Here is a 72,089-nt window from a genome sequence, read left to right on the forward strand (position 1 = left end):
ATGTCAAAGAGTGCCCTAAGTTTTCCTCTAAGAGTTTTAAATAGTATTCGGTCTTACATTTAAGTCTTTAATCCATTTTGAGTTTATTTTGTGTATGGTGTTAGAGAATGTTCTAATTTCATTCTTTTACATGTAGCTGTCCAGTTTTCCCAGCACCACTTATTGAAGTGATTGTCTTTTCTCCATTGTATATTCTTGCCTCCTTTGTTATAGATTGACCATAGGTACATGAGTTTATTCCTGGGCTTTCTGTCCTATCCCATTGAGTTATATTTCTCTTTTTGTGACAGTACCATACTGTTTTTTATTACTGTAGCTTTGTAGTATAGTCTGAAGTCAGGGAGCCTGATTCCTCCAGTTCTGTTTTTCTTTCTCAGGATTGCTTTGGTTATTCAGGGTCTTTTGTGATTCCATACAAATTAAAAACTTTTGTTCTTGTGAAAAATGTCATTGGTATTTGATAAGGATTGCATTGAATCTAGATTACCTTGGGTAGTGTAATCATTTTGACTGTATTGATTCTTCCAATCCAAGAATGTCATATATCTTTGCTTCTGTTTGTGTCATCTTCAGTTGCTTTTATCAGCGTCTCATAGTTTTCAAGTACAGGTTTTTTGCCTCCTTAGGTAGGTTTATTCCTAAGTATTTTATTCTTTGTGATGGTAAGTGGGATTGTTTCCTTAATTTCTCTTTCTTATCCTTCATTGTTAACTGTATAGAAATGCAAGAGGGACTTCCCTGGTGGTCCAGCGGTTAAGACTCTGTGCTCCCAATGCAGGGGGCCTGGGTTCGATCCCTGGTCAGGGAACTAGATCCTGCATGCTGCAACTAAAAGAGCCCACATGCTGCAGTGAACATCCCACGTGCTGCAATGAAGATCCCACGTCCTACAACTGAGACCTGCTGCAGCCAAATAAATAAATAAATGTTAAAAAAAAAAAAAAAAAAGAAATGCGAGAGATTTCTGTGTGTTAATTTTGTATCCTGAGACTTTACCGAATTCCTTGATGAGCACTAGTAGTTTTCTGGTATAGCATCTTTATGATTTCTGTGTATAGTATCTTGTCATCTTCAAACAGTGACAGTTTTACTTCTTCTTTTCCAATTTGTATTCCTTTTCTTTCTTTTTCTTCTCTGATTGCCATGGCTAGGACTTCCAGAACTATGTTGAGTAAGAGTGGCAAGAATGGACATCCTGGTCTTGCTCCTGATCTTAGAGGAAATGCTTTCAACTTTTCACCACTGGGAGTATGTTGTTAGCTGTGAGCTTGTCATATATGGCCTTTATTATGTTGAGGTAGGTTCCCTCTATGCCCACTTTCTGGAGACTTTTTATCATAAATCAGTGTTGAATTTTATCAAAATCTTGTTCTGCATCTATTGAGATGATTATATGTTTTTTATTCTTCAGTTTGTTAATGTGTGGAAAACGTCACGTTTAGTCACCTTGGAGCCCGCTGCCTGGTCTCATTGTTTTCCCCCATCCCTATTCCCGACCACCCTTTGATCTCTCATTTCTGGAAACTGTAAGCCCGTTCATCTATTGTAGAGTAACCCCCGTGACTCAATATTACCATAGTGCGATGTCATTTTGTGCTATTTTGAACAATTAAAAGACTTTTTTTTGAAAAAAGATAAATTTGTATCACACTGATATGCAGATATTAAAAAACCTTTGCATCCCTGGGATAAATCCCACTTGATCATGCTGTATGATCCTTTTAATGTGTTGTTGGATTCTGTTTGCTAGTATTTTGTTGAGGATTTTTGTATCTATGTTCATTGGCCTATAATTTTCTTTTTTTGTGGTATCTTTGTCTCATTTTGTAATCAGGGTGATGGTGGCCTCATAGAATGAGTTTGGGAGTGTTCCTTCCTCTGCAGTTTTTTAGAATAGTTTCAGAAGGATAGGTGTTAACTCTTCTCTAAATGTTTGATGGAATTCGTCTGTGAAACCATCTGGTCTTGGACTTTTGTTTGTTGTATGTTTTTAAATCACAGTTTCAATTTCAGTACTTGTGATTGGTCTATTCATATTTTCTATTTCTTTCTGGTTCAGGTTTGGAAGTTTATACATTTCTAAGAATTTGTCCATTTCCTCTAGGTTGTCCATTTTACTGGCATATTGTTGCTTGTAGTACTTTCTTAAGATCCTTTATATATCTGTGGTGTCAGTTGTATCTTTATTTTTAATTTTATTGATTTCAGATCTCCCTTTTTTCTTGATGCCTCTGGCTAAAGGTTTATCAATTTTGTTTATCTTTTCAAAGAACCAGCTTTTCGTTTATTGATGTTTTCTATATTTTTCTTTGTCTCTATTTCATTTATTTCTGCTCTGATCTTTATGATTTCTTTCCTTCTACTAACTTTGGGTTTTGTTTGTTTTTCTTTCTCTAGTTGCTTTAGGTGTAATTTTAGGTTGTTAATTTGAGGTGTTTCTTGTTTCCTGAGGTAAGATTGTATTGCTATAAAATTCCCTCTGAGGACTGCCCTTGCTGCATCCCGTAGATGTTGGCTCACTGTTCTCATTTTCATTTGTCTCTAGGTATTTTTTGATCACCTCTTTGATTTCTTCTGTGATCCCTTGGTTGATTAGTAACATATTGTTTAGCTTCCATGTGTTTGTGTTTTTTACAGTTTTATTCTTATAATTGATTTCTAATCTCATAGTGCATAGTGGTCAGAAAAGATGCTTGATATGGTTTCAGTTTTTGTAAATTTACTGAGTCTTGCTTTGTGGTGCAGCATGTGATCTGTCCTGGAGAATGTTCCATGTGCACTTGAGAAAAATGTGTATTCTGCTGCTTTGGGATGGAATGTTCTGTAATTATCAATTAAGTTCATCTGGTCTAATGTGTCATTTAAAGCCTGTGTTTCCTTAGTGATTTTCTGTCTGGATGATCTGTCCATTGATGAAAGTGGGGTGTTAAAGTCCCCCACTGTTACTGTGTTACTGTCGATTTTTTCCTTTTATGGCCTGTTAGCATTTGCCTTATATATTGAGGTTCTCCTATGTTGGGTGCATATATATATATTTTTTTTTTAATTAGTTAATTTGTTTATTTTTGGCTGCATTGGGTCTTCATTGCTGCACCCAGGCTTTTCTCTAGTTGTGGCGAGCGGGGGCTACTCTTCATTGCGGTGTGCGGGCTTCTCATTGCAGTGGCTTCTCATTGCGTAGCACGGGCTCTAGGCATGTGGGCTTCAGTAGTTGTGGCACATGGGCTCAGTAGTTGTGGCTTGCGGGCTCTAGAGCGCAGGCTCAGTAGTTTTGGTGCACGGGCTTAGTTGCTCTACAGCATGTGGAATCTTCCTGGACCAGGTCTCAAACCCGTGTACCCTGCATTGGCAGGTGGACTTTCAACCACTGCGCCACCAGGGAAGTCCATTGGGTGCATATATGTTTACAATTGTTATATCTTCTTCTTGGATTGATCCCTTGATCATTATGGAGTGTCCTTCTTTGTCTCTTGTAACAATCTTTATTTTAATGTCTATTTTGTCTGACATGGGTATTACTACTCAAGCTTTTTATTTCCATTTGCATGGAATACCTTTTTCCATCCCCTCACTTTGTCTGTGTTTGTCCCTACATCTGAAATGGGTCTCTTGTAGACAGCATGTATACAGGTCCTCCTTTTGTATCCATTCAGCCAGTCTATGACTTGATTGGAGTGTTTAATCTGTTACATTTAAGGTAATTATTGATGATATGTTCCCATTGCCATTTTGTTAATTGTTATGGATTTCTTTTGTAGGTCTTTTTTCTTTCCCTTCTCTTTTGTTCTCTTCTTTTGTGATTTGATGGCTATCTTTAGTGTTGTGTTTGGATTGCTTTGTGTGTGTGTGTATGTATTGTAGATTTTTGGTTTGTGGTTACCATGATGTTTTGATATAGCAGTCTATATATATACAAGATTGTGTTAAGTTGCTAGTCTCTTAATTTCAAATGCATTTCCAATATCCTGCATTTGTACTCTCCTTTCTCACAGTTGCTGGTTTTGATATCATATTTGTGTGTGGATGATTTCCTACCTTGCTGTATGTTTGCCTTTACTGGTGAGCTTTCCCATTCATAATTTTCTTGTTTCTAGCTGTGGCCTTTCTTTTCCATCTAGAGAAGTTCCTTTAGCATTTGTTGCAAAGCTGGTCTGGTCATGCTGAATTCTCTTAGCTTTTGGTTGCCTGTAAAGCTTTTGACTTGTCCATCAACTCTGAACAAGAGCCTTGCTGGGTAGAATATTCTTGGTTGTAGGTTTTTCTCTTTCTTCTCTTTAAATATGTCATGCCACTACCTTCTGACCTGCAGGGTTTCTGCTGAGAAATCAGCCGATAACCTCTTGGGGATTCCCTTGTATGTTATTTGCTGCTTTTCTCTTGTTCCTTTTAAAATTTTCTCTTTGTTTTTAATTTTTGTGAATTTGATTAATATGTGTCTTGATGTGTTCCTCCTTGGTTTTATCCTGTGTGGGACTGCGCTTCCTGGACTTGAGTGTTTCTTTTTCCATGTTAGGGAACTTTTCGGCTATTATCTTTTTGAATATTTTCTCAGGCCCGTTTTTCTCTCTCTTCTCCTTCTGGGACCCCTACAATGCAAACGTTGGTGTATTTGATGTTGTCCCAGAGATCTCTTAGACTGTCCTTATTTCTTTTCATTCATTTTTCTTCTCCACAGCAGTGATTTCCACCAATCTGTCTTCCAGCTCACTTATTCGTTCTTCTGCCTCATTTATTCTGCTATTAACTCCTTCTTGTGTATTTTTCATTTCGGTTATTGTATTGTTCATCTGTTTGTTTGTTCTTTAAATCTTCTAGCTATTTGTAAAACATTTCATGTATCTTCTTGGTCTATGCCTCCATTCTTTTTCTGAGATCTTGGGTCATCTTTACTATCATTACTCTGAATTCTTTTTCAGGAAGATTGCCTATCTCCACTTTATTTAGTTGGTCTTTTGGAGTTTTATCTTGTTCCTTTGTCTGCAACATATTTCTCTGCCGACTCTTTTTGTCTAACTTTCTGTGTTTGTGGCCACTGGTGCGTGGAGCTGGGTGTCCTGTCCCTCTTGTGGGTAGGGCCGTGTCAAGGGATATGTGTAGAGGCAACTGTGGGATCAGGACTACTTTAGGCAGCCTGTCTGCTGATGGGTGGGGCTGTGTTCCCACCCAGTTGGTTGTTTGGCCTGAGGTGTCCCAGCACTGGAGCCTGCAGGCTGTTGGATGGGGCCAGGTCTCAGTACCAAACTGGTGACCTCCAGGAGAGCTCATGCCAATGAATATTCACTGGGGCCTCCACCACCAGTGTCCTTGCCCCCACCGTGTGCCACGGCTGACCTCTGCCTCCCCCAGGAGACCCTCCAAGACCCACAGGTAGGTCTGGCCCAAGCTCCCAGTGCATGTGAAACCTTGTGTGTGTCCTCTAAGAGTGGAGCCTCTGTTTCCACCAGTCCTGTGGAGCTCAGGCACTCAAGCCCTGCTGGCCTTCAAAGCCAAATGCTCTGGGGGCTCCTCCTCCTGATGCAAGACCCCCAGGCTGAGAAGCCTGACGTGGGGCTCAGAACTTGCACTCTTGTGGGAGAAACTCTGTCTGCAATATAATTATTTTCCAGGTTGTGGGTTGCCCACCTGGCAGGTATGGGATTTGATTATATCATGAAAGCACCCCTCCTACCATCTCATTATGGCTTCTTTTTGTCTTTGGATGTAGACTATCATTTTTAGTAGGTTCGAGTCTTTTTTGTTGATGGTTGTTCAGCAGTTGTGATTTTGGTGTTTTTCATGAGAGGAGGTGAGCTCAAGTCCTTCTACTCTGCCATCTTATCTCTAACTTATAGCCTCCTTTGTACATTTCTTGTCTCACATCTGGAATTAGCCTTTTTTTTTTTTTTGTCAAGAATCTTTGTTTCCTTTAGTGGGAAGTATTATTTCAAGACTACCATCCATGGGCTAGGATGCTCACTGCCATAGGATTGGTGACTGTTTTGAGGCCTGTTCAACAGAAAGGAGAAAAAAAATTTTTTTAATGTATTATGAATTTGTATAGGGTTTTAATTTATAAAACCCTGCAAACTCAGGGTTTTACTTATCCTCTTCTGCTCTTCCTTTCTCCTCTGCAGGGAATTCCAGTTCTAAGAAGATTCTAGTAATAACAGGTTAGATTATTACTCATTTGCTTTAACCACAATACACACACAATAGTCTTAGTATAACACTACCACTAATAATGTGACTAAAAAAAGTTAAAGTTTTTTTTTCCTTAGGGTTTATTCCACTAGGGATGCACAAATTACTGTTTTAAGTTGATTGAAACTTCCTTTTGGGGGGTTATGCCACCCCCATATACTAATTTAGATTCTTTTGCTTCATCTTAAAATCTTTAATTTTAATTTATAATTATGTAAAATATTTACGTAATTCCAAAGTCAAATTTATAAAACAAGGTATGTTCAAAGAAGACTTCTATTTTTAACCCTCATACTGTTCTTTTCCTTTCCCTCTAGTTAACCATTTAAAAATGTTTATATTTATCTTTTTAGCTTAAACACATAGCAAATTTTGTAAATAATGTACATTTTACTGTTTATACACACTTTTCTCAACTTTGCCCTTTAATGATATATTCTGGAGATCTACTTTATGGATCTGACATTATTTAACCAATCCTGATTTAACCAATTGCTGATGGATTTTGTGTTGTTTCTGGCCTTTTTGCTTTTACAAATACTGTTGTAAGGAATAACAGACCTGTGCATACATTTAAAAAATACTTTTGCCAGTTTATCTTTGGGAGAGATCCCTATATACAGGATTGTGATCAAAGGGTTATTTTACCAGTATTGTCAAATCTCCCACAGCTACCATATTTTGCAGGACTATCAGGAATGTATGGGTGTGCTTGTTTCTCCACCAACAGTATTCAAACTTTTGGATTTTTGCCAATACATGATAAATAGCATCTCAGTGTTGGTTTTATTGTGTGTTTCTCTTAGCATATATTATATGGTTTATTTTTCACCTCAGAAGCTCAATTTCTTAGAGATCTTGGCCTTTTTATTTTTAAAAGCTCTTTAAAGATATTAGAGATACTACCACTTGAAATTTTTTTCCTGTACTGTTGTCTTCTTACTTTGCCTATGGTGTCTTGCCTAGGTGTCTTACTCTATACCAAAGTTTTATTTTTTTGTATGTGAAATTACATTTTGTCTTATTACTTCTGGAATTTGAGCTATTATTAGGAAAGTTTTCCCTACTCCCTCATTATAGAGGAATTAATCCATGTTTCTTCTAGTACTTCTATAAATATATATATATCACAAATGGTCCTTGGATTTTGTCAAATAATTTTTCTGTGTTTATTGAAATGATATGATTTTTCTCCTTTATTCTGTTATTATGTGATTTTCAGATGTTAAACCAACCTCTCATTCCTGAGATAAACCCCACTTGGTTAAATCCTTTTTATATTGTTGGAAAGTTTGTGGGGTTTTTTGTTGTTTGTTTTGGAAAGTTTGTGTTTTAATTTTTATTTTATTTATTATTTTTGGCTGCGTTGGGTCTTCGTTGCTGCGTGCGGGCTTTCTCTAGTTGTGGTGAATGGGGGCTACTCTTGGTTGAGGTGCGCGGGCTTCTCATTGTGGTGGCTTCTCTTGTTGCAGAGCACGGGCTCTAGGTGCACGGGCTTCAGTAGTTGTGGCTCACGGGCTTCAGCAGTTGTGGCATGCAGGCTTCAGTAGCTGTGGCTTGCAGGCTTCAGTAGCTGTGGGTCACAGGCGCTAGAGTGCAGGCTCAGTAGTTGTGGCACACGGGCTTAGTTGCTCCACGGCATGTCAGATCTTCCCAGACCAGCGACCGAACCCGTGTCCCCTGCATTGGCAGGTAGATTCTTAACCACTGCGCCACCAGGGAAGCCCCGGAAATTTTGTTTTTGATGCCAGCTCATCTGATGTTAATCTACTGACAAATCCTTTTCCATACTGTCAGATACTCCAATAATTACTGCAATTCCAAAATAGTAGTCTGATTTACTGTAATTCAGATTCCCCTTGTGACCTATGCATGCCTTTATACAGGTTTTATTGCATGCTTACTATGTGCCAGACATTATTAGATGTTGAGAATGCAGAAATAGGGTAGACACAAGCCCTTGCCCTCAAGGCAGTGGTGAAAACAATCGATAAGTATAAGATAGTTTAACAAGTATTGGGTAATATGGGGTACAATTGAGATTTATTCTTTTTTTTTTTTCCCAAACATTATTTATTTATTTATTTGGCTGCACCTGGTCTTAGTTGTGGCTTGCAGGATTTTTTTTTTTTTTTTTTTTGTAAGTTGCAGCATGCAGGATCTAGTTCCCTGACCAGGGATGGAACCCAGGCCCCCTGCCTTGGGAGCAGGATCTAGTTCCCTGACCAGGGATGGAACCCAGGCCCCCTGCATTGGGAGCACAGAGTCTTAACCACTGGGCCACCAGGGAAGTCCCACAGTTGAGAGTTAAACAAAGGGAACTCATGGTAGTATCAATAGAATTTTTTTTTTTAAGCCAGTTGGAGGAAGTTACCTGAAGTGTAAACTGAATTCAACCAGGGTTACCATATCATTTACTATCCAAACAGGGACACTTTTCAAAGTGAAAGGGAAAACAGGCACAAACTAGGATGTATAATCACTTGAGAGCTAACCAGTCAAAGGGGAAGAGTGTTTGAGGCAGAAAAAACAGTATGTGAAAGAGGACAAGGCCCATTCAAATAACTAAAAATCTTTTTTTTGGTAACATTAGGCTCTGGTTTGCCTCTTACTTTTTATGTAATTTGTGTTCCTACAGTAAGGCTCAAATCAGACAAATATCATATAATCAACAAAATTCTGAAGAAATCACCTGTCACAAACTAAGCTGACCCCGTAAAACTAAAACTAAAAGCACACAATTCCCATCACAAAAGAAAAACAGATATTGAATATATACAATTTATTTAATAAATTAATGTCATTCAAAATACAGTGCCAGAACATTATGCAGTTGAACATGCTAGTAATGTTTGTCATGAAGCACCTGTGCTCATGTTAGATTGGCGGCACCCCGCTACTGCTAGTGGTTCCTGGGATTAATGCCAGAGCAGCACTAGTTATCTGCTCTTCTGCACTGCTAGTGCAGAGAATTCCTGAACAGTTCACCTTTCTAATCCTACCCCCCACACACAACAGGTTAAAAAAAAACACACCCTGACAGCTAACGAATATCTATACACAATCACTCTACAGTAATGTTTGTTGTTAAATTAAGATGTAATGACCTGGTTAACCCACTCTAAATCTTTAAGATGGAGAAATACGACAGCAGCAGGTAGTTATATGCATGAGCCAATGTTAATGTAATACAGAAAGTGGAGGCATTTACTGATTAAAGCTCCACACAGACCCGCACAATGAGGGACTAGCAATTCTTATTGCAAGCCCAGCAACTTAAGTCCACACCTGGTAAATGACCAGCTGATTGGAAGACCTGTATTCTAGATAGACAAGTATAAGTTAGTGAAAAGAGAATACATGCACCTAATAGTTAGACTGATCCTGCAGTCATACTTTCCCTGTGCGATACCATAAAATGGAAGATCTTCCTCAACTATAGGATTTAGACAACATTTCTAATACCAACATGGACATTAGTGTTAAGTGCAGCTCAATTAACTACACCGAAAAAAACTATTCCAGGACTTCAGAACAGAAGCACAGGAATGAAATACATATAATAAAATAACCTCAGCGTAATTTGCGATATACCACACTAGGAACAGGAAACTACTTTAATAAGAGAACTTCTGGAACTGTACATACACAGGGCTAACAATGTTAGATAATCCAGATTTTTATGCTCATGATACACATAAAAGTTTCTCAATTATTGGATAATCTATTTCATATTACGGAAGCATATCTTTCTTAAGACTCACTGATATATATTATACTGATGCAAATATTAAGTAGGGCATAAAAATAAAATTTATCAAAGATAGATTTTTATGTACTCATATTCAGTCCTTTCATAGCCTCTCTCATTTAGCAAAGAAAATGACAAAGCAAATAGATCAGGCGTGCACTCCCTGAACTCCTGACTATACAGATGGTAGTGCAACCATTTCTCCATCTAGTTCAAACTCCTCTGTTCCATCCGGTGAAAAAAGATAAGTTGGTGGTTTCCATGGAGATTCTTCAAGGCAGGATGGATAAAGTTTCCCCACAGTGCATCGAAAATCTCTCCCTAAGTCCCACAGCACACGCTCAGATATATGCTGCCGCAGAGACCACCGGTCAAGTTCCAGGTCATACTGGTAAGTGACATATTTAGCTCTCTCATTTAAGTGGGTTTCTCGCATAAACACACACAGAGAATTTGAGATCACAACAGCTCTAACACAGGGATCTGAGTACCTCTTAGCAGGGATGTTGGCTGCCATTTTCCACTCATTTTTATTCACATCATAGATTTCCACAGTTACTGAAGACCCATCTACAGTGCCAGAGGGGAGTCTTATGCCAGAATTGGTAGCAATGTGCAACCCTCCAATATAGAAAATTTTATCACCGAAAGCTGCAGCTGAAGCAAAAGACCTGCTAGTCTGTCTCATGGCCATTTCTACCCATGAATCAGACCTTGGAAAATAACAATACATGAGGTTCAGTGTCATCACATAAATGCAGTCATGAACCACAACTGCTGCACTCCACTGCCAAGCACAAGGCAAAGGGCTTACCATTGTCCATTCATCTTTCTCAGTGTCATATCTTTCTACGGTCCTCCGGTTAAGTTCTCCACCTACACTATCTCCTCCAATTGCATAGATATAGCCTTCACAGCAAACCAAAGATGGCTTTACGCGGACAAAAAGCATCGGGGTCTTTGGAAACCAGGTATTTTGCTGTGCATCAAACCAGTAAAAGCAATTCACAGTTCTAAAGGCAGTCTGAAGTTTGCTTGTTTTACTGTGATTTGTTTTTGTATTTTTCAGAGGAACTTGACCACCTGCTATATAGATGTCATTATCGGGAGTTACAACGGTCCCAACCTTATGTAAATCAGCTGGTGGGCTGCATAGCTTGTAAACTTTTTCTGCTTGGGGGCTGTAACAGACAGAAGAGTAAAGACTACAAGGATTTTCTGAAGATGCTTCAATGAAAATCATCATTTCTTCTTTAGTCATTCCAAGTCTTGGTTTGAAAAACTTGGGCATGGACTTATACAGACCTTGAACAACTACAGACTTATCATTGGGTGGCAGACCTTGAAACCAAGCTCTCTGTGTTACTTCTGAAAGTGCATCAATTCTGATTTGGCTAAGAACTGAAGACAAATACTGGGATCGTGATTCTGTGTTGTACTCTAGCCACAGCATAGCAGCTTCACGAACTGTCTCCTCCTTTTCTACGTTCAAATTGTCACTACTGAGAATGTCTATCAGTAAGTCATGTGACAGCTGCATGAAAGCTTCCTGGTGATACACAGCAGTGAACTTGTGCTCCACCATCCTTTTAGCACTTTGTTTTAATTCCTCACAACTGAACAGATCAGCAAAACTCAACAATCGCACACAGTTCTCTGCGTTTATCTTTTTAATTAAATATTCTCGACAACGTTGTAACACATCTTCTACCTAAAATAGAAGGGAAAAAAAAGGCTGATAAAGGCAGGCTAGACAAATTTTATTTTTATGTAACACACAGGTATATTAATCAGATCCCTATACTGTAGTTTTTATTTTTAGATACACATGTTTGGGCTAAGAGATCATCTTCCAGTAATAATAAAATTAGAAGACTATGCATAGTTTTGCATTTCGTCTTCCTGTCCAGTGGCCTACTTAACTGCCCTATTTAGGAGTCAGTAGTATAACATTAAATAGGCTCTTAAAAACCTAAACAGCCTTAAAGGGAAAGGGAAAGAAATTAATTCATGCATAAGTTATGTATTTTTTAAAGCCTAGCAAAATATGTAATTGAGAGAACCAAATGAAAACAATGTAAATCAGTATAGGAAATGATTACTGTTGAGAAGCTGGAATCTGGTTTTCTCAACATGGACAAGACAATCATATAGAAGCAGAAAATCATACACAATGCCTAACAGTAGTTATTATTTGCCTTTCTTACATGGAGCAGTAGGATAACCAATCAAAAGAATATATTCATGTGCAATTACAAATTACCTACATTTAAACGACCCATTTTAGCCACTCTAACTTTCCTAGATTTGTTGTTTCTTAAGAAACAGTAGATCTCGAGTCAGAAGTGCTACCTACTATACTTATTCAACGTCACAGTGATTGACTAGAAGCAGTTTGTGATAAGAAGTCAGGTTGCTTGGATTCAAAACCTGGATTGGCCAGTCAACACTTGTACAATATCCGACAAGTAGCTTTACTTCTCTAAGCCTCAGCTTTCTCCTGTGTAGGATGGGGAAATCCTTCCTTACAAGTGATTATTTTAAGGATTAGATGAGAACCTATATAAAGCATTAGTACAGAATCTGGCATATAAAAACATCATTTCATGTGGTTAATAGTAAAAGCCATGTTGGTAGTCATAAAATGCCACATTCCCAGGCTTTCCAGGGCAACTTACTCCCAGAGGCAGAGTGCTGTTTTGCATTTGGCCAAGCGTATGCCTATAGGTTTCATTAACATGATAGAAAAAATTACAAGGAAAGGTATCACTATAATAAGTGTTCTGGAATCCAAATTTCTTAAAATTCCTCAATTTTTTAGCAGTTCTAAAAAAACGTGCTTTTAGAATTGCTAAAAAATTAAAAAAGGTAATGAAAACATATAAGCTATGGAAGAAAGACAGTTCTTACAGTAGGTATTTCTCCCTTTTAGGTTTGGATTTAGGGTGTGAATGTCTTCCATTCTAAAGCACCAGGAAGCTACCATGGCTTCAGTGTCCCCAGAGTTATAGGTATAGTAGGACACTGCACAATTTATTGGGGGGGGGGTAAGAATACAGAACTAAAAAGGAAGACAGGTACTTAAGGCATGGACAGACTGAGTTCTGGTTCCCAGAGTTACACCCAGAAACTGGCATTCGACCGGCATCATTCACATTTATTCAGCACACATTTATCAAGTACCTACTAGGTATCATGAACTGTACTCCCAGAATTTAACCTTTAAAGTTTCTCCCTTTGGAGAAACTTTATTTCTCCCTTTGGAGAAAATGAGGAAAATATTTTTATATTCCTCTTAAAATTAAAAGAAATGTTGAAGGGGGGGCATTCCCTGGTGGTTCAGTGGTTGAGATTCTGCACTTCTACTGCAGGGGCCCCAGGTTCCATCCCTGGTCGGGGAACTAAGATCCCACAAGCCACATGGCACAGCCAAAAAGAAAAAAAGTTGAAGGGGAAACAGTGAAATAGCTTGTCATATGTAAATATATCAATCATCATTTTTTATTTTAGTTTAATTCTCCTTAATAGCTCAGTGAGGTCTCATGGCTATTATGAACATTTATGTTTGATAACTTCCATAAGAATCTTGACATTTTCTGTGAAAATACCATCAAAAATTAGCACATCTAAGCTTCTAGCCAAAAAACTGAAGCACTTAAATTTAACAAATGCTGTTAAAAATTTCTTTTACTTGAAATCTAAATCCTGTGGTATATTAGGCAGACTATGAAACTAATATGAAATTTTCACCTATCTTTTTAGTCAAGTTCCCATCATAAAACTAAGTTTATTAGCTGATCAAATCCTATTGTTTTTCCCTTACATATTTTAAAAAGAGTTTTACCTTCTAAAATCTGCAATAAAATTACATAGCTATAAGACTGAAAAAACTGCTTACCTGCAGGAAGCAAGCTGTTTCATAAAGTTGTTCTACAGTGCTGTCATTTATTGCCAGGTTACCCGTGTATGCATACGTTATTATTATCTGTAAGGTGGCTGAATCCACATTCCTCAGGTGTATGTGTGTCTGTTTGCTTTCACTTAGTCCGCTCATGAACATGGCCCTATAGTAGAGATGGGGAAAACAAATGTAAGGCTAAAAAGAAAAACTAGACAATATGGGGTGTTTACTTAGGGTATTTGCTGATGGACAACTTACAGGGAAAGCTTTCAAGGGAAACAACAGAAAATTATAATCCAGTGTCAAAGATATACCAAACTCCACTGTGCCATTCTGAGTGATAACATCAAAACTAATTTAATCCTTATAGTCATACAGGAATTCAGCAATAAAAAGGAACTCTATTATACGTGCTACAACACAAACCTCAAAATCATTATGCCCAGTGAAAAAAGGCAGATACAAAAGACACATACTGTATGATGTGTATACAAATATATATGAGGCAAATATATAGAGGCAGAAGGGAGATTAGTGGTTGCCTAGGGCTGTGGGTAAGAACAGTGAGTGACTGTAAATTGGCACAAAGTGATGGAAATGTTTCAAATTAAATTGTAAAGATACTAAAATTCATTTGTGTGTAAATTTGATCTCAATAAAGCCGTTAAAAATTTCATTTACTCAAATGATTTCCTAAAAATATGCAGAACAGTTTCCTAAAAATTACATGCAGGAAAATATGCTGGAAAGGCAATTAGTGTTGTGGAGAATACAAAGTAAAATGCCCATATACATGGAAGAGGTAAAAAAACAAAGAATATTGTTGCATGTACAGAAATGCCTATAGTGATCATAAGTGGGTAGCACAAGAACTAGCCTGGGCAACCTCAAGGACAAGAAGATGAGGAAGGCTTTAAAATGGATAAAATAGTGAGTCAGGGTAGAACATAAGAACTGTTTTTCCCAGTGACATTGCTGAACATAAGGGCTCATGAAAAACATCGGAAAGATAAGTGGCAGTCAGGTCACAGAGGGCTTTTTTTTTTTTTTGGCCGTGAGGCATGTGAGATTCTCAGTTCCCCTACCAGGGGATCAAAGTGGCACCCCTTGCATGGACAGCACAGAGTCTTAACCACTGGACCACCAGGGAAGTCCCACAGAGGGATTTTAAAATGCGATATAGGAGGGAATTCCCTGGCAGTCCAGTGGTTAGGACACAGTGCTTTCACTGCCGGGGCCCGAGTTCAAATCCCTGGTTGGGGTAAGATCCGCAAGCCCCTCAGCACGTCCCAAAAAAAAAAACCACACACAGACAAACACACACACACAGACATACGAGTCTGAGCTTTCTATTGTAGATAGTGAAGAAGGTTCACTGAAGGGTTTTCAGCATGGATTTATTAGCATAATAAAATGTATTCTAGGATGAATATTTTGTACTGACAGACCTCAACGGCCAAAGGCTGGAGATAGGAAAAAGGGTTCTGAGGCTACTGCAATAATCTAGATTAGAAGAACCACCTGAGCTAGGTGGGCAGAAATGGATACAAAAGCTTTTACAAAATCCAACAAGATCTGGTGATTTTCTGATGTACAGAATAGACTAGAGTAGGAAGTAGACAGGGAAAGAATCAAAGCTGTTTATTTTCAAGTAAGTACCTGAAAAAAATGTTAACCATTGAGAGAAAAATTATAAGGTCAAGGAAAACAGTTAATCTTGCAAAAAAGGTGAGTTAAATTTTAGATATGTTTAATTTGAGGTGCGAGCAGCGGAGTCAAATGGAAGTAATACAATAATCAGTTAAGTATTTAATACAACTGGAACTTTGAAGGGCAGGCATTAATGCAGAAGACTGTGAATTATCTACAAAATGACATGTGTTAAAGCCAAGTAAGTTATCTGAGAGAGACTAAAAAACTAAAAGAAACCCACCCAGAATCCCAATGACAACCTGAGGTAGAGTTCAATTAGAAGAAAAAAGAATGACAGAAGGTTGAGAAACATTCATCAGAGAAATAAGAACAAGCCAGTCAGTACAATGCTACTCAGGGCAAGAGAGGTAGGGTGTCAAAAACGGTAGAGTCAAGGATAACAAACATTGCAAAAGCAATTAGGAAGGCACTAGTGATTTCTAGTGTAGCTCAGAATGAGCAGTAAGAACAGCAACTAAACTTCAGGCAGTTAGGGAATGGAAGAGTGGCAAAAACATCAATCAGGATGGTTGATAACTTCCTCCCAAAGTATACAGAATGGCCATAAATAAACCCAACCAAGTAACAGAGATTAGGAAGTGCTGTTGAAAAATACCCAAGATGTGACAAGAAACTAATAAAAACACCAGTTGCTACTGGCTTCACTTGTGTGACACGGGAGAATGGGAAATATAACAAAAGCAACCTGAAAAGAACTATAGGAGCTCTGAGTAAAAATGCAAGATTTAGGGGTCATGTGCTTTTCTGTCTGTGCCAGTAGAAGGTAGTTAACTTTGGAAGAGGAAGTAGGGCAAGGGAGCAGCTGACTATACAGATGACACTCAGACTGGTTATTCTAGACTATGGTTTATGACACCAGAATGATGGACTTCTGTGAAGGAACTATGCTTCCTGAAGACCAAAGATTAGTAGAAGCCTAGCCAACTTGATTATAAAAATCTTAAACAGACTTTTTAAAGAAAGACTAAATACTGAATTGCATAATATTATAGGAGGCTAAATTACCATAGTGGAAGAGGTGTTGAGTAATTCTCAAGTAATCCCCTTCATTTAGGGTCTAAAATGAAGTGTATATGTTACCAAGAAGAAGAAACTACCATTTCAGAGGTTCTCTGGATTTCAGAAGTTCTTTTGATTCTTAGTGGGATGGAACTGGTAAACTACAAAGGAGGAATGTATCTGTTTCAAAAGGTAAAATTTCTAATAGTAAATTTCTAATGATAAAGATTGATAGCAACATTATATGTAAGGATACCAAAATCTACAAACCTGAAAGCAGAATCCAGTTGAAGAACACTTGGGAGAAAATCAGGTTATTATTGTGGGAATATACAATAACAATAATCTACACAGTCCAGAGAAAAGATATATATGGGAGGGAAAATTAATATATAAGTGTCTTCGTCTTGTGGATTATGAAACTGGTCCAGACACAGGATTTTAAAGATGGATGGCTTTAACCCCAAACATGGATAGAACTACTCTTTCTACTATTATTTCTACTTCTTAGTATCTGATTTGCTTTAGGGAGAATATATTCTCTCAGAACACCAAGGATGCTAAAGAAGGGAACTAGTTAGTGATAAGTTAGTAACAGCAGCATTAAAGAGAATGTGCTGTTTTTAAGATTGTAACATTAATGAAATACTTAAACTTCTTGGTCTTCAGGAAAACCAGTTCCAACCCAATTAAAGATAAATAACCTCAGGGCTAGAGAATTTAAAGAACAGTGTTTCATCTATACAATAAAAAACAGACTTAGCGAGGAAGGAAAAAAGGTAAGATACCTAACCCATAAACCCATGTGTTGCTTCCTGATAAAGATGATGACAATTCAGAAAATATGGAGATAGACTTTCTGCATAGGTTTAAAAGTTACACAAGATGACTGCTAAAATATTACCACAAAAGATTCTACTCTATGATTACAAATATCTGAAAATCCACAACTAAAGCATATAGCTCATTCCAATAATGGATAATCAATTTGTAATTAATAACCGTTAAAAAGGGAGAACTAATGGACCCAGGTTTGAATCTATAACCTTGAATTTCTAACACCACCTACTAAGTCAATAAATATGAAAAAACAAAAACAAACGAAAAAACCTGATCATCACAATCATCTGCGAAGCTCTTATACATACAAATCCTAAAACTCTAACTCAGACCCACTGAATCATAATTTCTAGGTTTGAAATCCAAGAATCTCTATTTGTAGAAGCACAAGAGGATTCTGAGCATCCTCTAGATCCATTAGATTCTCTAGAACCACTGTTTGCAAATATGCTCAGCTTCCTAAGATAAGAAAATCAATGTCTGAAATTGCATGAAGTATCCACAGCTAAACCTGAAACAATGGCAGGCAGAGCAAGGCAACTGACATTTGGGCCTTAGCTTCTAGAATCATCATGAGATGTGTTATACTAAGGAATGTTAAGTTTCTACACCTTCGTGTATGTTAGCCTTGAAAAGTCAAGATTAAACCTGTCCTGTCTACAGCTGCCACTAAGGAGCAGCAGAAAGTAACTTTCATTGCTGATCTCCACTTATGCCAGCTAAGATTTGTAGCAGGAATATACTGGTCCACATTTCATTCATCTTTATTCTCCCTGTCCCTTTCAAATATTAAGTAAAAATTCAACCTAAGGGCAGAGACCAAATATAGGAATTTCTGCGCCTTAATTCTTTTCGTCCCATGAAACACATAATAAAGAGAAACCTGTCTTAAAAAGATTAAAAGTTGCAAAAGATCATAAAAATGTAAAGTTAAGCTTTATTTATTTGTAATTAGCAAACAAATAACTAAATCAACTTATAAATTCTGAGGCACAGAGAACAAAAACATTAATTATTAACTATTTCAATCTGGCAAGGAGTCTGGTACGGCTAAAACGATAGCACAAATGATGAAAGAAACCAAGAGTGAGTAAAGGAACTCATTTTTGCAAAGGAAATAAAAGTCCCTAACATGTCTAAACAGTACCAATTATCTTCTAAAAGTTATTATTAAGCCTCCTATAACTCTTAAATTTATAAACCATGACTGTTTTCTAAATGTAACATTTTAAAATCTTAAGAGTAAGTGAAAATTACCCCATTTGTTTTTCTTTCTTTCAATGAAAAAATAGTATTCTGAACCTTTTTGCCTCCCCATCATTAAAACTTTACCTTAGTTAATTTCAACAAATTTCTTGTATTTAATTCTTTGTAAAAACTTCTTTCGCCTGCCCCTTACTTACACACACAGGGAGGTGATTTGACAAGCACTATATCATCCAAATAGAAAATTTTTTTGTTTTTTACTTTTTTCTTTTTATGGTTCGCAAGCCTCTCACTGTTGTGGCCTCTCCCGTTGCGGAGCACAGGCTCTGGACGCGCGGCATGTGGGATCTTCCCAGACCAGGGCATAAACCCGTGTCCCCTGCATCGGCAGGCGGACTCTCAACCACTGTGCCACCAGGGAAGCCCCCAAATAGAAAACTTAAGCAAAACATTAAGACACCTAACTTTTTAAAAAAATTTTAAATAATGTTTAAAAGATTAAAACAAGCTAACATTCTGCATTTGAAATTACAAACTAACCAAGATTACAGTACTTACCTAAAATAAGAACTACATGTTGCAAGAACCATCTTATGACAAGGGAATTCAGTGCCCTCGACAATTAACACTATGTCCGTAAACAACTGCTGTTCATAAAACAGTTTTAACTGTTCCAACAAGGACACAGCATATTCAGTATTGACGTGCTTCTCGTCTTGAGTGGACATGACTGTATTCCATTAATATATCCAGGAACAGATTAGAAAAATCAGTCTTACTGATGGAAGGTCAAGTGAATGCTTCAGAAATAAAGAAAGGAGAAACTCTGCTTGCTGTTATCTGCAGCATTCAGAACCAAGATTGATACATTCACTAATGAGCAGTATCTTTTTAGGCTTAGAATCACTACCAGGTCATCCTGTGTTAATTAGGTTCTTCAGAGTTTTTCAACACAGTCTGCAGATATCTTGCTCAAATTTGTAACTGTTGCTCAACTCATGAGTGAAAGAGAATAACACACGAGGTAGATTTTGTGGCAACATCCTATGTTCCGTGGATCCTCTGGAGTAACTAAAAAGAAAAAAAAGTTTAGTTAGAGTATCTAGGTCAGTACATTTTTAGAATACAATGTTTAAAATCGCAGACTTAAATATGAATTATATTTTTTTGAAGTCCAACTTTAGACATTACCATAAAAATGAAACATGAGAAAAGGGACATTTAACAAGTTTATTACATTTGTGGTTTTAAGTTAATTTTTTGCCTTCTATACAAAATATAAACATTCTAGAAAATAAGGAACACAATAAGCATACATTTTTTTAAAAGTTCTTTAAAAATAAATAATTCCAATTACCAGCAAAGCCAAATCTCCTACTTATTTGTTTAGGGGCAATACATGACTGTAATTTAAGAGAAAAAAAAAAAAACCCTTTCTCTTGCAAGGAGATTCTCATTTGGGGAGTATAATTTAAATGTATTCACACAGCCTTTATATTTAAATTACTTAAACTATATGATAAATAGATTGAATTTGTTTATTTCCAAAGCATAAACTATATTATAAAATTTGCAGTTCAATCCTGTAACCGAGATAAATACAACAGATCTCTCTGTACAGTGGTTCCTTCCTAGAAATCTTTATAAGAACATACAATTTTACTGAAAAATGAAACATAAAACATGATAAAATAGAGGAATGTATTCCTACATGAAGACTTCATACTATACAGATATGAATGTTCTCAAAATGTGTAAATTTAATACAAATCCAACTTGCAGAAGATTCATCTGGAAGAATTCACAAATACTGCCAAGATATTTGAGGGGAAGGAAGGACAAGTTTTTCCTCATACTCTTAATAAATATTAAAATGTATTACAATTCTACAATAAACCCAAGTAAACAAAAATAAATAAATACTATAGGTAAATAAGTAAATATAATACATCCATGTTAAAAAAACATTAGATATGATAAACAAGTCATTTCAAACTAGAAGATTGGGTTATTTCAACAAATAACGTTGGAACAACTGGTTACCCACTGAAGGAAAAACAAAACCCACCTAAGTTTTAGTCATACTGCATACCATTCATCAAAAGAAATTCCAGCTGCATTAAAGTTTAATTTAAAATGTTATTTAGAAATCAGTATTTACAACATATGGCAAAGGAATTACAAATCAGGAAAAACATATCGAATATACAATGCTAATAACAGTTAAAAACTATCACCTATTTCCTAATTAGATGACTCTTAGCTCCATAATCAGAAAGTCAAGTGCTGTTGACATGAAACCTATAAATATATTTGACCATCACTGGAACCACTAATACTTTTTCTCACAAAAATATCATCCATATGTCAAAGAGAAGATCACATTGTACTTCCTGCCAAACTATACTATTACATGAACTGCAAACCTGACGTAGACTGTCAAATTTCCAGCCAAGTTAACTATATGGAAGTAACTAAAATAGGTGCAAAGGCAGAGACTTTGGGTCATTTAAGGTAATGACTTTGCTCTTCCAAATATGAAAGTTACACTATAAATCTAAGTTTACTACTATAACCTCTAAAGCTAATAATACCTAAAATCACTGGCTATTTTCACATATTAATAATGCAGCAAGGCCCAGTGTTAGTGAGGGTGTCGGAAAACGAGCATTCTTACAGAGGAGTATAAGTTGATACATACATATAAGCCCTTAATCAAAACTCTTGGGACTTCCCTGGTGATGCAGTGGTTAAGAATCCACCTGCCAATGCAGGGGACACAGGTTCGAGCCCTGGTCCAGGAAGATCCCACATGCTGCGGAGCAACTAAGGCTGTGCGCCACAACTACTGAGCCTGCGTGCCACAACTACCGAAGCCTGCGCGCCTAGAGCCCGAGCTCTGCAACGAGAAGCCACTGCAATGAGAAGCCCACGCACCACAACGAAGAGTAGCCCCCGCTTGCCACAACTAGAGAAAGCCCATGTGCAGCAACGAAGACCCAACAAAGAAGACCCAATGCAGCCAAAAATAAATAAATAAACTTAAAAAAAAAAAAAAAATCCGCCTGCCAATGCAGGGGACACGGGCTCAAGCCCTGGTCCAGGAAGAGCCCACATGCCATGGAGCAACTAAGCCTGTGTGCCACAACTCCTGGGCCTGCGCTCTAGAGCTCACGTGCCACAACTACTGAAGCCCGCGTGCCTAGAGCCCGTGCTCTGCAACAAAGACAAGCCACGGCAATGAGAAGCCCACACACCGCAACAAAGAGTAGCCCCCGCCCGCTGCAACTAGAGAAAAGCCAGCACTCAGCAACGAAGACACAATGCAGACAAAAACAAACAAAACAAACAAACTCTTGGAGCCAGCTGTGTTCTAGAATTTAGAAGTTTTCAGATCTTACAGAGGTAATGTGGTACATATATCATGTATTACAAAGGGTCTGGGGCAGAGCTCCAGAACTGAACATCCTACTATTCTGAGGGAAATATGCACAGTGTGAAAAATAATACTATATACAGTCTTATGTTACTTCAGGTCAAGTTTTGCAAAAAAAAAAATTTTTAACTTCATTTTAAGAGGTTTTTGAATTTCAGATTGCAAATGAAGTATTATAGAAGATATATTTGGCATTGAAAATGCTTAATACCTCAATCTTTCAATTCTACCTCTAAAAATTTATCTTACAGAAATGCATGTATTAATAGACTGTAAGTCCTAACCCCAGCTGCAGGACCCAAAATTGTCTCCATCCATATTTATTTATTATTTTTTAAAATTTATTTTACTTTATTTTTGGCTGTGTTGGGTCTTCATTGCTGCGTGCAGGCTTTTCTCTGGTTGCGGCGAGCGGGGGCAACTCTTCGTTGCGGTGCACGGGCTTCTCATTGCGGTGGCTTCTCTTGCTGTGGAGCACAGGCTCTAGGCACATGGGCTTCAGTAGTTGTGGCACACTGGCTCAGCAGTTGTGGTGCACAGGCTTAGCTGCTCTGCAGCATGTGGGATCTTCCTGGGCCAGGGATCGAACCCGTGTCCCCTGGCAGGTGGATGCTCACCCACTGCGCCACCAGGGAAGCCCCCCATCCATATTTAAACCAGGTGACAGGAACTGGTGGCCAGTGCAGGGATGGATTTAGATTAGACTCCAGAATTCCTTGCAGGGTAGCTGTACAGGTTCACTCTGGTCATTTCTCTGACCTCATACTATGACCTGATTTTTTGCAGTGACTTTTTTGAGCCCCATTGAATTTGTCTCAGTTTTACTAGATTTGATTTCTTTTTATCATACGCATAAAACTGTATTAAAACTGAAGTCTGCTTTCAGAATACTACATGGCGAGCCAACTTTATATAATCTCATTGGCACTGCTTTACACACCCTATTCCCACCCTTTCCTTTGAAATCTAGGGTACATTTCTTCCTAATAAAGTAATTTTTATTTATGATATCTTAATATTAAAAGAGGCAGAAAAAGTCATTCAGACATCGTATTAAGTAAACTTAATTTAAACTGATCTGTATCTAGTACAATCCAAAATAAAATTCAGTGTCCCTTCTCTGGGAACACAGACTTCAAAATGTATTAAATAAAAATGGGAAAAATGGCAAAGTTTAAGATGATCAACAACAACCACCTTAAATGCCCATAACATATTTTTTGTAACAAGATTCCTTGTTACAAATAAAACTTAAAATAAAACTTAATTTCCCAACTTGTTCCAGAAAAAAAAAACACCTTAAAATCAATATCCTACATACTCTGAAACATGTCACAATGTCTGTACTATATTACTTAATAACCAATGATTTGACTCATTTTATGAATTTTCCTTTTAATAAATATATTGTACCATATATCATTCTGTGTTATACCTAAAATTAGTTTCAAAAAAAAAAGTCATACTCCCTGTTGTCTGTAGAATTTAGCATCCTCAGGCTTAGTAATTCTCAGGTATCAATGAAATTGTTTACTTAATTTTCTATTATAAATTAATGGCTACTTAAATTTAACTCAACAAATGTTTGAGTATTTACTAAGGGCTGGTCGTTGTATTGTACTCTAAGGACTCAGACTGAGAGTTGCCAACCACTAGAGCTCCAAGACACCAAGGGCATTTACTCTTACTACAGCCAAAACACGACTACCATTTAAAAACAGGGTGTTTTAAAAACCAATTATTCTAGACAAACTCAAAAACAAAAAGAGGCAGGCAAATGAATAAAATCTAGCTGTCGTGCTCTTTCATTTCCAAACTTTTGATAGAGACATAATACAAGAAAATTTTATTCTTTACCATAAGAACAATTGTAGCACAAGTAAAACGAGGAAAGGAGGCAATTGGCACTTGCCCCCATTGCTAACAGTGGTTCACATTGCAGAGGAAGGAAAAACTTATTGAAGACCTATTTGAACCTTCTGAATTTTGTTAACATATGCAATGATTATTTAATTTAAAAACCCAAACTTTCAAAAGGTATACTACTCTCTTTTCTCATCATAAAGACAAAATATTTTAGGCTTTACAAGCCGTTAAGGTCTCTGTCCCAAATGCTTAATCTACTGTAGCCTGAAAGCAGCAAAAGTCAACCTGTAAATAAATGGACATGACTATTTCAATAAAATGTTATTTACAAAAACAAACTGCAGGCCAAATGTACCAATCTCTGCTTCAGGCTGTTTCTTGATCAGTGACAAAAATACATATCTCAAGCTGTTTTTCCTAGAAGATCGTTTTCCCTTCAGATCACGCGAACAAGGAAAACGCACAAACCTCAAATGCTTGAAAGTTGAATTAAATAAAATTCTTATAAATTTATTTATTTATGGCTGTGTTGGGTCTTCGTTGCTGCACACGGGCTTTCTCTAGTTGCGGCGAGCGGGGGCTACTCTTCGTTGCGCTGCGCGGGCTTCTCATTGCAGTGGCTTCTCTTGTGGAGCACCGGCTCTAGGCGCGCGGGCTCAGTAGTTGTGGCTCACGGGCTCTAGAGCACAGGCTCAGTAGTTGTGGCGCACAGGCTTAGTTGCTCCGCAGCACGTGGGGTCTTCCTGGAGCAGGGCTTGAACCCGTGTCCCCTGCATTGGTAGGCGGATTCTTAACCACTGCGCCACCAGGTAAGTCCTAAATATAATTCTTAATCTAACCTGTATATATTCCACGTTTCAACTGAAATATTTTAATGTCTCTTACCTAATCACACAACCGCTTTCCCCACTTACTACAGGCTCAGTGGACTTCTGAAACACTTTTTTTTTCTTAATCTAATGTGAGTATCCTTTATTAAGCTTAGAAAAAAAGGACTTTTTTCCTAAAGATAATCTGCTGGGAAAAACTCATAATGAGAAAAAATTATTTTAGAGTCAAAAACACTTTCTCTTTTTTTTTTATCAACTACAACATATTTACATACATTTGAAAAATAGAAGATGTATACAAGACAATGTATAAAGACATTTAGTGAACACATGGATTCATTAGATGAACCAAGGGCCAAAGACTGGGAAACCACTATTACTTGCCACATTTCCTGGTACCAGGCACCTCAAGATTAATAGAAAAGTCCTGTATTTTATTATTTTTTATTTTTTTTAAAGTCCTGTATTTTAAAGCTGGTTGTTAGAACATATTCCACAGTGAAAAAACCTAACTAGCATAAGAATTAAATGGGAGTCATACAAACACAATATAACAAAATTCAGAATCTAATAAAGTACAATGTACTCTGGCATTAAAACTGCACATTCTTACTTTTTTTCTAAGTTCTGCGCTCAATTCAATATTTTTGATTGATCTGTTTGGTAGCAGAGAATAACAGCAATGAATAAGGTTAGAATGCTATATACATAGGATGAGATCCTTTCCTTTTTACCGACTTCCTGCAAATAAGTACAGAACAAAGACCAACTTATTTTTAAATCTAAGAGCTTCCTGTAAGAACAGAAAATTTATAAATTGCTTGAGATTGGGAGAAAAAAAGGAAAAGCCAAAACTTTGATCCTAACATTTTCTCTAGGATAGGGGACCCCAATCCCCAGGTCGTAGACTGGTACTGGTCCCCAGCCTGTTAGGAACCTGGCCACACAGCAGGAGGGCAGCCTTACCACCTGAACCATCACCTCCCCACCCCACCCCCGCCCGTGGAAAAACTGTCTTCCATGGAACCAGTCCCTGGTGCCAAAAAGGTTGGAGACCGCTGCTCTAGGATACCCAAGCCTCCAAGGTTCTACTGAGTGAATTCCACCACACAAAACAGTTTCAAAACAAACATTCTGTTATTAAATGGTGATTAGGATTAAATCAGTCAACAATCCAAATCAATATATACAATTCTACTTAAAAATCTGAAACACCTCTTATGGAAAGTTATTTCAATAGGTTTTCCTCCCTTTGAATAATCAATGCGACTATAAAGTAAATTTTCACAGAGCTAACGTGTTTTTCATTTTCACCATAGAATCAAACTGTAGAAATATCCAACTTTCAAAGTACCTGTACAGCTGACCCTTGAACAGCAGGGGTTTGAACTACACAGGTCCAGTTTTTTTCAATGGTAAATACTACAGCACTACACGATCTGCAGTTGGTTGAATCCTCAGATGCGGAACCACAGATATGGATGAACATAGAATTTGGAGGGCTGACTATAAGCTACATGCAGATTTTCTACTATTAGGAGGGTTGGCGCCCCAACCCCGAGTTGTTCAAGGGTCAGTTGTACTCCAGAAGTTTACGTTGGTTGTCTGAAATCCTCACTTCACTTTCCTATAAAAAAACTGTTGAAGTCCTTAGGCTGCAAAAGCTAAGATATGCCCAAAAGTGTATCTGCAAAGAAAATTTACACAAAGTAAATGCTACTATAATACTCATAATTTAAAAATAATAGTAATAATAAATTTTATAGGATCTAAATAGATATTCAAGGAACAGGAATCAAGATTAATTAGAAAAAGGTGTGAAATATTAAAATTAAAAAAAATAATTCCAAATACTTTCACAGGTATCAGAGGTTGATGGCAGTGGTTTTTTATTAGGTGAAGCAGATGTGTCTAACTTCACTTTGAAATCTAGTTTTCATTCCCACAGGTGTGTCATTTGTAGTGCCCTTCCACAGAGTAGCTATAGAAACTCAAACAGATACAAAACAAGCTTTTCCAATGTTATACAGGGAAGACCTGGAGGATAAAGGAAAGAATAAAGGATTAAATAACTACTGATTGTGAATATGAGACTGCTCAGCAATTAACTGAGCTGTATATGTGAAATGAGGAAGGATAAAAAGATGGGGAGGAGGCTGCAAACAAGGACTGCACAAAAATTACACAGTAAGGATAAAACAGTGATAAAAAGGAAGGGCAGTGGGCTACAGGTTATCATCTGTATGAAGCATTTTCAAGCTGTATATTAACTTAGGTGATGCTCCATCTTCCAGTGCTACAAATCTCAATACAGAAGATCGAAAACTTTTGTTAGAATCCAGGGCATTCTGAATTTCATGTATTGCCAAAAAGTTAAGAGCGTGAATGAACTGTGGAGCCAAATTACTTGGGTTGAAATCCCAGTTCTGCAACTTACTAGTTGTGTGACCTTCTTCTGTCATGAGTATGCTCATCTGTAAAATGGGGGATAAAAATAGAATTCTTCTCAATGGACTAAGGATTAAATGAGTTCTATGAAGAGCTTGGAACAGTGCTGCCTGACACACAACAGTACTACTGTGTGCAAAAAAATTTGCAATTACTTTTATTAACGCACTCACTGGTCAAGCTTTTTGTAGTACTTTCCCGACTTTCAAAACTTCACACCTATACAGGTCTAAGGGCCCCAATTACAAGGTCTCAACACTCAAACACACTTCTCTTTTCCTGCTGGGTGAATGATATTTTAGATAAGAGAAATTTATTCAAAGATTTTAGGGAGTATTTTGATGGTACAAATCATGAAACAAACTAGTACAACAAAGACTAACCTTGAGAAGGCTGATGCCCATGCAGAAAAACTAAATGATACCAGTCATAAAACAAGCCTTTCTTCATTTCAGTGAGAAAACAGGTTTCTCCTTAGGGAGGACAAAATATTGGTGCCAGAAATACTTTGCTTTCAAGTTACCAAAACAACCCTGACAGTTGAGAATGTTTGGAAGACCACCTGATCTTCAGATTGATTGTCAACCACTACACAAACAGATATTTTTGGAGTCGTGACAAGCATCAATTAAAAGACAAACAACTGGACTTCCCTGGTGGCGCAGTGGTTAAGAAGCCACCTGCCAATGCAGGGGACATGGGTTAGAGCCCTGGTCTGGGAAGATCCCACATGTCGCAGGACAACTAAGCCCATGCACCAAAACTACGGAGCCTGCGCTCTGGAGCCCGAGAGCCACAACTACTGAGCCCACACGCCGCAACTACTGAAGCCCACGCGCCTAGGGCCCGTGCTCCACAACAAGAGAAGCCACTGCAAGAAGAAGCCCACGCAGCGCAACGAAGAGTAGGCCCCGCTTACCACAACTAGAGAAAGCCCGTGTGCAGCAACGAAGACCCAATGCAGCCAAAGGGAAAAAAAAAAAAAAAAGACCAAACACCTTGCCTTTTAAATAATGTATCAAGTTTGATAAATTTCAGTACAGCTTCCTCTACTCTAATCAAATTCAGAGCCTAGGTCTATTTCCTTGTGTTCCTCATTTCCAACTATACTGAAAAAACTACATGGCTCCATCAAGTTAGTTATGCTCAGTACCCTAAGTAAATTCAGGTCACAAGAATAAGCTTCTGTTCTACATTATGAATAATAAGTTATCTCACTTTTAAAAAATTAAACAAGAGCATAAAGGAGACACCATCTGTGATAGAATAATTGTATGAGTGTAGTATGTCCTTTTATTTTGGATATCACTTTTCTCTTTTCTTCTCAGCTCTACATAGACTTAAGAAAGCTGGAGAAGTATAGACTAAAGCAAAACTGACCTTAACCTTTTCAATGGGATTTCATTTTCCACCAAATCAATGATTTTTTTCAATCACAACAGCAGAAGAAAATATTTCCCAGATAGTAAATATATTCATGAGGTCATTAAGGGCATAGCTGCTTAATGATGATTATGACTATTTAAATTTCTCAGTTTGTTTTAAAAAAAAAAGGGGAGGTAAACTGAGGAATACTCAGAATCCCCTGCCTATCATGGAACCTACTACATGTTGCCACTTGTCAGAGGTATGGGAGTGGAGCTGAGAAAAAAAGGGACTTTAAAAAACATCTCTCATTAAATGATTACATTTTCTCCAAATTTTCAACAATAATCCCTTCTTCCCACACAGAGGAATCTAGGTACTGAAAAAACAAGCAAGGGAACCAGGAGTAACCTTCCTATACTTAAAAAGTTACTTGAAGGCTTCCCTGGTGGCGCAGTGGTTGAGAGTCCGCCTGCCGATGCAAGGGACATGGGTTTGTGCCCCGGTCTGGGAAGATCCCACATGCCGCGGAGCGGCTGGGCCCCGTGAGCCCTGGCCGCTGAGCCTGCGCATCTGGAGCGTGCGCTCCGCAATGGGAGAGAGGCCACAACAGTGAGAGGACCGCGTACCGCAAAAAAAAAAAAAAAAGTTACTTGAAATCAACTTATCATTTCCAATACCCTGAGTTATTTAAATATGATCTGCTCTATTCAAACTCCACAAAACTGAAAATGATAAGACTAAGATATAATGAAGGTCTTTGACATTTTCATTCATATTTTTTATGATAGCAGGACCAATCCTTTTTCCTGGGCTTAGGAACGAGAGCAAAAAAAATACAACTCTTTTCTAAGTATATGAGTAAAATCTTTGGGAAAATCAAAGTATCTTTTGGCTTTTGAGACTGCATTCAAGTTTCTATGAATTTACCATCCACTTTACTTTTTTTTGGCTGTATTGGGTCTTTGTTGCTGCGCATGGGATTTCTCTAGTTGTGGCAAGCAGGGGCCACTCTTCGTTGCGGTGCACAGGCTTCTGATTGCGGTGGCTTCTCTTGTTTCAGAGCACAGGCTCTAGGCGCGCGGGCTTCAGTAGTTGCAGCACGTGGGCTCAGCAGTTGTGGCACGTGGGCATAGTTGTTCCGCGTCATGTGGGATCTTCCCAGGCCAGGGATGGAACCTGTGTCCCATGCACTGGCAGGCAGATTCTTAACCACTGCACCACCAGAGAAGTCCCTAACATCCACTTTAAACACATTCAGTGCTCAATATTTGGATTTTATGAGACAGCTCGTTATTTCCATTAACCAGAAGAAAATATATGGAGAACTGTGGACTAAAGCACTATGACACCTTTATTCCCACCCATCTCCTTAAAGGGCATGTGAATAATCAAAACTAACAGATTTTATGGTACTGCTTATGAGAGCAAAAAGGAGAGAAGAGTTATAGCACTTAGAACTCTTCTTACAAAACTGTCGAGAAAACAGAGCTATGTGGAAAAGCACGAACTATAAAGCAAGCTCAACAGAAATGCCATAGCCCTGTACTGTTTACTGAGGACAACAACCTCTTGAGAATTTCAGGGCCCAATCTAAAGCAACTTCAATAAACACTAGACCAACAAAAGATCAAAGTGAAGAAGTAAGCTTAACATTAGGAAAATTCTACATCAAGACTGGAAAACAACTGACTGGTTTGACTTTTCGATTTACTTTCAGTCACAAAAAGTCCTTCTAAAAAAAGTCAGGAAAAAGGTCATTACCAAAGGTTAACTAAAGTCAGTCACTCACAATTGCGAGATTTGAAGTCCATACCACTCAAATTCAGGCAAAAATTCACAACACAGCAGGAAGGGGGGGGGGGAAACACCCTGTCTTAAAAAAAAAAATAAAAGAAAAGAGAAAGAAAACCACTCTGTTAATTCCACCCAGTTAACTGGCTGCCTCAATAGAAGAAAATAAAATTTTAGTCAGACCACATTGCTGATAGGGTTGTCTCTGAATGCCTGAATGCTAAGTGAGCCAGACGTACAGATTCATGTGTCAACAACACGTGACCAGTCCTGTACCTTACGTTTTTATAACACTACTGATATAGAAGATAGATATTTCACACAAATATACCCTTTCATAGTTAATTTTACATTTTTAGATTCTTTTTCTATTTTCATTTGAAGGGGCAATCGTGGCATCGGACAATTCTAGAGGTCTGTGGAGGGTATATTATTCTCTCTTTGAGGTAGTATAAAAAGAGATCTTAGATCAACAAACGAGAAATAAAAAACCTGTTAACTCAAAATAACCGGTCCACATCAAACTAAGGGATATTCTTCCACTTCACGGTTTCTCAATTCATAGGAAGAGAAAGGTGGTCGAGTTCAATAAGTTAGCTATTTCACAGTCTAAAGTAAATACGTACAGAATTTTCCGTTTCAAAGGGCAGTTTCTGCTTTCTTTTTAAAATCATCAGTAGATCACAATGGGGCCTCAGTTAATCTAGACATCTCTCGGTTACTTCAAAAGTACCGGGAAAAAAATGTAAGGAAGGTCTTGCCCTCCTACTGCCCACCGTCTCGCGAAGACGCCGCGAGTCCTTAAGGGAAGCAGCTTCATTTTGGCAATGCGGGCGCCAGACGGGGCCAGGGCGCCGCCTGGGAGACCCGCGGCCGGAAACGCCCCCGCGAGTGGCAAGCCCCGCCGCCCCTGCCCCAAGCACCGGCCGGAGGCAGAGCCGCAGAGGGGCCGCCGCCGGGGGTGGAGGGAGGCGCCAGCCGCCCGCGCCCCTCCCCCGCCCGCAGCGGAAGCGTCTCCGGTTTGAAAGATGCCGCCGCCGCCCCCCGCCCGCCGAGCCACAAAGGGCCGAGCCCCCTCCCGCCGCGGCCCTCCTCCCCCAATTCCTCCACAGGTCGTCCCCGGGTACCCCCGCCCGGCGCTGGCGACGCCTGCTCACCCGAGTCCCTCAGTCCCGAGGATTGGGATCCGATGCGGCCGGTGGCCACGAAGACACTGGGCCCCTCACGCGCGGCGGCGGGGGCGTGGCCCTGCTGCCGCGACTAGGGCCGGGGTCTCGCTTCTGCTTCCCTCCGAGGAAGGCTGGCGCCGCCGCCTCCCCTTCCTTCCGGTTTCCCCTCGCGCCCTCCCTCGGCCGGTCCGTCCTGAGCGGAAAGCAGCGTCCTCTCTGGGCGCAGCTGCACTCTCCACAAGGCCCGACCACCGCCAGACTCCTCCCACGGGAGCCGCGCAGCCCGCCCGCGCCGCCTCGTCAGCCCCGGGGCCGCGAAACGCCCGGCTAGCCGCTCCCGCCCCGCCCCTGCGGCGCGCTCTCGCCCCCTTGGCGGGCCCCTTCTGAGGCCCGGGAACGCGCGGACAGCGGACCGTGGGCCAGCCTTCGCCAGGTTTCCCTTTCCGCTGCTCGCCCGCGTCTAGCGGCACAAACGTCAATTTTGCAGTTTCCCGGGTTCTTGAGACGCCCCCCCCCCACCCCGCCCGCCCTTACCCTCGGTTCCCCCGCCCTTTTCCTTTGCCGGATCCCACCGGAAAGCCAAAACAATTGGGTCCGCGCAGGCGCGTGGAGGAAGAGCCGGAAGGGCGGGGAAGGCGCGAGGTGAAGGGGAAACGCTTTTGAAGGGGTTTTCTGGAGAAGGTCAGCGGAGATCTCGCGAAGGGCGCGTGCGCGACGGAGGGGTCGCCCCCGAGACGCCCGGGCCTGGGACGCCAGGGGGTTCGGGCGGTGAAGGCTTCAGGCCTAGCCCGGCGAAAAGGGAGGCGGGAGAAATTCAGTGCTAGGAAATGCGGACAGCAGGGCACCAGGTTTTATGCCGTAGAGTGATTTTTCCCCCTTGAAATATAGAAATTTGCAGGCTGAGTCGGGGAGTGGAAATGAGGAGGACTAGACAACACAGGACCAGGGAAGAAAGGGAGATGTTGGGCGGCTGGCTGAGTGGGCTTTGTCTCCTCGACCCCTGCTCTCCAAAACACGCTCTGCACGTATCAAAGCACTCTCCGTTTTCTTGATCTCATCAAGAGAGGCTTCACGTCCTGGTCTCTAGGCCAAGGAAAAACTCGAAGCAGCACCTGAAGGAGCCCGCAGTTCTGGGGAAGCTCTGCACGGGAAGCCTTGAGCTAGTTTGTGCTGCGATGCAGCGGCTCCCCGCTCCCCGCAGTAAGTTCCCAAGAAGAGCCTTCCGCTTCACAAAGCAAAGCCTTTGTAGCAGCTGTAGGCTGTGGCCCACACTGGTGCGGTTAACTTGGTACGGCTTGCGAGCCTGCAGGAAGTCGTAGATTTACTCTCTCGTTTGATAGCAGTAATTCACAGATCGAAAATTGTCAGAAATGCCCATATAGGCTTTTTCACCCACCTTCGTAACTTCCTTTCTTGGCACAAGCCCAGTCTGGAGGATGTACGTGACCAGTTATAAACTAAATGCGTACACGTTACTGAAGAGCCTCTTTCTTTAGGCCAGATTAAATCAACTGAATACACACCAAGATGTGTATATCTGGGACTACTGATAAAGGATTTTAAAGTAGAATCCAGAAACTAGATTAACTCAGCAAATCTTTATTGACTATCCAGGATGCCACCACGCTGCTTAGTCTGATTAAATGTTTACGTGTTTTGATATTTAACAACAAAGAAGCCATACAGAAGATTCAGTCATTTAACAAACACCTGAGCTCCTACTCTGGGCCAGACTGGATCCTGGAGATGCAAAGCCTAAACAAGAAGGCAGAAACAACAAAAAAAGGAGTTTGTCTTTCCTCCTCTAGAGGACTGAGAGCCATTTAAGATTTTTAAGGAGAAGAGTATCTTGTAAGGTTTTAGAAAAATAATTCTGAAGCATGGTGGATATTGGACTGGATGTGGGGATACTATCTAATTAGGGGGCTGTAAAAATAGTCCAGACAGGAGGTGGAGAGAGAGTCCAAACTAACGTAGTGGCAGTGAAGATAGTGAAGCAGAGGTGGACTTGAAACTAGCTAGATATAATAAACAAGACTTGGTTACTAATGAGGGAAAATAAGTGAAGGATGACTGAGTTTTCCAGTTAGGGTGACTAGATAGTAATAGCAGTAACTATAGGAAGAGTAGCTAATAGGATGAAAGAGAGTACTAAAAAGGTGTCATTTTAATAGCTGCACAGTTAGGAATGCATATGGCTGCGAATTAAAAAACATTATATTGCAATGGCTTAAAGAAGCGTCTCTTTAGTCACCTAAGTCTGCAGGTAGTTGGTTATTGTTGGTTCAACAGCTCAAGAACAGGAAAGCCACAATTTCTGTGATTCTCCTGACATTTCTCACATGGTTGCAAGGTGGTTGCTGCAGTTTTACTCTTTACACCCCGTTGTTCAAGGCAGGAGGATAGGGAAAGGAGTGGCTTCAGCCACCTTTTTCTTTTTCTTTTTTTCCAGGAAAGTAAAAGCTTTCTCAGGATAATACTCCATACCCCCAACTCAGCTGACTCTCACATACATCTCATATTCTAGAACTGTCTTTCAGCCAACTATACCTGTGAGGACTTAGTTTTTCCAAGCTCTAGCAAAAGGCTATTTGGGTCATACAAATAGCAGTCTGCTACTTGGTTAATACTTAAAGCATCACTTTTTAACATTTAAAACACTGTGGGCCGGTAGCCTGGATTGAAGTTTCTAGAGTTTCAAAGAAGCCAATCTTTTTGGTGTTTTATCTTAACTGGGAAAAGAACAGGTTGAAAATGTATCCTCAAATATTTGTAATTGTTTACCATTCCTTCTCTCCTCAAAGTTGCCATCCCCTTAAAAATCCTCAGAGGGAACTGGAACAATCAGGAAGAAGCACCTGCTGCAGTCAGAGGAGGCTGACTCCTTGCAGCTGCTGTGGTAGAACAACTATGGGGTGCTTGGCATTATAAGCATCAGCACCACCTTGACTTTACAGATTTCACCTCTTAGCTTGGAAGCGGAACAATCACAGCTAGTTTGAGGGTCCAGTTTAGGGAGATCATAAATCAGTATTTTCTAGCTATTATACTATTTTTTTTTACAATGTAAAGTAGCTCCCATGTGATCTGTATCCAAAATTAGGCACATGACATTGTTTTAAGCATTCCTCTTTAGTTAATAAGGCATTTTCTTTCAATTAAGTGCCAATGGCCATGAAACAATTCTTCTAAGACTTCATTTTAAACATTGTCATGATTCTACAAAGAAAACAAATGATTTCCTGGGAAAATAAAGAGGCAACTACACATTTTCTAAAGTTGAATCTTTGCTTAACCATTTCTGATGTTACACATCATAATCATTTAAGATATTAAGATAATCTAAAATATTCTTAATGTTAATTTTAACGTATTTAAAAACCTTGGATTTGGGGGAGGAAGTTACCAGGCCATCTGTGAGGGGGGACAGTACACAATCCACAGTTGATTGAATCTGCAGGTGTGGAATTGCAGATAGGGAGGGCCCACTATAAAGTACATGTACTTAGAGAAGGGTCAGTGCCCCTAACCCCCATGTTGTTCAAGGGTCAACTGTATACCCTCTCCATCTTACTTCCCTGTATTATATACAGAGAAAATCTAGTTAAAATGGACATCATTATTACTGGGTAGCACAAGGGAGTTCTTTATGGTAACAGGACATTTCTGTATCTTGATTCTGGTATAATTATAAACATATACATATGATAAAGTTTAATAGAACTACATATAACACCTACCAAAAAATAAGTGCATATAAAAGGTGATGAAATCTGAGTAAGGCCTATAGTCTAATTAATTGCACTGTGCCAATGTCAGTCTCCTAGTTTTGATAATGTACTATAGTTATATAAGACGTTACCACTGTAGGAAGTTGGGTGACGGGTACACAAGGAACTCTCTGTACTATTTCTGCAACTTCTGAGTCTATAATTATTTCAAGATAAGAAGTTTTAGAAAGTGGATATCATTTATTCAACAAAGATTTGCTTTAGTACCCTAGGATACAGAGATAAAAGACTCATAGAGGAATAGGAATGTTGGAGGAAAAGACCCAAGCAAATCAACAGTAGGATAAATTCTGTGAAAGCAATATGTACACTGGTGTTATAAGAGTACATAAGAAAAACAAGAAGCTCAAGAAAGTTTTTTCAGAAAAAGTGGAGCAGGGTAGGCAGAAAAAGAAGGGGACCAGCAGAGGAACATAGCAGGGATCAAGGATAGAGGTTTAAACAAATGAGCTGGTGGGTTTCACTATTAAGTTTTCATTGTACACAGTATTTTTAACTCACAGCCCTTCTGATGGTTATAATTAAATGTTTTTATAATGTAAGCTCCATGAATGCAGAAACCCCTTTCATATCTTGTTGACTCTCCAATGCCTTACACAGTGAGTGTCTAGGCACTCATAAATATTTGTTGGGTGAACAAGGTCATTAGCCATGACTAGAACATGGAGTATTTGTGGGGGAATGACAGGGTATCTGGAGAGGAAAGCAAGAGGTAGATACAGATCATGAAGCTGCTTATAGGTTAGGTTTGGACTCTATCCTAAAGTTAATGGGGACCTAGCAGTGGAATCAGTTTTGTGTTGTAGAAAGACAGTATGAAGGGTAAGTAGTAGAGTAGAAGCAAAAAGTAGCAGTGTCCCAAAAAGTCAAAATGCAACCTGAGTAGTTTGTGTGTTAGCAGAGGAAAGCAATCTAGGCTGTTAGTAACTGCAGGTCTCACTCAAGGGATAGTATGTCTACCAGCCTCTGAGTGTCTGAGGTCTTTGTTCTACACCAATAATAATAAAAACAAAACAAAATCTAACTCTTGGTGAGTACTTATTATGTACTAGCCACTTTATATCAACTCATTTAATCCTTACAACAACTATATGAGTTTGCTGCTATTGTCTCCACTTTACAGTTGAAGTGACTAAGGCACAAAGAAGTTAAGTAACTCACTCTAGATCACACTACTAATAAATTAGCAGAGCCAGGATTAAAATCTAGGCTGCCTGGCTCCAGTGTCTATGATTTTAACTACTCTGTTTTACTGCTTTCTTTTCTCCTAGCCAACTGCTTCTGTGTATCACTTCAAATCTTAGGAACTACCATATTATCTCAGTAACATGGTTTAAATAGTATGAGCAGGAAGGGAAAGGAGGTGATTTTTCTTCTCCCTTCTCTTGGATTAACAGATAGGAAAAATATTTCCCAGAATCTTTAGCAAAGTTCCTCTTATATTGATATCTTCTTGCCCAGGAAAATGAGATTCCTGTAGTTGGTTTTCAGACATTGATGGGGCTAGAGGGGGAAAAGACCCACTTTCTCTGAACACATTGCTTTTCTTTATCTGGACAAAATTGTGGTTCTCCCAGCAAGGAAGAAGTGGGTGAGACCACTAGTAAAACTAGCAACAATGCCTGCTACAAAGACAACCAATCCACGAGACCAACATGGTAAACGAGAGTATACTTCAGGAAGAGCACTGGACTGGGTTTTATCAACTCGCCATTCAGTAGCTACATCTTCCTGGCAAGTTATTTAACCTCTCTAAGCCTATATCCTCATATAATAAATGGACATACTATACCTTAAGATTGTATAAGGATTCAAGACAATATAAGTAAAGTGCCTAGCACACAGTAGTCATTTAATAACTAACAGTAGGGCTTCCCTGGTGGTGCAGTGGTTAAGAATCCACCTGCCAATTCAGGGGACACGGGTTCGAGCCCTGGTCCGGGAAGATCCCGCATGCCGCAGAGCAACTAAGCCCGTGCACCACAACTACTGAGTCTGTGCTCTAGAGCCCGCGAGCCACAACTACTGAGCCCACGTGCCACAACTACTGAGCCCGTGTGCCACAATTACTGAGCCCGTGTGCCACAACTACTGAAGCCCGCACACCTAGAGCCCATGCTCCACAACAAGAGAAGCCACTGCGATGAGAAGCCTGCGCACCGCAACAAAGAGTAACCCTCACTTGCCACAACTAGAGAAAGCCCGTGTGCAGCAACAAAGACCCAACACAGCCAAAAATAAATAAATTAAATAAATAAATAACAGTAATTAAAATTATGTTCTTTTCCACATGTTAAACAGAGAATTACTATACTCTCCAGCAAGTCCACTCCTAGGTATATACCCAAAAGAACCGAAAGCAGGGACAAGCATATATTTGTACACGCATGTACATAATAGTACAATAGCCAAAAGGTAGGAACAAATGTCCGTCGATAGACACATGGAGAAACAAAATGTGATATATACATTGGGATATTATTGCAATGGTAATATAATATTATTCAGCCTTTAAAAAGAAGAAAACACATGCTACATTATGGATAAACCTTGAAGACATTATGCTGAGCAAAATAAGCTAGGCATCAAAGGATAAACATTATATGATTCCACTTATATGAGGTACATAGAGTACTCAAATTCATAGAGACAAAGGTAGAACGGTAGTTGTCAGGCTGGTGGCAGGGGAGAATGAGGAGTTCCTGTTTAGTGGATACAGAATTTCTGTTTGGGGATGATGAAAAAGTTCTGAATACAGATAGTGGTGATGCTTGCACAACACTGTGAATGTACTTAATGCTACTGTATGCTTAAAATGATAATTTTTCTGTATATTTTACCAAAAAAAAAGGTTAAAACAAAACAACAACAAGAAAACACTGGAAAGAGGCCTGGCTTTGTCACTTACAAGATCTGTGATCTAAAGCAAATTACCTAATCTACCCAAGCCTCAGTTTTCTCATCTATAGATTGGGAAAAATAATAATAGTACCTACTTCCTAGGTCTATTGTGATGTTAAAATGAGATAACTTTGTCTTACGCTTAATTCGTCTTGGCTTCAAAAGTACTGTAATTCTAAAAGTCATGAAAGTCCTTAGTACTTTATCTAGCAAAACTGCTACTGTACAGTGGCAGAAAATGTGCATTTTTAATAGTTGGCTGGATTGTATGGTAGGAATATGTTTAGTTTTGTAAGAAACTGCCACACTCTCTTCCAAAGCAGCTATACCATTTTACATTCCCACCAGCAATGAGTAAGATTCCTATTGCTCTACATCCTCACTAGCCTTTGGTGTTGTCAGTGTTCAGGATTTTGGCCATTCCAATAGGTGTGTAGTTGTATCTCACTGTTGTTTTAATTTGCATTTCCCTAGTGATATAATGATGTGGAGCATCTCTTCACATGTTTACTTGCCATCTGCATATCTTCTTTGGTGAGGTATCCGTTAAGGTCTGTGATCTCTTTTCAAATTAAGGTGTTGGTTTCCTTAGGGTTGAGTTTTAAGAGTTCTTTGTATATTTTGGATAACAGTCCTTTATCGGATATGCCTTTTGCAAATATTTTCTCCCAGTCTGTGGCTTGTCTTTTCATTCACTTGACAGTATCTTTCCCAGAGTTTTTAATTTTTAATGAAGTCCAGTTTATCAATTCTTTCTTACATGGATTATGCCACTGGAATTGTCACTAAAAAGTCATCACCATACCCACGGTCATTGTGGTTTTCTCTTCTGTTATCCTCTAGGAGTTTTATAATTTTGCATCATTTTACATTTAGATCTATGATCCATTTTGAGTTAATTTTTGTGAAGGGTGTAAGGTCTGTGTATAGATTCTTCTTCTTTTTTTTTTTTTTTTGCATGTGGACGTCCCATAGTTCCAGCATCATTTGTTGAAAATACTATCTTTGCTCCACTGTATTGCCTTTGCTCCTTTGTCAAAGATCAGTTGACTATGTTTATGTTGGTCTATTTGTAGGCTCTCTATTAGATTACATTGATTGTTTTGTCTATTCTTTTGCCAGTACCACATTGTCTTTATTACCATAGCTTTACAGTAAATCTTGAAGTTGGGTAGTGTCAGTCCTCTAACTTTGTTGTTCTCCTTCAATATTGAGTCAACTGTTCTAAGTCTGCCTGTCCATATAGGCTTTAGAATCAGTTTCTAGATAGCCATGAAATAACTTGCTGGGGTTTTGATTGGGATTGCACTGGATCTAGAGATCAAGTTTGGGAGAACTGACATCTTGAAAAGATTGAGTCTTCCTATCCATGAACATAGAACATCTCTCCATTAACTTAGTTCTTTGATATCTTTCATCAGTTTTGTAGTTTTTCTCATAGATCTTATACATATTTTGTCAGATTTATACTTAAATATGTCATTCTTAGAGGGTGCTTGTATAATGTGTCTTTTATTTCAAATTGGAAATTTTCATTGCTGGTAAATGTGAAAGTGATTGATTCTTGAATAATAACCTTGTATCTTGCAACCTTGCTATAATTGCGTATTAAGTTCCATGAGTTTTCTTAACCATTCTTTTGGATTTTCTACATGGAAGATCATGTATTCTGCAGACAAAGACAGTTTTATTTCTTTTTTCCCAATTAGTATACCTTTATTATCATTTTCTTATTTTATTGCATTAGCTAGGACTTCCAGTATGATCTTGAAAAGCAGTGCTACTTGCCTTGTAGCAGATATTAGTGGGAAGCCTTCAAGTTTCTCACCATTAAATATAATGTTACACATGAACTTGAGAAGAATGTATATTCTGCTACTGTTGAATAAAGTAGTCTATAGATGTCCATTTTATCCAGGGGATTGATGGTGTTGTTGAGTTCATCTGTATCCTTACTGATCTTCTGTCTGCTGGATTTGCTCATTTCTGATAGAGGGGTACTGAAGTCTCCAATTACAATAGTGGATTCATCTATTTCTCCTTGCATTTCTATCAGTTTTTGCCTCACTTAGTTTGACACTTTGTTGTTAGGCACATACATGTTAAGGATTATTATGTCTTCTTTGAAAACTGACGTTTTTATCATTATGACATACCCCTCTTTATTTCCTGATCACTTTCCTTGCTCTGAAATCTTCTCTGTCTGAAATAAATATGACTACTCCCACTTTCTTTCTTTTTTTAATAAATTTATTTTTTTATTTATTGGCTGTGTTGGGTCTTCGTTGCTGCATGTGGCCTTTCTCTAGTTGTGGTGAGCAGGGGCTACTCTTCATTGTGGTGTGTGGGCTTCTCATTGTGGTGGCTTCTCTTGTTGTGGAGCATGGGCTCTAGGCACACGGGCTTCAGTAGTTGTGGCGTGAGGGCTCAGTAGTTGTGGCTTGAGGGCTCTAGAGCTCAGGCTCAGTAGTTGTGGCACACAGGCTTAGCTGCTCCACAGCATGTGGGATCTTCCTGGACCAGGGCTCAAACCTGTGTCCCCTGCATTGGCAGGTGGATTCTTTTTTTTTAATTAATTAATGTATTTATTTATTTATTTTTGGCCGTGTTGGGTTTTCATTGCTGTGTGCAGGCTTTCTTTAGTTGCGTCGAGCGGGGGCTACTCTTTGTTGTGGTGCACAGGCTTCTCATCACAGCGGCTTCTCTTGTTGCAAAGCACAGGCTCTAGGCGTGTGGGCTTCAGCAGTTGTGGCACTTGGGCTTAGTAGTCGTGGCATGCAGGCTCTAGAGCACAGGCTCAGTAGTTGTGGCGCACGGGCTTAGTTTCTCCGCGGCATGTGGGATCTTCCTGGACCAGGGCTTGAACCTGTGTCCCCTGTGTTGGCAGGCAGATTCTTAACCACTGCACCACCAGGAAAGTTCCCTCCCATTTTCTTTTGATTAGTCCTAGTATGGTACATCTTTCTCCATCCATTTACTTTTGGTCCCCGTGTGTCTTAATATTTAAAGTCAATTTCTTGTTGAATCTTATTTTTTGATCCATTATGTCAATCTGCATCTTTTATTTGGTGCATTGAGATCACTGACATCCAAACTGATTACCCATTATAGTTAAATTAATATCTACCATATACATTACTGTTTTCTACTTTTTGCCCTTTTTCTTTGTCTCCATTTTTGTCTTCCACTCTTTTCTGCCTCTTGTGGTTCTTACTGACCATATTAAATGATTCTGTTTTTTCTTAGCCTATTAGTTGTACTTCTGCTTTTGCTCTTTTTAGTGGTTGCCCTAGAGATTGCTATATACATTTACAACAAATCCAAGTCCACTTTCAAATAACACTATACTGATTCCACCAATAGTATGAGTACCTTACTAATTCCTAATTCCTACTTCCTGACCTTTTTATCATTACTATCATTAATTTCAATTACAGGTAAGCATATATAAACATATATATACACAAAAGCATACATAATTGAATACACTATTGCTATTATTATTTTGAGTAAACTTTTATCTGTCAGATTAGGAATAAGAAAAATAAAGTTTTTATTTTACCTTCACATATTCCTTCTGTAATGATCTTTTCTTTATAGGTCAGATCTGAGTTTCTGACCTATATCATTTTTCTTCTCTCTAAAGACTTCTTTTAACATTTCTTGCAAGGCAGGTCCACTGGCAACAAATTTCCTCAATTTTTGTTTGTCTGAGAAATTCTTTATTTCTCCTTCACATTTGAAAGATAATTTCACAGGGTACAGATTTCTAGGTTGGTGGGTTGGTTTTTTTCTCTCAACATTTTAAGTATTCATTCCATTGTCTTCTTGCTTGCATGGTTTCTAAGAAAAAGTTAGATGTAATTCTTATCTTTGCTCATCTATAAGTAAAAGTGTTTTTCTCCTCTGACTTCTTTCAGGATTTTTTCCTTTAGCTTGCATTTTCTATAGTTAGAAAATGATATGCCTAGGTGTAGGCTTTTTTTTTTTTTTTTTTTGTATTGATCATGCTTGGTGTTATCTGAGCTTCCTGGATCTGTGGTTTAGTGTCTGACATTAATTTGGGGGAAATTCTCAGTCATTATTGCTTCATATGTTGCTTCTGTTCTTTTCTCTTTCTTCTCCTCCTGGTATTCCCATTATGTTTATGTTTCACCTTTTACAGTTTTCCCAATTTTTAAGTATTCTGTTTGCTGTTTTCAGTCTTTTTTCAATGTTTGAAGTTTTTAATTCTATTATTATATTCTCATATTCTCAAGCTCAGAGATTTTCTTCAGCTGTGTCCAGTCTACTAATGAGTTCATCAAAGGCATTCTTCATTTTGTTATGTTTTTGATCTCCAGCATTTCTCTTTGATTCTTTATTAGAATTTTCATCTCTCTGCTTACATTAGCCATCTGTTATTGCATGCTGTCTACTGTATCTATTAGAGCCCTTAGAATATTAATCACAGTCGTTTCAAAATCCAGGTCTAATAATTCCAACATCTTTGCCACATATGAGTCAGATTTTGATACCTCTTCTGTACCTTCAAACTGTGGTCTTTGCCCTTGAATGTATCTTGTAATTTCTTTCTAGATAGCTGGACATAATGCACTGGGTAAAGTACATTATGGGTACTGGCTGAAGAACTGCTGTAAATTGGCTTTTAGCAATGTAGTGGTACGGTATGGGGTCAGGGCAAGTGTTCTATATTCCTACGATTATGTCTCAGTCTTTTAGTGAGCTTAAATCTCTGATTGTGAACTTTACACATGTCTCTCTGTCCCACCTCCCAACCCTTAGGTGGGACAGGACAGCTAGAGTGTGTGTAGTGGGAACTTTCCTTCCCAGAAGTAGTTTAGGTTCTGATAAAACCCCAGAAGGGTAGGCTCTGAACAGTTTCTCCTGAGGGCAGACCTTGTTAAGAAGAACAGAATGATCTGGCATATTTTAAAATGGTTCCTTTTCTGATACCCCTGCTGAAAGCACTCTGGGATTATTCTCCAATATGTACCATGAGAAAACTGTAGAGCTCCAGGAGGTTAAACTCATAAAAGTCTGGGGGCTCCACCAATGACTGGGCTTACCTGGAGTTTTTATTTCTCAGACTTGTCAAAACTGAGCCGCCAGCAATTTGTCAATTACAGTTCAGGTTTCCCTACTGAGTGCTAGTTCCCATACAGGTTGCTGCTCTTGAGCTTCTCCAGTAAATTGTGATTCTCTGTATTTGTCTGTCCTAGAAACAGCCATTTCTCCAAGCTCTGATTCCTTTGAGTGGAGAATGGCATTTAGAAACCAAGATTTGAGGGCTAGGTGTGCTCCTTGTCCCTAAGGTATTATTTCTTTAGGCCCTCTCAGCAAACAGAACCAGCAAACAGATGTAAGCACATACACACACACACACACATCTATATATGTACATACTTACATGTATATACACTCATTTATATCAACATATATACATACATGCTATCCCTATCTATCTATATCTATCTATATACATGCCATGAGTTCACACTAACATGTCTGATTCCAATCCAACAATAGTGGATTCATTCCCCCTTTCCATATTTTTAACTCTCTCCTCTACTAGTGAAAAATCTGTCTCATGATGGGAGATTTCAAACACGTGTAACTCAGTAAATTATACATCAAGTAGACCAAAAATTAGTAAGGGTATAGAGAAATTGAACAGAAAAATATTGGATCTAAAGGATATTTATAAATAAGGAACATCTAATAATTAGTGGATAAAACTTCTTTTCAAGTTTACTATAATCATTTACAAAATATGAATACTTACAAGGCTGTAAGACAAGTCCAAACAAATACCAAATTATTGGTAACTTACAAATCATGTATTTTGACCAAAATGCAATATAATTAGAAATCATTAATAAAACATAAACCAAAATAATCTGATGTTTGTAAATTGAAAAACCTAGCTCTTAATAATTCAAGGATCATGACAGAAAGCATATTGTAATTAGAAAAAGGAGCAGAGTGGAAATTAGAAAATTTTAGAAATAAATGACTATGAGACTGCTTCTCAACAAAACTTGTGAAACACAACTAAAGAAGTATTTAGAAGGAAATTTATAGCTTTAAACATATATATGTATAAGGAATAAAAATTAAATTAATTAGGTAAATGTCCAACTCATAAGCTAGAAAAGCAAACAACAGAGGAAACCCAAAGACATTTAAGAATAGAAATAAAAGAACAGTAATTATTACATAGGAAATAAAGGAGAGGAACAACAACAAAACAGTTGGTTCTTTGATCAGAATAATGAAATGGATATAGTTTTGAGCACATTGATCAGGAAAGAATATAGAGGACAAAGAACATTAAATATCAAAATGGGAACATATTTACAGATATCACAAGCACTTTTAAAAAATCAAAAATTATGAAAAGTTTTATGCCTATAAACTGGGAAACTCAGACAAAACGGGCAAATTCCTAGAAAAATTCAAGTCATCAAAACCAAATCAAGAAATGGAAAAACCAAACAGACTTATAAACATTAGATAAACTGCATCAGTAGCCATGTCTACGTACAAAACAAAATACACAACATACTCTTTCAGGGAAGTTCTATCAAACCTTCAAGGAATAAGTAGATAATCCTTGTCTTATGCAAATTGCTCTAGAGAACAGAAAAAAATGGCAAGTTATCTAGCTTATTTTATGAGGCTAGGATATCCTGAAACCAAGAAAAGACAATATGAGAATTAAAAATTATAAAACAATTCCACTTATAGTCTTAGATTCCAAAATTCTAAATAAAATACCAGCAAATGGAATCCTGCAATGTATATTAAAATATATCAAGACCAAGTTGAGTGTATTCTAGGAATATAAGGATTGTTTAATGAGAGAAAAATTTAGTAAGGAACCTGCTTTATTAGCAAGATGAAGAAAGAGGAAAAAATATGATTATTTCAAAGATGCAGGAAACCACTTGCTAAAACTTAACATTCATTCAAAATTTTAAAACTTCTCAGCCAATGTGGAATAACAGACCCTACTAACTTGCTAAAGAGTATCTTGAAAATAACCTACAATAATTCTTTATAGTGTATCATTAGAAATTAAGTACAGGACAATGCTATCTGCTATCAGTGTTCTAAATTGAATATCGTGCTGAAGGTCTTAGAAGATTAAGACAAATAAGAGAAATGAGAAGATATTCATTGAAAAGGAAGAAACAAAACTTCATTATTGGGACTTCCCTGGTCGTGCAGTGGTTAAAAATCTGCCTGCCAAGGCAGGGGACACAGGTTCGAGCCCTGGTCTGGGAAGATCCACATGCCGCGGAGCAACTAAGGTCATGTGCCACAACAACTGAGCCTGTGCTGTACAGCCCACATGCCACAACTACTGAAGCCCGCGCACCTAGAGCCCGTGCTCCGCAACCAGAGAAGCCACCGCAATGAGAAGACTGCACACCGCAACAAAGAGTAGCCCCCGCTCACTGCAACTAGAGAAAGCCCGCGCGCAGCGAAGAAGATCCAACGCAGCCAAAAATAAATAAATATATATTTTTAAAAGAACTTCATTATTTGTAGATGATTTGAGTGTTCACATAGAAAATCTAGTCAAATCCACAAAAAATTGAAACTAAAGAGTTCAGCAAAGTTGCTGGAATATAAAATCAATATGTAAATATCAATATTATTCCTATATACCACCAACACAGAAAGTGTAGTTTAAATAAATCATTTTCAATAGCAAGAAAAACTATAACTCTAAAAGATATTTATAAAAGAAATTATAAATTAGAACCTTATATTTAAGATTTATCCATGGAGACAGATGTGATTCTAGTTCATTCATTTAACTCCTGTGTAGTTTCCCATAATTTATCTATACTACAACTTATTTATCCATTCTCTTGTTTCATGGATATTTAAGTGGTTTTCGTTTTTTTTATATATATTAAAAGCAATGCTATGGTAACAAACATTTTTAATAAACAGCTCCTTGTGTGTATATACAAGGTTTTTTCCCTAGGATATTTCGAGAGATAGAATTGCTGGTTCATGGGGTATGACACATTTTCAACTTTTTCAGATACTGTCAACTTGCTCTCCAAAGTGATTTTTACCAATTTACACTCTCAGGAGTAATGTATACATGTTCCTGTCACTCCACTTCCTCCTTAACCCTTGGTGTTGTCAGACTCATTTTTTCCCCAATATGTTAGCTGTGAATGGCATCTCATTGCAAATACCACAAGAATGAAGGCTCCTTAGGAATTACAATTTTGTTTTTCTTCCGTTTCCTTAGGGCTAAAATTGTGCTGGTACCATTATAGGGACTCAAATTTTGTAAACGGAATTAGTAAATGAAGGATCATTAGTGAGGGTGAAGGAGGTTTTTAGGTGTGGAAAGCAAGACTATCATTACATTTGTGTTTAAAACTTCTATCTGAGATCAGCATGTCAATTGAGGGGGAAGTAGAAACTACTCTGCTTTAATGGGAGACAAAGACTGTCAAACTGTCAAAATGAGAGTGACACTGACCACACAAACAGTAGAAAAGGCACTGGGTCTGGGAATTCAAAGACCTCACCCCACTCCCCTTCCAACTAGTAGGACTGCAACTTAATATATGTGGACAGATTATTTAACCTTCCTGAATCTCAGATATCCTCATCTTAAAATAGAGATGATAATAATAAAAACCATTTGGAATTCTGAGCAGAGAGCACACAGTTTATTAGCTGGACCTTAATGCAAAAACAGCAACCACCATCTAACCTCAGACACCCCACCCAACACAAAATGCCTCAGTTGGCACAAAAACATCCTTACATCAGTGGTCTAGTTGGAATCTATGGACCAGGTAGTACCACTATATGTTTCATTCTTGACATCTTCCAGCACTGTCTCAAAGTTCCCAGTTAGCTGGCATTTCTGGGACACTTTCATTCCAGTTCTTCTCCCTGCTGACCTACCTACCAACTCTCCCAGCCACTGCAACCTGGAAGCCCTGTTTGGCTAAGCACAAGCCACCATATCCCTCACCCTATTTACTGAATAGTCATTGAAACTTGTTCCCTCATAAGGAGGTTCTTCATTCTCCCACTCTCCATGCACTCCAGGGCTGACATGGCCACTAGCATGTGGCAGATCCAAGTTTTCTGGGGACTGAAGATTAGAAAATTTGGGGAACTCTCTTTAAGAAAAACATCACATTATGAATACAAACATCTTGTGATGTTTCTATCTCTCACCTTGCTGGTCACTCTGCCACATTCACTGAGGACATGGGAACCTCTAAATGACTACAATATGAAAGAGGTGAAATGAAGCAGGGCGCAGCGGGGCCCTCCCGGGTACAAAAGCCTTCCTGTGTCTGTCATTTCTCGTTTATAGAAAATGGTTTAAGTCTCCTAGATTTTCCCTGAATCCCAAAGAGCAGATTCAAACAGTTACTCACTGGAGAAGTGAGGGAACGCAGAAACAAAAGAAAAGCAAGCCCAACATAACCTTTTCCATGATTGTTAGCTTAAACTAATGCCTTGATTCATGACCCCAAACTGTCGAAATAATGTCCTGTGGCTTCAACCAGCTGGCCCCAAGCCGACTTAAAATTGATGACACCTGGAGGGTCAATTAAGAACTGAAGCTCCTGAACCATCATGAAGGCTCTAAGTACAGAATAAAATGTCTCAACCATTGCTTTTGCTCTCTCCTAGAAAGAAGTTAAGGGATCACAAGACCGCGATTTACTAGTTTGCTTTGCAGGAACACACAGATCAATCACAGTCACCAACGACACATCAAGTCACAGGCAGCCAGGAAGTCTGCAGTTGAGGTCTTATCAGGAAGCTGAAATCACAAAGAACCTTTACCTCTGCTGTCTTTAAAAACCTTGCACCCCAGCCAGCCAGCCAGCCAGCAAGATGGATTTGAGATGAGTCTAGGTCTCCCATCTTTTGGGTTGGTGCCTCTTCAACAAATACTGTAAACCTTTCTTTGCTCCAAACTCCGATGTTTCAGTTTGTTTGCCCTCACTGTGTGTCTGGCACACAAACTTGAGTTCAGCAACAGAGGGGGTGACTCAAACAAAACCCCAGCCTCCCAGATCTTTTCCTTTCTCAGTGCAAATGACCTTCATGCCCATAGGACTTCAGCAAACCAATGGCCACCCCGTGGACCTTGTTACAACTTACAACTGCTCCAACTCTGAAAGCCGAAATTTCAGATTTCCATTCTCGGACCACGAACGCCCTCCTCTAGCTCTTTCATTCTCAAGTATAAGACCTCCATTACTTCTTCTTAACTTGATCAGTTCCTCTCTGACATTACTTTCTCTTCCTGACTACATGCTAGGCCACTAAGTAGGGTGAGGTGAGGTACCTAGGGAGCACAATTTATGGAGGCACTCACACTCAGGGTCACACAAGTGCAGGGTATATGTCATGTGCCATGATGTATTTAACTTCTCACCATTACACTGAACTTTCTTGAACCATTGACTTCTCTTCCCACAAGCCCTACAAAACCACAGTCCTTGATCCATCCAACCACTGTGTCTCTCCCAAGCAACTGAAAATGACTAGGCAAGTGACATAACACTTCAGATGAAGGCCAATACAAATGACTGAATCTCACCCCAGGTCAGCCCCCAACTCTACCAGCAGCTCTTTTTGCATGTCTGTAAATTACTGCTCTTTCCATTCCATGGGGAAATATGGCAGACATGGTTAGTACTATTCCTACCCCTCTTGACTGAAAATATAGTAATAACAAGGTCATCAGACGCTAATGCACTTAAATTCCTGCCTTCAGGATTTCATTTCCCTCCAACCTCAAGGACTTTCTTCTGTCCAAGGCCAAGCACTGTAACCAGCCTTGGCTACCCTCCCATTCTCAGAACATCGTCCTAACATCCTTCTCTCTCCACTATCAGTAACGTCTCCCTGTCAGTCCATCCCAGGATAAATATACCTCAATCCCTTTCTTCCAAAAACAAAACAAAATCCACAATCCTCCTTACAACCCCACGACTCCCCTCCACTACTGTCCTATGTCTTTCCTTTATCTCATGTACAAAGAGTACTCTGTACTTGCCAGCTTCCCCCTTCTAACTGCCCATCCATCACCCCACAGACTTCCAGCGCCTTCCTGTCCCACCACTTCCCCCGACCACTAGCGTCCTAATTGCCAAAGCCCCTGCCCCCGCGAGATGCTGCTCTCAGCAGCATTAAGCACGCTTGTTCACCTCTCCTTTGTGAGTCTTCCTCCTCTCAGGTCTGTCCTCCGTCCACGTTGGCCTCCTTCCTCTCTGCTCCTCCTCGGTAGCCTCCTCTTCCTTAAGTGTCAGCGGCTTTAGGCCCAAGGAAGGAGGAGACCAGGAGCTCAGAGGAGCGGCCTGACCCGACCTCACTCAACACACTCAGAGGAGGAGACAGTCGTGGAGAGCGAAGGGAACGGGAACGGCTCTGTCCTCTAGAAGAGTCTAGGCCAGGGCGCCCCCCCCCCCACACACACACAAGGGTGGGCAGAAGGGAGGACTGGGGTTCACCCAGGAGCAGCATGCACAGAGCCGCTCCCCTCCACCAAATCTCAGCCCCGGCTTCCACCAGCGCCTTCGATCCGACCCACCTGGCCTACGAGCTCTGACAGGGCGCATGCGCGGGAGGGAATGCGCCAGGGGCGGTGCCTGCGGAAGAGGCAGCACGTCGCCTTCCAGCCGCCCAGATAAAGGCTGGAGCCGCGGCCACCGGCAGCGTAGGTTCAACTCGTTACAGAAGTGAAGTCGGCGCGGGTCGTGTGTGCCACCGTAGAGGGTGCCAGTCGCAGACGTCGAGCTGGAGCAGGTTGGTGTCCCGAACGCGAGCGCGGGTCCTGCGGGGCTTGGGGGTGCAGGGTGTGGAGGTCGCGGGAACAGACTGGCCTGTGGAGAGGGGGTTGGTAGGAGACGCAGAGCTGGGGGTCTGGACTCCCGGCCTGAGGAGGGGTTCGGCCCGGGTGGAGGCTGGGGGGCAGGCTGGAGAGGCTGCGGACAAGGGCGGTGAAGCCGAGGCCTAGGCCGCGTCTCCCAGTGCAGCCGCGGGGCGCGGCCCCTGGCCTTTGGCGCCCAGCGCTAGGTACCCCGCGCCTCCAAGGCCTCATCTCCCCACGGTGCTCCTGCCTGGGGAGCCAGACTTGCTCAGCACGACGCGGGCCCGGGCCTCTGGGTGCTGCTCCCTGGTCGAAACGCACCAAGGGCAGCCCCCGCGTGTCCCCATCCCAGGCGAGCGGGAAGAGAAGGTAAGGGACCTCCACCCAGGCTCCCAGTTCTGATGGGGGACGAGGACGACTTTCTTCCTTCATAGCACTTTACAGGGCAGAGTGCGGCTGTCCTTCCCTAACTACAAACACCTGCTTTTCAGCCTGGGAAATGAACTCTTCAGGAAACAACAACAGTTTTGAGGGCAGTAACTCCAGACCTTTCTTTTATGTGCACCCCGTGGCCCAGCAGCTTCACCTGGGTCCCTGGTACCAGAATCCTGTCTATAATCCATTCTCCATTCCTGGGGCAGGTAAGGAATCTGAATCCCCAAAAAGGTTCAGTGGGATTAGGGACCCTCCCTGAGCCAAAGCCCGAAGGTTTCTAACACCTGTGTCCATTACCTCCCTTTCCTCACCCTGTGCTCACACCAGAGAGACTGTAGCAGCGCATGGGGTAGTGTTTGTTGTTCAGGTTAATAGGAAACATTCGAATTCTAGCTATATGCCAGTTACTCTGCTAAATGCTAGAAATAGGTTCTCTCATTGACCTCAGCAGCCCATGAGCTAGGTACTGTTGCTATCCTTGCTCCCCAAATGAGGGCGCTGCGGCTCCCAGTCAGTGACTGGCCCAGGGTCACAGAGTAATCCAACCAAAGTCCCCTCGTGTGTGAGGCCAGAGGTGCCTTAGTGCTCCTAGTCCCTGTACGGGTTTTGACAAGGCCTAAAGGTTCTCAGACCTATTATGGTCAAGTCAGAAAAGTACTCTGGAGGAAGAATGACAAGCAAGATTTGAAAATGTCTGGAAGGTGGACATCTAGCGTTTCATTCAGTACATGGGGGAGGGGGCTTTAGGCAGGCAGGAGGATCCATGGGGTGATCCTCCCATCTCACCTCTCCAAGTAGGAAAGATAATGTTAAACTTGCTCTTCTGAGTATCCTGCTGGAGATAAAGCATGTTGTAAATATTATGCAGCTTTTCCAGGTAGAAAACTAGGTGTGATAAGGAGAGCTTCTGCATTCACCACTGTTGCCAGCTGAATAGTAGTCTCAGTCTGAGCAACAGGGACCTGTGCCAGCGTATGGCCGGTGACCTACAATTCTTCACTGTGCCTCTACCTGCCAGACGTTGGACTAGCACCTCCACGTGAGCCAGCTCCTTCAAGAACTCTTACCGTACATAAACCCTTGGCTCTGTTTCTCTGCAGATTCCCTAATTAGTACAGACGTTGAAATGCTATTTTGAAATGGTGCAGAGAAAGGAATTGTGTGAGTACAGAGTGTAGGAAGTTCTGAGAGAAAGCAATTTATATTGTATCTTAAACATTCTTTGAATTAACAGGTTGAGATGCTATACCTCTGTGGTTTTTCCACACCATTCAGCTTAAGGTTTAAATTATCCTTTAGCGTTGTGGTTTAGGGGAATTAAAGTGGATGGTGCTGGGAGTAGGAAGAAAGTTTGTATTTTTTTAAATTGCAACATAATTCAGATTTTAGTGAAAAAAGGAATGTATAGAATTCCAAGAGTGAAGCCACTTCTGTTTGGCTAGATGGGGACTCAAAACACATAATCCAGTTTTTAGTCTATTTCCCTCTATTTCTAGGTTTTGACTTTCTCTGTGTTGGCCTGTCAGCCATTATTTCAAAGTGGCAAAGATGGTCACAGCATTTCCAGGCCTGTAATGATTCTATGGCTAGTGATCCAAGAGAAGAGCCCACTCTTCCAGTAGTTTCAACCAGAGTTCCAAACCTGACCCTCCATGGACTGGCTTTGAAGTTATCTGTCTCTGTAGTTAGATGAACTTCCTTCTGTGGCTTCTAACCTCTTAGGACAATGTTGAAACCCAAGCTGAGATTTCCTTTTCCTTCAATAAAGGAAAATACCCATATGCATATGGTTATACAAATGTACTAGAGGTATCTTAGCCGGGTACTAGAGGCACGCTGACACCTTCCTCAACAGTGAAACTGGGTTCATAAGATCTACTGCACAATATTGGCTAAATTGCTTCATGAACACTGATATGAATATGACTTGTTCCTTCTTTTATATAGTTAGAAGTTTTACCTTAGCTTCATTTGTCACTTGTACAGATCTGTCTTGCAAAGTCAAATGCCTTTCCCCAAAATATATTTGTTTGAGAGAAATATGTCTGGCATTATTGACACCACTGCAGTGGTTATCCCTAAAGAGTGGAAGTGGGGGAAGATGTGTGTGAATGAATAGGGCTGAATACATAGGCTTAGAAAGGATTTTAAATCCAAAGAACTTTTGTTCCCTCTTGCTCTGTAAGGCCTGATATTATTCTTTTTGCAACCATGACAAGCCTGAGTTATGCCTGGTATGTGCTTGGTCTCTTTTAAAAGGCTACAAAGTAGGGGTGCTATTCTTAATATGCTGACCAACTGATGGCTTGGGAACCAACCAGTTGGAACAGATGCCTACTCTAGTGCTGTTCTAGTGTGAAGAAGGGTTCTGGAGGCCCCACTGTTCTAGTCATTGCTCCTTCACTGGTTAACTCCTGTGGATGTCCAGGGAGGAACTGGGGGCCTTTACCAACCGACATAGAGAAAACTCAATATTTTAACCATTGGTGTGGCTGTACAGGTGTTCTGGCTGAATGTTGTGATTGGCCACAGGAGACAAAATGGCTGTGCCTTTCTCTTTCTAGGTTTGAGAAATGGAAGTCTGTATTTTCCATATCCTGTGGTGCTCAATGAGTATCCCAGCTTCCTCATCCCTCAGTCCCCGTTGCCCACTACTCTTAACCGAAGACCCATAGTCCCTATGTTTTATAACACAGCACAGTTCAGAGAATATGGTGGCTGTGGGAAAAAAATGAAAACGAAACACACACAGACTGAACCTCAACAGGCTGAAAACATGAGAGAAAAACAAGACAGGCACGCAGAAGGCGACAGCCATGACATAGGAAGGGTGACCAGTATCCCTGCTACTAATATTGACATTGAAACTGACAACATTCATCAAGAAACAGATGGGGCTTTGACTTCTGTTGCCCAGAAGAGGGAGCTACATAGCAAGAGCCCTTCTAATAACACTCTGCATAGAGATGCACCTCAAGGAATCTGTGTATCAGAGAAAGAGCAAAGGAGGCTAGTACAGGGCAAAGGATCCTCTATAATAAAATTCTGGAAATCATTGAAAGAAACTATGGGTTTGTATGATGTGGCTTATGGTAAAGCCATGCCAGAGAACATACTGCAGCACAATGGGATTTCACAGAGTTCCTGGGAAAGTAGAGGTGTGCTCTGTAACCCTCATGAGGGTGGAGACTGCATTGCATATAAAGATGAACACAGAGCTGTCCAGTCAGAGCAGTGTCTTGATTTTGTAAGCCATGAGATGTTTAAGTCAGGATCTATCATGGAGATGAACTTGGGCGAAGGAAAGAAGGGATATGCAGCTGTTTCCCAAAACCCACCACCTCCACCTGGCAGGGATGATATCCAGAATAGCCTGAACTCAAAACTGTACCCGTCTCCTGGAGACATCAACAAGCTGCATCAGGAAGGGCCACCCTGTGCCCACATGGAAGCAGTAAAAGACCCGAGCCTACATTCAGCATCTCAGGAGCTCCTTACTGCAGGGGAAAGCATGCCAGAGAACAGTCGTGGGAGCCATGGCTCCCCTGAGAATGTGCGTGGAGAGGAAGAGGTAGAGAGCAATAGCTACCCTGAGGGGGGTGTTCCATCCGCTACCTGGTTGGCCCAGTTCAACAAAGTAGGTCAGGCCACCCAATGCGATATAAGGTGGTGGTATGAGGTACAGTCTGAGAATTCCCCTGAGTCTTCACCAGGAAGTGGGAGAAAGGGAGCAGAGCAGCTGTCAGTGGGGAGCAGGAACCAGGATGAAGTTGAGGAGGTAGAGAACAACGGCTGCGAGGGGCGCATTCCCTCCCCTACCTGGTCGGCCCAGTTTACCAAAGTAGAAGAGGGCATCCAGTGTGACATGGATTGGTATGAAGCACAGGTAGAGAAATCCCCCCAGCAAATGCCCTCCAGAGATGAAGGGACCTCACCAGACTGCAAAACCAAGGGGTCATGGAGAAAGCCAGTCACAAATAGGAAATTAAGTGCAGACAAAGATGAAGTGATGGTGAATGATGAGATTGGGGAGGTGCATAAAGAGAACTTGAAAAGGTGTGCGAAGACTAAAAAGACTGTGCAAGGCAGGAAGCTGAAAGACCTGAGCAGCGTCTCAAATGTTAAGACAGCCTATCTGCTGCAGAAAAGCGCTGCCTTGACCATCGTGCTTCCTGAGGATTCAGAAGACTCTGAGTTGGAAGCTGAAGATGTAATGCACGAGGCAGAATGCCTCCTTGAAGAAGTGAGTCCACAGGGCCCTCTGACATCTTCCAAAGGAAGGTCTTATCTGAAGGCTGGAAGGATAATCAGGATGCCACCTGAGTGCTCTGTCCCTCCCCAACTTATGGTCTGGCCCACCAGAAATAAGTACAGGTTATTACAAGCTGGTGGTGAATATGAGCACGTCGTCCCTGTGGTTTACCAGTTGAAACGACAGGATGGCTGTGAAAGTACTGGTGTCACCCTCCGAAGAAAACATACTATGCCCAAGCCAGAGGGACTGGAGTCCAGGAGAGCCTCTCACAAACCATTGGAATGTAAGTGACTAGTGGGTTCATCCTATCTGGTTGTCTGTGGCGGTTCCATACTGGGTCCTGGATGCAAAGGCAGCTGTGAATCAATAGCATTTCTCTGTTTTGAAAGTATGTTGTCACTTAAGCTGTAGGTGCCCATATTCATAGGATTTGCAAAGAAAATCCCAAGTTAGAATTCCTGCATTCTAGGAAACTGCAATGTAATTTGAAACAAAGTGCTATAGTAGATTATAAAGAGCTGGATGGTGGTGGTAAGGAGAGTTGGGCTGAGATGGTCAGGAGGACATCAGTCTAGCTGGATTGCTGAGAATGGGCAGTCCATGTGGAGGCAGAGAATTTTGACACAGTTTTAGGTTCTGTGGTTTGGAGACAAAAGAGCAAGTTTGGAGTGGGAATGGAGACAGTAGCGTGAGCTCAAATGGGCAGCCCTGGCAGGATTCCTCTTGAGACCATCCTGCCAGAGGGAAGACTTGTGAGGAATTGGGAAATAGGCCAAGGAGAATGGGGTAAAGTAGTAGTGTTTTTCTTCACTTACAGATTTTTATCCTGTAGGCAATAAGGGGCTAATCCAGATTGAGTAGAGAAATGAGACAAATGTGCTGTAGGAATTTCAACCAGCAGTACTTTATAGGAGAAATTAGAGTGAAGAGTGCCTATATGGCTGAAAACCATTTTGTTTGTTTTAATTTCATTTTTTGGCTCTGTGGTATGTGGGATCTTAGTTCCCCGACCAGGGATTGAACCCAGGGCCCCTGCATTGGAAGGTGGAATCTTAACCACTGGACCACCGGGGAAGTCCCCCCAAACCAGTTTTTTTCAACAAGAAGTGTTGTACTGGGTTGGCCAAAAAGTCCCATAACATCTTACAGAAAACCCGAACGAACTTTTTGGCAACCCAATAAATCAACAAAGTGGTGAGGGTCCTGACTCACATGGGAGTATGAGATAGAGACATGTATTTATGAAAATGATTCTGTACTCTAGTAAATCTTTTTCCGCATGGACTAATTTGTATCTCTTCATAGTCATACTCTGCACGATCTGTATATAGTGCATCAAACTTAGAGGTGTGACCTTAAATTTAACTTTTTTTAAAAAAACCAGGAGGTCAATAAAATTTAAACTGCTTAACAAGTATGTTTACCAAAAAAAAAGAGAGACATGTGAGAGGACTAATGCAATTGCATCTTTAAGAAAGGGCTGGAGTTTGAACTTGAGTACATCGAAAAAAATGGTAACATCCATGGAAAAGAGTTAACTTGGGAAGAGAAGTTGTTTTGCTTTGCTGTGTGGGTTATGGTGGGAGGGGCATAAAGTGGTGAGATTGAGGGACTGGACTAGCAGCCTCCCCACACCTGGTTGAAGCTTGAGTTTGGACCATCCTATGACTGGCGGGGGCACAGCTGACAGGAGTGGGGAGGGAGGGAGGACCCAAAGGAGAGCTTTGGGAGATGATTACCTCTGGGGTGCAAAGAATGAAACAAAGCAGGTAAGTGAAGAATGGGATGCATAAGAGCCCCAGGGAAGTTTAAATAAGTTCCAGTCTTAGTCCCAGAACCTTTAGACTCGACATATTTATGCCTACCACTTCCATTGAAAAGTTGGGGTATTGTCACATCTTAACTCTTGGCTGTTGTCATGACTTCGATTCATGCTCAGTAATTTGGAAGGGGTTTTTTAAAATAGGGTGACTTTACGATATGAGCAGAGTTTTTTGGCTTTGGTATGTTTAGTCCCTGCTCATAAAAGACGGCAAGAGAGACTGTTCTGGACCACTGTGCTTAGAGACCCCTCATACATAAGAAAGAAGCGCTGTGTAAGCTCCATGAATGGGACCATTCCAGATGTGTGTGAGCCCTAGATCACGATGTCTAACATGGTAAAATGAATAAACTAAAACACCGGCAACTTTACCTTTAGCCTTCTCAAAGTCTTATCTGCTTCTGAATTCCCATGTCATTTCCCATCAGAGCATGTATGAATCTTCTTCTATTTTGGGTAATAACACTGGTTATAAATTTACTCCCTCTCCCCCTTCTTAATATTGTAGTTGAGTAGTTTTTAGCACTTTTCTTCTTTGGCCATGTCTGAAAGAAAGTGTGGGGAATTCCCTGGTGGTCCAGTGGTTAGGACTCCTTGCTTTCACTGCTGAGGGCCAGGGTTTTTGATCCCTAATCGGGGAGCTAAGATCCTGCAAGCCGCACGGTGCAGCCGGAAAAAAAAAAAAGTCTGACCGAGTCATCCTGTGAAGATAATGGGAACTTCAGTTTACTCCAGGTCACACAGTCAAGATTTTAATTTCCAGGCTGAAGTCTCTCTTCTATTAAATTGTCTGTTATTATTTTTGCCAATGATATTTTTTGCTGCCAAGAACTACAGAATGATATAGAATAGTATCATGAAAAACAGGTCAATTTCTTGAAAGATGTGTTTTTGATTTATTTTTTCCTTTTGGTTTTTAAGCAATTTGGATTATTTAATGTATGAATCACTTCTTCCCTCAGGTAACTGTGAGAGATCAAAAACCAAGTTCCCCTACAAAGTAACAGAGATTCGAGGCAGATGCTATAAAGTTTAGGAAATACCCAGCAGCTCTAGAGGTTGGTATCTATCCTGTGTCCAGTTCATCTTATGATTTGCTTTTTGGACTTTGTTTGGGGTTTCCTACTTGGTGTCTGGTCTGCCCTTCAAAGCTAACACTGCTTATGGGCAATGACAAATGGCAGAGTTCTACCCAGGTAACAGACATACCTTGTAAAGAAGGCCCTACCTGACAGGATTAGAGCCAAAGCCTTTCAATTCTGTGGAATGTTATTTTTAAGCTGGCTTTCACACTTAACTCCCGATCTGTTAATGGTAGTATGTCGTGGGTTAAAATGGGATTTTGTAAGTGATCCTGGCAGTTTCACTCTTAGTGTCCCAGCTTAGAGCTGGGTACTGGAAGCTTAGCATCTCCCTTAAGGGGCAGTAGCTTAACAGGCTTCCCTACACAGAGTCTTGGCATTGGGTAACCCTGCCTCACCTCAACCCCTGGTCCTGGAGCAGTGGCTTGGTGGCCCCTTAAAGGCCATTTCTGCCCTGCAGTGGTCATAAAGGGAAGACTGATAACTAAGCTCAGGCAAAATGTCAAGACCTTTGGCTTTATCCTAAAAATGGAAACTAAAGATATTGGTAATGATTCTCTGTATAACATCTTGAGTCTGTTACACACCAATTTAAGGAAATGTATTCCATTATTATTTCACAGGAAATAAATTGCTGAGTTTCAGCTTCAAGGAAGAGCTAAATATTTCATCATATATCTCTCTTGACTGAACTATTAAAGCATTGTATCAAAAAACAAGAAAATGTGACATTGTAAAGCCTTTGGAAATATAAGTTGTAAAACAGCAAATAAATTGAATTGCAAAAGTGTGTGATTCTTAAGCATTTTCTTCTCTCATAGTGGCCACATCACTCATGACAGCACCATCTGTCATGAATAGTTTTGTCTTGTAATCTCCAAGGACCTTTAGATAAGGAGAAAAGGATGGTGGATTTGAGGACAAAATAAAAAGATTAAGCATTCCCCACAAAGAGGAACCATCTTGAAGACGGAAAGGATGCCAACTCATTGTTTATAAATGGAGTCCAGGAACATAGTAGGTCCACTGATGGATATTTCCAGTGGTGGCCTGTAGAATCATATGTTTTATGCTTTCAACTAGTGTAGACTCCTTAGGAATAAAGGAAGCTTTAGGAAACAAAAGATCTTTATACTAAGAACCTAGGACCTAGGTGGTCAATTTGCAGAACCAATCTCCCAATAAATGGTGCAGGTTAGGTGTGTGACTATGTGCTAAAAAGATTTTGATGTGATTGGAGGCTCTCCCACGGTTATCTGAAAGAACAGAGCATATGTGAGAGGATGGGGGTGCCTCCAAGAAAGGCTTTCTGGGTGATAGTATGGACAGTATTTTGATACATATCAATGTGTCCACTCAATGCTGCTTCTAAGTAAACCTGTGATGAAAATGTCCTATAGAAAAATGTCCTTTAACTCCCTGTATTAACCAAGTATCCCTCAAAATGGATTAAGGAGATGGTAAAAAGTGATTAAGCGCTACATTTTTTCAGATGAGAAGCAAAAGATGATAGTGTTTCCAAGGCTGGTCTTATGAGACCTATGACTTTATCTAACCCCTACTTAAAGATTTTGTTTAGATACTCCAGGAAAACACCTCTCACTCCTATCCCCACCCAAGGCTGGATTATGTGACACTCCTATGTGTTCTAGTAGCACCTGTATCTTAACTTTCATAGCCCATTTCATGACATGACAGATGAGACTTGTGACATTCTTACCCTCATCAAAGGAGACCATGTATTCATTCCTTAGGGCCATGGATTAGTGTAGCCAATGCAGTATCCCCATGGAAGAGTATAGATCCTCGGACATCATATATATTCAGGTATTTGTGAACGAATGGCTTAGTGTTAATTAGATTAATAAATTGGGCCTTGTGGGTTGGACCCTAGAAGGTGGGGAAACTGATAATGCCAGTATATGGAAGAGGAAGCACAAAGACAGAGAAGAGTACCAATGAACATTTTCCTGTTCCGTAATCCTTCCCAGTCTCGCCTTTACCCTAGAGGGGAGATGAAAAGCTAAGTATAAATTTGGAAAACGGAGTCTAAAATGAACAATAATTCCTGACCACACCTACCCTTCTTCTTCCCTGCCATCTTACCTCTGTGGCAGGTTGAATTTCTTAGGACCAGACTCTGAGATGGAGATTTGGGTGCAAGAAATTTAATGGAGAGTGCTTTAGGGAATAACATCTCTGAGGGGACAAAGAAAGCATGATTAAGCAGGAGTTTGGGTGTGATGCAGGCACAACAAAGGCCTTGGCCAATCCCACTGAGAGCTCATGAGCTGTAATGACCCTGCAGAATTGTCCCAGTTGGGGCAAGAGGCTACATTTTACACCCCTGCATAGACCAGTCACTGTGATGCAGGATGCCCCTGGAAATGAGGCGTGGCCTTGGATAGCGTAGCTCTCTTCAAGCAAGAACAACCAATCCCTGGAAAGTGGAGGTCATTTGCAACTGTTACCTGAAGTCAGCTGTTAACCAGCAGTTGGGAGAATAAATACTTCAGTCCTGAAGTCAGGTGTAGGGGTTAGGAGGCAAATACAAGTGGCACAATACAGCATCCACTATAACTTCCAAATCATGTTCCAAATGGAAAATGTAACCATACTTTTAACAAATTCCCATTGAACACCACCATGCGTGACACATTGTGTTAGAAGGTGAGACTACAACATGTAACAAGATAGTCTCTGCCCTCACGAATTTTCCAGATGTGGGCAGGAACTAATTACCGCAAATGTAGTGGCTTAAAGCAATATCCACCAACTTCCCGTCTCTGGTCTGGCATGTAAAGAGATTAGAAGTCTTCACTCTGTCCTAACAAGTAAAAAGCCGAACAAACTAATCATCAGATCTTCTTAAATCTATCAGAGAATTGAGGTCACAGGGCAAACCGCTGACCCCAAAACTGGAGAGATGGGCAGATACAGAGTCAAAACTTACTGGAGCAGAAATCTCCGTGGGAACCACTGCCATACTTTGCTACCTGCCAGAAAAAAAACTCTGGTTTTAAAATTTTCACGCGAGGGCATCCCTGGTGGCGCAGTGGTTAAGAACCTGCCTGCCAACGCAGGGGACACGGGTTCGAGCCCTGGTCCAGGAAGATCCCACGTGCCGTGGAGCAACTAAGCCCGTGTGCCACACTACTGAAGCCTGCACGCCTAGAGCCCGTGCTCCACAACAAGAGAAGCCAGGGCACCACAACAAAGAGTAGCCCCGCTCGCCGCAACTAGAGAAAGCCCACACACAGCAACAAAGACCCAACGCAGCCAAAAATAAAAAAAAATAAAAAAAATTGATTAAAAAAAGAAAAATCTCATGTGATTTGGTTCAGATCACCCAAACAGTCACCCTTAAAAGGCCAAACTATCTTTTAACATAATCTAATCATGGGAGTAAAATCCCTTAAAGTAACAGTTCTATAGGTTTGGGTAGGAAACCTTGGGGCTGTTTTACAATTTCGCCTACCACAACCATGATGGCAGGCTGATAAGATACCTCTGTAAAGGGAGGTCTGGTGGCTTCTTTTGACTTCCTTAATAGTAGAGAGTACTGAGTTTGAGGAAAGAGGTTTTAGGATGAAGGAATTTGATTGACAGCTTTATGGGCTCAGCAGTCTGGAAATCAGAACAGAGGAGGAGGAGTTTGGTTTGAGGTTCTTTCGGGTAAGCTGGGCATAAAAACCACAAGTCAAGGGAGATAACAGGCTTAACTGATGGACCACAGAATGTAGGCCGGCGAAGCCCACTGCCTTTTTCTTTTTTGAAATAAATTTTAATAACGGTTCTTTTTAAAATTTATTTATTTATTTTTGACTGCACTGGGTCTTCGTTGCCGCGTGCGGGCTTTCTCTAGTTGCAGAGAGAGGGGGCTACTCTTCGTTGCGGCGCACGGGCTTCTCACTGCGGTGGCTTCTCTTGTTGCGAAGCACGGGATCTAGGCGCGCGGGATTCAGTAGTTGTGGTGCACAGACTTAGTTGCTCTGCGGCATGTGGGATCTTCCTGGACCAGGGATCGAACCCATGTCCCCTGCATCTTAACCACTGTGCCACCAGGGAAGTCCCAAAGCCCACTGCTTTAAGTTAACCCAAGTAGAACAGGCTGTCCTGCTCATTCCCCACATACTGGCCTCTTCAGGGATTACTCCTGCTCTCCTAACATTTCACAATTAAAATACCATATTTATTAAACCATTTCTCTAATATTGGAATGGTTGTTTCCAACTTTATATAATTTCGGACTTTAAGAGGATATTGTTATCATCAGGACAACCTCACCTTACATCCTTTTCATGTCTTTTATTCTCTCGTATGATGTCATACATGGGATCTTCATGTGCCTTAAGGGTGAGAAAAGGTTAAGGCTGGGTTAGGCTTCATGGGTTGTTAGTTAATTAAACATTAAATCTCTGTTACTAAAAGCTAGTTATTCTTTTCCAGTTTGGTTGTTCAAACGTTCTAATCCTTCCTAAGGGTCACCAGAACTGCAAACTCCCTGAAGCTGTAAAAATAATTTTCCAATTAGAAAAATACAGAAGGGAATTCCCCAGTGGTTAGGCCTCCAGGCTTTCATTGCGGAGGGCCTGGGTTCGATCCCTGATCGGGGAACTAGGATCCCGCAAGCCACGCAGAGTGGTCAAAAAAAGAGGGACTTCCCTGGTGGTCTGGTGGATAAGACTCCACACTCCCAATTCAGGGGGCCCGGGTTCAGTCCCTGGTCGGGGAACTAGATCCCACATGCATGCCACAACTAAGAGTCTGCATGCCACAACTAAAGATCCCACATGCCGTAACGAAGATCCCGTGTGCCGCAACTAAGACCCAGCACAGCCAAAATAAATATATAACTATTTTTTAAAAAGAGAAAAATACAGTATATAATTTAAATATCCTTTATAAAGAATTAAACGATGGCAGAATCATGAAAAACTATTCAAGGAAGAAATATTGAGGCAATTCTCTTTGTTCTATGTGGATACATGATCAAGAAATAGTATTAAGAAAAACAAGTGAATTATAAAATTATATATAACAATGAAACATTTATAGGTATGCAAAAATATATAAGTATCCCAAACAAAGTATGGAAGTATACTGGAGGTATAGATAATTTTAAATGATTTGAATTACTTAAAAGTAAGAACACATATGGGAAATGTTATGGTATTTGAATTATCTCATTTTAAAAAAGAATAAATGTTTATTACAGAAATTTTAGATATTATCAGAAAATTAAGTTTTTTAAAAAAATCTACTACTTCACTACGCAGGGATAACAGTAATATTAACATTCGGTCTCTCTTTTTCCTTTTCTTTTTTTTTTTTTTGGCTGCACCACACAGCTTGTGGAATCTCAGTTCCCTGACCAGGGATTGAACCTGCACCCACGGCAATGAAAGCGCCGAGTCCTAACCACTGGACCACCAGGGAATTCCCTGGTCTCTCTTTTTATTTATTGGCCACATTGGGTCTTTTTTTTTTTTAATTTATTTTTGGCTTGATCGGGTCTTCGTTGCTGCTTTCTCTAGTTGCGGCGAGTGGGGGCTACTCTTCACTGCGCTGCATGGGTTCTAGGCACTCGGGCTTCAGTAGTTGTGGCTCGCGGGCTCTAAAGCACAGGCTCAGTAGTTGTGGTGCACAGGCTTAGCTGCTCCATGGCATGTGGGATCTTCCTGGACCAGGGATTGAACCCATGTCCCCTGCATTGGCAGGCAGATTCTTAACCACTGCACCACCAGGGAAGTCCCGTATTGGCTCTTAGTTGCAGCACACGAGATCTTCGTTGAGGCATGTGGGATTTTCAGTTGTGGCATGCAGGATCTCTCGTTGTGGTGCACGGGCTTCTCTCTAGTGGTGGTGTGCAGGTTTTTCTCTCTCTAGTTGAGGCGCGTGGGCTCAGTAGTTGCAGTGCGCAGGCTTAGTTGCCCTGTGGCATGTGGGATCTTAGCTCCCTGACCAGGGATCAAACCCGCATCCCCTGCATTGGAAGGTGGATTCTTTACCACTGGACCACCAGGGAAGTCCCTGGTCTTTTTAAATTGTTATTATAAATTTTATAATATTTTAAAATATAAATTGTTATTATAATTTATGAAAAATTATAATCATACCATTTATATATAAAACTCTATTACTTTTCAGTTGTGTTTTCATAAACATTTTCCCATGATATTACACATTTTATTAAAACACATTTCCTAATGGCTAAATAATTTCTGTTACAGTAATTTATGTTGATATATTGGACTATTAAGGTGTTTCCTATTTTTCTTTAGCTCCCATTTTTCTAACCACATAAATAATAATGAAAGCTATCCTTATACATAAATAAAGAATTGTGTATATATTAACGTTCTCTTACATCCTTAAGGTAAATTAAAGTGGGATTTCTGAGTCAAAATGAGTATGTTTAAAGTTTTTGAGATTTATCACCAAACTATGTTCTATAGTATCTGTAGTAATTGTCATTCAACCTAAAAGTAGAACAATTGATCCAAAATAAGTTATTTCAGATTATTAAAATGAAAACACAACATCTTAAAATGTCTTAAAAACTGGAGAATGGGGCTTCCCTGGTGGCGCAGTGGTTAAGAATCCACCTGCCAACGCAGGGGACACAGGTTCAATCCCTGGTCTGGGAAGATCCCACATGCCACAGAGCAACTAAGCCCACGCACCACAATTACTGAGCCTGCACTCGAGAGCCCGCGAGCTACAACTACTGAGGCTGCATGCTGCAACTACTGAAGCCCGTGTGCCTAGAGCCCATGCTCTGCAACAAAGAGAAGCCACTGCAATAAGAAGCCTGCACACCACAACGAAGAGTAGCCCCCTGCTGACCGCAACTAGAGAAAGCCCGTGCACAGCAATGAAGACCCAATGCAGCCAAAAAATTAAATTAAAAAAAAAAAACAAAAAACTGGAGAATGTCTGTTGACTCCAATTTGATATATGTTGATAACCTCAGTACATCCAGACAGCTACATATTTCACTTGACAGAAGCAGTTACTGAATGAAGAATTTACACCCCTGGGAAATGACTCTGTTAAAATAAGGTAAGGAAATGATAATTTTACTGTCATGTAAAGAGCAAATATAATTTATATATACACTTCTAGCTTATAGTTTAAAGACATATAATCTTCAGGTAAAGCCTGGAAAACCAAAACCCTCATTTTAGTTATGAAACTGATTTTTTTATACAATAAGTAAAAAAACCTGATTTTTTTATACAATAAGTTAAAAAAAAGTGATTGAATAAATAACAATGTCTGCTTCAGAAAAAGAATCACTATTCCCAAGGTATAAGCGAATAACACCTTAATAAGAAGTTTTTTGTTAAGATCTAATCTGTCACACAAATGTACAGGCATGCCTCATTTTACTGCACTTCACTTTATTGCACTTAGCAGATACTACGTTTTTTACAAATTGAAGGTTTGTGGCAACTCTGCGTTGAGCAAGTATATCAGCATCATTTTTCCAACAGTATTTGCTCACACCATGTCACTGTGTCACATTTTGGTAATTCTCACAATATTTCAAACTTTTCATTATAATTACATTTGTTAGGGCGATCTGTGATCAGTGATCTTTGATGTTTGTACTACAACTCTCTGAAGGCTCAGATGATGGTTAGCATTTTTTAGCAAGAAAGTATTTTAAATTAACTTATGTACTTTGTTTTTTTAGACAGAATGCTATTGCATATTTAACATAGTACAGTATAGAGTAAACATGACTTTTATATGTGTTGGGAAATTTAAAAATTCATGTCATTCACTATATTGTGATATTTGCTTTATTGAGGTTCTAGATATTGCCAGAACCAAACCTGCAACATCTCTGAGGTACGCCTGTAATTTAATACAAATGTAGTTAACACCAGATACTTTGGCCAAATGACTTCTGGGAATGTATTTTGTGTGAATTTGCAGTTCACTGTTAGTACCTAATCAACTGATATTCACTATCTCTGATAAATGTAAATTGATATGGTGGGGTTCTACTTACTACTCTGAACTGTTCTAACTTTTGGTTGCCTTTGATAAAAAAAGGGCATTCTTTGTCGCCTGTTCGGTGATCATATCGTTTACAGCGCCAACCTGAAAACAAAGAAAAGAGGAAATATTTCTGTCAGATAACACAGTTTCCTTTAATGAAGACAAAGGATCAGTAGATCATATTAAAGTTTTTCTTCATTAAACTCCAATTCTAAAAGCAAATGCAATCAGTGAATGAACCATGTAAGATCCTAAAAAACAAAGGGAAACTACAGATCTTCCTTGCGTTATGATGGGGTTACATCCCAATAAACCCATCATAAGTTGAAAATACTGTAAGTTGAAAATGCACTTAATACACCTAAACTACTGAACATCATAGCTTAGCCTAGCCTACCTTAAATGCACTCAGAACACCTACATTAGCCTACAATTGGGCCAAATCATCTAACACAAAGCCTATTTTGTAATAAAGTGTTGAATTTCTCATGTAATTTATTGAATACTGTACTGAAAGTGAAAACAAAATGGTTGTATGGGAACATAATTTTGAGAGCTGGATCTCAGGAAACCATTGAAAAACAATGAAGTTTGGGGGTTCTCTGTTGACTGCCTCTGAGCTGTCCCTGTCTTTATCTCTCCTAACATTTAAAGTTCAGGAAAGGAGGATAACACTCCTTCAAACCAATGTCTTTCTTTGTGTTCAAAACCCTCTTACCTTTAAAGGAAAGGTGATCCTTACTATTCAAAATGTGGTCCATGCACAAGCAAAATCAACAACACATGGGAGATTGGTGGAAATGCACAGTATTAGGCCTACCCCAGAAACACTGACACATACTTGGAGTTCAAAAGACTTATTGGTGATGTGTAGACATATTAAAGTTTGAGAACCACTGTTCTAGATAATACTACAATCACTAAAATCAATGAAAATATGCATATGTATATATATATATGTATATATATATATATATATCTTGTTTGGAATGAGTCCAAGTTTTGTGGTGCCTGAGCTTAAATTACTTGGTGGGGGTGGGGATGGAGGGGGCTCTTTAGGAAAAACAAAAATCTTGCCTTGGCAAATTTTACAAAATCATATGACCATAATCAACACATCACTATGGTCCCTGCAGGTCTTTGAAAGACACAAGTGAGGGGCCCTGAAACTTAAGCTTCATTTACTTCTTGGTAAAACTGGATCTGGTCCCAACCCAAACTTTTATTTTCCAAGTCAATGCAAATAACTATAAAATACTAAGTGAAATGCAACTAACCACCTCATCAAACAGAGCAGTGGTTTTCAAACTTTAAAAAAAAGCCATAGACTTCTGGGTAAAGATGACAGACTAAACACATTCATCTCCTTTCATTTCCTTCCTGAGATTCTACAAAAATGACAAGAGAATTCTTTTCAAAAGGAATAATCCAGGAAGTATCTCAAGAAGGGCCAAGTAACAACCTCCATAAATCTGTTCCTCCATAGAAGCATTGGAAATAGTTGCAAATTTTTCCAAATCAAGTTGTCTGAAACCTTGAAAATTAACCAAAGGCTTGCCACAATCTAAAGAGTATTAATTAAAGAAACCCTACTGAGCCTTGGTAGGAACAGCAGGATTTCTGGCGTTTTAACTGGGCTCACTCCCAACCCCTACTTACACAACAGTCTTAAAAACAAGCAGCTCTGCAACCATGACAGCTGTGAAAAGCAGCAGTGTCACACCCACTGAAGAGGGAAGACTGGATTTTGAGCACCTCAAAAAGCCCTGACTTCAGAGCACAGAGCCACGCTGGCAGGGTATTGTTGCTATCTGACCAGTCATGCAGTTTGCTCTACAGAAAAAGCCCTACCCCAGGATATTTGTCAAAAATAGTCACTTGCAATTGTTTAACATCACAGCTTATTATGGCTGTGATATCACTGGGTAAACAAGAGCCCAGCCAAAAGTTTAAAAGGAAGATCTGGGGAATGAGATGTCCATAGAGGGCTCTCAAAAATTCTGACATAATTCCGGGAAGCTAGAAGACTATACACATGTGTAAGGCTGTGTGCATGCATAGTAAAGGCCTGAGAAGGCCTTCTTTTTCACTTCTGACTCACTGTTAAGGCTCTGTGCAAGCAGGCACTAAAGGCTAAGGCAGACATGTAAACCAAACCACATGAGCATTTCAGGTTTGTCTTAACACACACATATAACCTCTTGGCAAAGGGTAGAAGGCTTCTTAGATCAATGCATTTAAGGAAATCTCTGTCGTATTATTAGCTGACCTCTAAGCTAACAGAGGAGACTTCAGTGGCCATACACTACAGGGAATACAGACTTACAGAATTAGTTAGGAAAGTCACTAAAAATACAAAAAGGAACAATAACAAAACCTGGGTAGAAGGGAGAATCTGATTTCCAGACCACCTTATATTATCTAAAATGGGCAGTTTTCACCAAAAAATTGCAGAACACACAAAGCAACAGCAAGTTCAGATACTGGACTTACCAGACAAAGACTTTAAATCAGCTATTATAAATAAGTTCAAAGAACTAAAGGAAGTTATGTCTAAAGAATTAAAGAAAAGTATGAAAGTGATGTCATAACAGATGGAAATTATTAATAAAGGGATACAAATTATAAAAATAAATAAAAAAGAAATTCTGGAGTTGAAAAGCACAATAATCAAACTGAAAAATTAACTGGAAGGTCTTAACAGCAGATTTAAGATGGCAGAACAAAGAATAAGCAAACCTGAAGATAGGTAACAACTGAGATTATCCAGTCTGAGGAACAGAAAGAAAAAACAATGAAGAAAGCTGGCCAGAGTCTCAGAGACCTGTGGGATACCATCAAAATTCACAGCATACGCATAAAGAAAATCTCAGAAAGAAAGGAGTGCTAGAGAGTGTAGAATGTTTGAAAAAATAATGGCCAAAAACTTCCCCAATTTGATGAAAAACATTAATCTACAAATCCATGAAGCTCAATGAACTCCAAGTAGAATGAGTTCAAAGAGATCCATCATAGGCAAACTGTTAAAAAGCGAAAGATAACAAGAAAATTTTAAAAGAAATGAAAGAAAAACAACTCATCACATATAAGCAATCCTCAATGAGATTATCAGATGACTTCTTATCACAAACCGTGGAGACCAGAAGGCAGTAGAATAACATATTCAAAGTGCTGAAAGAAAGACTATTAAGCAAGAATTCTACAGCCAGCAAAATTATCCTTCAGAAACAAAAGGGAACTTAAAGTTCAGATAAACAAAATCTGAAAATTTATTGCTAATGGACTTGCCTTACAAAAAATAACAAAGCTGAAATGATGAAAGGATACTAGGCAGTTACTCAAATCCACATGAAATACACAGCACCAGTAAAGCTAACTACAAACATAATTATAAAAGACAGTATAAATACATTTATTGTAATTCTTTTATTCTCCTATCTCATTTTAAAACAACTACATAGAGAAATAATTATAAAACAGTGATGATGAGCTTATATAAAAATGTAATTTGTATGACAATATTATCACAAAGGAGGGGGAGAGAATGGAGCTGTATAGGAACAAAGTTTCTGTATTCTATTGAAATTACATTAGCATTAATCTGAATGAAAATCAAAAGGCAGGTATTGGCAGAATGGATAAAAAAATGTTTTCCAAGTACAACAAACTTTAGATTCAAAGATAAAATTAAACTGAAAGTAAGAGGATGAAAAGAGATACAAATAAAGCAGTGTTTACAGGAAATTTATAGCTTTAAATACCAACATTAGAAAAGAACAAAGATCTCAAATAAATAATCTAAAGTTCAGTTTAAAAATCTAACTGAAAGAGAGCTGGAGTGGCTATACTAATATTAGAGAAAACAGACTCAAAGGCAAAAATTGTTACAAGAGACAAATATTGACATTTTATAATGATATAAGGGTCAATCCATCAAGAGGATATAACACTTATAAACATATATGCACCTAACAACAAAGTTCCAAACAGATGCAGCACAAAGGGAAAACTAGATAATGCAACAATAATAATTAGAGACTTCAATATTCCACAATGGACAAAACAACTAGAGAGAATATCAACAATGAAATAGAAGACTTCAACAATACTATAAACCAACTAGACCTCACAGATATCTGTAGAACATCTGACCACCCCAAAAGAACAGAATACACATTTATTTGAATCCCACATGGAACATTATCCAGAATAGAGCATAGGCTAGGCTATAAAACAAGAATTAATAAATTTAAAAGGATTCAAACCAGGACTTCCCTGGTGGCACAGTGGTTAAGACTCCGCGCTCCCAATTCAGAGGGCCCGGTTTCGATCCCTGGTCAGGGAACTAGATCCCGCATGCATGCCACAACTAAGGAGCCTGCAAGTCGCAACTAAGGAGACCACGTGCTGCAACTAAGGAGCACACATGCCACAACTAAAGGAGCTGGTGAGCCACAACTAAGGAGCCCACCTGCCGCAAATAAAACCCAGCACAACCAAATAAGTAAATAAAATACTTAAAAATAAAATAAAATAAGAATTCAAACCATACAAAGTATGTTTTCCAACCACAAAGAAGACAAATTAGAAAGCAATGATAGTAGGAAACTTTGGGAATCTACAAATACGTAGAAATTAAACAACACATTTCTAAACAATCCATGGGTCAAAGAAGAAATTTCAAGGAAAATTAGCAAGTATTTTGACTTGAACGAAAATTAAACATAACATATGAGATGCAGATAAAGCAGTGCTTAGAGGGAAATGTAGAGCTTTAAATGCCTATATTAGAAAAGAATGAAGCTCTCAAATCAATAATCACAGGTTCAATAAAAAAATCCAGAAAACAAAGAGCGACCCAAACCAAAGGCAAGCAGAAGGAGGAAATAATAATAATGAACTACTGGCATTACTGGCATGTGCTATGCCATAGATGAACCTCAAAAATATTATGCTTAAAGAAAGAAGCCGGGGGCTTCATGAGGCAATGAAGATTCCGCATGCGGCAACGAAGATCCTGGGTGCTGCAACTAAGACCCAGCACAGCCAAATAAATAAATAAATATTTTTTTAAAATACTAAATGCTGGGCTTCCCTGGTGGCGCAGTGGTTGAGAGTACGCCTGCCGAGGCAGCGGACGTGAGTTCGTGCCCCGGTCCGGGAAGATCCCACATGCCGCAAAGCGGCTGGGCCCGTGAGCCATGGCCAATGAGCCTGTGCTTCCGGAGCCTGTGCTCCGCAACAGGAGAGGCCACAACAGTGAGAGGCCCGTGTACCGCCAAAAAAAAAAAACAAAAAAAAAACCTAAATGCTAAATGAAGAGCAGACACCAGAAAATTGAATTCTAAGCCACCAGAGGGGAAAACGGAGAATCAGCTCAATTTCTATTTGCAGCACCTCCAAAGAGCTTAGGAATTGAGCTCTGAGCACCAGATACCTCTGAAAGTAAAGGTAAAGGAGGAGCTGAAATAAGGAGGATTGATGAAAAGTCCAAGGGCAACTCTTACTAGCCCTGGTGGAAGGAAGTTTATTGTCTGAAAAAGGTAAAGCATAGATCTCTGGCAAAATGACATCAGATACATGTGAAGGCAAGGTGCCACAGTAAATACAGAAGATTACATGAACAAATAAAAAGTAAATGGCAAGATTTCCCAACCTTCTTGCTCCAATAAGATCCCACAACACTAGCAGCTTGGCCTTCACCCTCCATGGAGGAGCCTTCTTCTCTAGGAAAATATAACTCACCCCAAGAAGAAAAACCTACAGGTACTGACCTCACAAGTTCCCAATTCACCAGACTAGAAAGATTACCCTCCAGTGAAACTCAGCAAGCCCCACTCACACACTTAGAGCTCCTAATCAACTTTTTATCTCCCAATGATGAGCAATAACTGTGGTTGCCAGTCTCAAAGATGGACCCCAAAATCCCTGACTTCTAAAAAGCATGCCCTCATATATTCCCTGCCACCCTGAATAAGGCTAACTGCTGTAACCTAGGTACTGGAAAAAGGATGATGTGTGAATGGAGGCAAAGAGACTGCAAACTGCTATTTTAATTATGTGTGTGAAGAATCTTTGTACCAACAATGTCTTTAAAGGCAGCAGTACCCCTTCTTCAAATGCCGTCTTACGCTGGATGAAGATGCTGCTGCTCTGGTGCGGTGGAGGGTGTGCACACAGAGCTCTACCTGTTCCAGACCCATCCTCTGTGGCCCAGAGCTCCTCTCAGGTTACCTGGATAAAACCTCAACACCTCGGATGAGGATGACTGACTGAGGCAAGACCCAAGGGACCACCCTCCAATGCATCCCTTGTCCCTCATGGCATTTCTACATGGAATATCCTTTCTGTTACAGGAATACTACTGAAGCGTATACTCCGCAGGCAGCTACGGCCCTGTGGAAGACC

At 40.0% G+C, this 72,089-nt stretch overlaps 2 protein-coding genes across 5 annotated transcripts in view; both read right to left on the reverse strand.

Moving 5' to 3' along the window:
* Positions 1-8,945: 8,945 nt before the first annotated feature.
* KBTBD2 (kelch repeat and BTB domain containing 2) lies at positions 8,946-31,929 on the reverse strand. 2 transcript variants are annotated; one of them, XM_029233610.1, is made up of 4 exons: positions 31,487-31,929; positions 19,149-19,661; positions 13,830-13,995; positions 8,946-11,642 (listed from the first exon to the last, which is right to left on the reverse strand). In XM_029233610.1, exons 2-4 carry the CDS (start codon positions 19,316-19,318, stop codon positions 10,107-10,109), a joined length of 1,872 nt encoding a protein of 623 aa, XP_029089443.1. In that variant the 5' UTR covers positions 19,319-19,661; positions 31,487-31,929; the 3' UTR covers positions 8,946-10,106. The 2 variants fall into 2 exon arrangements, with proteins under 2 accessions (XP_029089443.1, XP_029089444.1); XM_029233611.1 differs by lacking the exon at positions 31,487-31,929 and adding an exon at positions 30,328-30,410 and having other exon boundaries at positions 8,948-11,642.
* A 30,022-nt stretch (positions 31,930-61,951) lies between these two features.
* LOC114901828 (retinitis pigmentosa 9 protein-like) overlaps positions 61,952-72,089 on the reverse strand; it is a 14,251-nt gene continuing 4,113 nt past the window's right edge. The window contains exons 4-5 of one of the 3 annotated variants that reach the window (XM_029233977.1): positions 65,692-65,783; positions 61,952-62,017 (exon numbers count right to left, since the gene is read on the reverse strand). In XM_029233977.1, the coding sequence (XP_029089810.1) occupies positions 61,952-62,017; positions 65,692-65,783 (158 nt within the window). Of the gene's footprint in view, positions 62,018-65,213; positions 65,784-72,089 lie in introns of those variants that run through there. The other 2 variants (XM_029233976.1, XR_003795296.1) reach the window with 2 other exon arrangements.

The sequence above is a fragment of the Monodon monoceros genome, unplaced genomic scaffold, assembly GCF_005190385.1.
Source record: "Monodon monoceros isolate NGI ecotype Baffin Bay Population unplaced genomic scaffold, NGI_Narwhal_1 Super_Scaffold_2, whole genome shotgun sequence".
Lineage (NCBI taxonomy): Eukaryota > Metazoa > Chordata > Mammalia > Artiodactyla > Monodontidae > Monodon > Monodon monoceros.

What these genes read in the sequence shown, in the direction of transcription:
- KBTBD2 (XM_029233610.1), bottom strand. Translation starts at nt 19,318, where the DNA reads ATGTCCACTCAAGACGAGAAGCACGTCAATACTGAATATGCTGTGTCC. An exon ending in ACATGTAGTTCTTATTTTAG is followed by an intron (nt 13,996 to 19,148) that starts GTAAGTACTGTA and finishes TCTCTACTATAG; the next exon opens with GGCCATGTTCATGAGCGGAC. An exon ending in AAACAGCTTGCTTCCTGCAG is followed by an intron (nt 11,643 to 13,829) that starts GTAAGCAGTTTT and finishes CTTCTATTTTAG; the next exon opens with GTAGAAGATGTGTTACAACG.